The 72,089-nt window shown below is 38.0% G+C and overlaps 2 protein-coding genes across 3 annotated transcripts; both read left to right on the forward strand.

The window, feature by feature from the left end:
• Positions 1-13,054: 13,054 nt before the first annotated feature.
• LOC132626500 (nuclear pore complex protein NUP214) lies at positions 13,055-58,517 on the forward strand. Of its 2 annotated transcripts, none has more exons than XM_060341407.1 (19): positions 13,055-13,336; positions 14,516-14,724; positions 15,250-15,418; positions 19,276-19,422; positions 22,028-22,152; positions 23,734-23,846; positions 32,972-33,111; positions 33,453-33,615; positions 33,737-33,980; positions 34,085-34,199; positions 34,291-34,700; positions 35,280-35,432; positions 38,758-38,815; positions 42,249-42,382; positions 42,470-42,594; positions 43,064-43,403; positions 55,457-55,658; positions 55,746-57,713; positions 58,102-58,517. In XM_060341407.1, the coding sequence occupies exons 1-19, from the start codon at positions 13,141-13,143 to the stop codon at positions 58,218-58,220; spliced, it is 5,130 nt and encodes a 1,709-aa protein (XP_060197390.1). In that variant the 5' UTR covers positions 13,055-13,140; the 3' UTR covers positions 58,221-58,517. The 2 variants fall into 2 exon arrangements, with proteins under 2 accessions (XP_060197390.1, XP_060197392.1); XM_060341409.1 differs by having other exon boundaries at positions 13,055-13,218; positions 14,515-14,724.
• A 3,696-nt stretch (positions 58,518-62,213) lies between these two features.
• On the forward strand, positions 62,214-63,339 carry LOC132628563 (uncharacterized). The gene is made up of 3 exons (XM_060344338.1): positions 62,214-62,609; positions 62,709-62,937; positions 63,083-63,339. Exons 1-3 carry the CDS (start codon positions 62,214-62,216, stop codon positions 63,337-63,339), a joined length of 882 nt encoding a protein of 293 aa, XP_060200321.1.
• The last annotated feature ends 8,750 nt before the right edge of the window (positions 63,340-72,089 follow it).

The following is a 72,089-nucleotide window of genomic DNA, read 5'->3' on the forward strand; positions in this document are numbered from 1 at the left end:
TATCGCGTTTTTCTCACATATAATACCTATTCCATGGTATAAATGTCATTTATACCCTATTCACAATCACAACATACCAACATTCATGATTCACCCCAACCACTATTCAACAATGACACTATTCACTCATTTATGACCCATTTTCTATGTCTTTCTACAATTGCAGTGTCTTAGCCTTCCAATACCTTAAACAACATGGTATGGTCATGAAACTTACCTTAGGTGATGGATGAACACCCCTTGAGTGGAACTTCTCTTCTTGCGCTAAAACCCTAATTCACTTCCCTTGAGTTTTCTTTGTGTAGATGAGCTTTTGCTAGGTTTCACACGTTTTCATGGATTTGGTGTAGTTGATCTTAGTTTTCCCTTGAATCCTTGTGGATAAATGATGGAGAAGGTTCTAGAGTTTTCTTAAAGAGAGGAGGGTGGAAATGAAATGAGAAAGGGTCCATTATATTAAATAGAAAGTTGTCCCGACAAACTTATACGGACCAACATACGGTCCGTACATTTTATACGGACCGTACGTGTGTCCGTATGTTTGGTCCAGAATATGATGTCCCTCTTGGCTAATTATACGGCCTAACATACAGCCAGTATGATTTATACGGTCCGTATGTTGGATGCCCAGTGGTTCCGTTTTCGTTCTCGTCGACTCATTTGATCTCTGATCCTTATGGAACCTTCTTGACACTTATTTAACACCTCAATATCAATCTAAGGGACGTCATTACTCGTCTCTAAGACATAATTATGCCATCATTAACTTGTCGTCCATAATTCCTACTCGACACATAACATATCCTTTACTTTCTTTACTAAACTTCTTCCTTTTAGTCAAATGTCTTTGAATATCGATTAAGACCATCAAATGCTATTTCTTACTTATCCAAATCACCGTATACCTCGTGTTCCTCGCTAGCCTATTTACTGTACATTAACGGGGAATTTTCCAAGGTGTAACAACATTTGTATATATGTTCGTATCTAAGTGATCATGCCATAAGAAGGAAAGGGTTAGCCTTAAAATACCTTTTCGTCCCCTTAAATACTTAATGTTCCCCCCCCCCCCCCCCCCCACAAGCTTGCAAATCTACATTCAAGAGTATTCATACTAGAGTTAAGTCTTGAAAACACTCATAAGTTCAAACTAGAGTAATTAGTGAGCTAGTGGAATTTGGGCAGCACTTCTCCTATTTTATCTACTTCCACCAAATTCCAAAACAACTCCCAATCAACAATAACATTATCAACAAAACCATAATCAAAATATTTAATTCAAACTAAACTTAAATTAATCCAAAAATTCCCTTGCAAATTCAACTCATGGCCATCAACTTCAATTTAATACTTTGTGACTTCTCCACTATGATTCTTTTCCTTTCCAAGACTTGTTAAACCTTTAATTCAACTCAATCATAATAAATAAAATGAATAAAACACCTTATAATAGAAGAACTTCACCTCACTAAACTCCTTTCAGGACCAAATTCATCACAACATTGAGTAGAGGTAAGAATAATCATCTTCCATGGATTCTCTTGGGGTTTTGTCACGACCCAGCTAGGGGCCGTGACGGGTACCCGGGGCTAGCCACCGAGCACCACTCGTTCTACTACTCATCTTACTCATTTAATGCTCTTTTATCAACTTTAAACTCAAATTGTAGAAAATCATATTTTATATGGAAACATAAATACTTTTATATACATATGCCTCTCGGCCATCAAAATAGTATATACATATAGTAGCATCTCATGAGACCATCTAACCTACACTGCGCATCTACGAGCCTCTACTAGAGTACTAGACATATGGACGGGACAGGACCCCGTCGTGCCCAAAACATACATGTACACAAAAAGGATAACCATAAGCACCTCCGGAACAATGGAGTGCTCTCAACAGCTAACAGCTCCTACAAGTCTGGCGCAGGATCACCTCCCTGTCTACCTGTGGGCATGAACACAGCGTCCAAAGAAAACGGACGTCAGTACGAACATTGTACTGAGTATAAGAGGCATAAACAATAATATCACATGAATGAAGTAAATGAAGCATCAATAAGGGACATCCGTATCTGACTGTCACATAGAAAAGGAGAGATGCATGCTGGCTTACTCATAGTCATCATCATATCATATATGCATAAATATATAAAATGTCCGTCCATATCGGATCGGTGTGATAATCATTAGCCTGCGTCCAGGCATCCCGCGTCCGGGGTATCATCTCCTGCCGCCCACTAGTGGTGTCTGCCCATGCCATTTGGCCATAGTGTATAGCTGCCCGCCTTAGCGGTGACTACCCGGCCAAGTAGGCGCGGTGTGATATCATCAGTATAATATACTCATCATAATGCATACATAAAGGATCAAGGTTAACTATGCTTTGTCGGGGTGACGTAAAGTCGTGATCCCCGATTCCATTATGGAGCACTCATTAACATCCTGCCTCACCTTGAAGTGAATAGTATATGAGGTGAGTGTAAGCAACAATGACATCATATCATGAATATTTAGAACTCCTATACTCTAACTCATTACCTTGTGTAGCAAACTAGGGGTATCAGCTCGTATTTCTCTTTCAGAACTTAAGAGATTCATGGAGAAGAAAGAAAGTCATATTATAGGATTCATGCCATAGAAGGAAAGGACTAGCCTCACATACCTTTGTCGTTTAACTATCTTATCGCGTTTTCTCATATATAATACTATTTCATGGTCTAAAGGTCACTTATAACACATTCACAATCACAGCATACCAACATTTATAATTCACACCAATCACTATTCACACATTCATGACCCAATTTCTATGTCTTTCCACAATTCAAGTGTTTCAACTTTCAACCACTCAAACAATATAAAAGGGTCATAAAACTCACCTTAGATGATGGATGAACAATCTTTGAGTGGAACTTCTTTTCTTGCACCAAAACCCTAACTCACTCTTTTTGAGTTTCCTTGGCTTAGATGATCTTTTAATGGGTTTCATAAACTTGATTTCATGGATTTGGTGTAGTTGACCATGGTTTTCCTTTGATTTCTTGTGGATAAATGGTGCAGAAGGTTATAGAGAATTCTTGAAGAGAAGAGAGTGGAAGATGATGAAATAAAAATGGAGGAGGGGTCTTATATTAATTCATGAAATCAGTCCCGTCCGATATGTACGGTGCAATCGATGGAGCGTCAATTGGATCGACGGAGCGTCAATCCAGGCGTCGAAGTCGTCAAATTTCCAGTGAGCAATCTGTTATTTCTTCTCATTCGACGGTGAGAAGGACGGTCCGTCGAACTGATCAACGGAGCGTCGACCTATTCGTCGAGTGGTCTTCGTTCCAGCTCAGTTTTACGGCGCCATCGACGGGGCGTCGACTTGTTCGACGGTACAAAGGACGACCGTCGAACCCCCTTTTTGCAGGACTGCGGTGAAGTTTTATTTAACGGACTTTTCTCCCTTGCCTTTAACTTCTCTGAAATTTTACGTTAGTCCCTTCATCACTTAGCAACCCAAAGTTCCGAGGTGTAACATTCTCCCCCCCCCCCCTTTTGGAACATTCGTCCTCGAATGTTAAGTACTCGGGAATTGTACAAAAATTTCGCAAGAGTTTCCCCTATAATATGGCGTTACCATCCTGTCACAACAACCCATAATAATCTGCCTCACAGGGCTACAACACAATAAAACTTTAAGAAAGACTTACGAAAGCTGCTGAAAATAGGGGGACATAATATCTGAGTAATGATGGAAATGGGGGTATTCAGATACTCTAATTATTACACTTCATTTACTGCATACATACCTCATAGTTCCGGCGTTTCATCTTGAATATCTCCTGGGGGTTGGAATAAGTGTGGATACCTGGACTTCATTTTCTCTTCTGTTTCCCAAGTCATCTCTTCTCAATTGTTATTCCACCATAAGACCTTAACTGAAGCCACTTCTTTATTTCGAAGTCTTCGTACTTGCCTATCTAAGATGGAAATGGGTGCTTTTTCATATGCCAACTTTTCGGTCACTTGTATATCGTCTATTGGGACAATTCTCTCGGGATCTCCAACACACTTCCGGAGCATTGAGACATGAAAAACCGGGTAAACTGATTCAAGCTCTGAAGGCAAATCCAATTCATAGGCTACTTGGCCGACCTTACGGGTAATTTTGTAAGGTCTGATGTATCGAGGACTTAACTTCCCTTTCCTGTCAAATCTCATTACCCCTTTCATTGGCGACACCTTTAAAAATACCCAATCATCAACCTGAAACATCGAATCTCGCCGGCGGTTGTTCGCGTAAGATTTTTGGCGGCTTTGAGCTGTCCACAATCGATCCCGGATCACCTTGACTTTCTCTACCGCTTGCTGAATCAATTCCGGGCCTATTAGTTGTACCTCTCCTACTTCAAACCACCCAATTGGGGACCTACACTTTCTTCCATATAGGGATTCATACGGAGCCATCTGGATACTAGAATGGTAGCTATTGTTATAAGCGAACTCAATAAGGGGTAGGTGATCATCCCAACTACCACCGAAATCTAGCACACACGCTCGGAGCATATCTTTCAAGGTCTGAATAGTACGTTCGGCATGAGGCCAACCAATCCATACCCATGATCACATCGAATTCCAACATTTCAAGTTCGACTAAATCATCTTTAGTTTGGCGATCACATGTCACTATCACACAATTTTTATACACTTGCCTAGCTATCACGGGATCACCAACCGGGGTAGATACCTCGAAAGGTTTGATTGGCTCAGGTTTCACCCCAATGCGACCAGCAATGTACGGGGTAATATAGGAAAAAGTAGAACCCGGATCTATCAAGGAATACACATCATAGGAAAATATCGTAATGTACCTGTAACCACATCGGGGGAGGACTCAAGATCCTGTCATCCGGCTAAAGCATATATACGGGGCTGAGTGGCACCTAAAGTAGATGCTGCCCCTCTGCCTCTACCTCGGCCTGCTGACACCTGCGGAGCCTGCCCTACCGAGCGCACTGAGGAAGAACCAGCTGCTGAACCTGTGGGCTGAATCCCAACTCTGCCACTCGTCGATGGGCAATCTCTCATCATGTTCCCCACCTGACCACAAGTATAACAAGCATCCGAACCTTGGCGACATTGTCCGGAATGTAGTCTACCGCATTGGCTACATCGCGGTACTGGGGTCTCCTCTGGCTATAGTCTTCCCTGAACTGAGAATCTGAGGCCCTCAAACTTTGACACTGTCCTGAACGGAAGGAGCGATCAAATCTCCTACCCGTAAACCAAGGAGGTGCGCTAGTCACCGACTGGCCTGAATGTCTAGAAGATGTCTGCATTGGTCCCCCTCTATAATCACTGCCTGCCCCCATAGACCTAGCCCCCTTGCTTTGCCGTCTATCAATATCACGATCATTTCTTTGTGGTTGTTGTCGCCCCTCTAAATCTGGGCATAGGCTTGTATCCAAGAAATATACATCTCATCTTGTAGCGAAGCTGTCAAGCAATCCTTAAATATATATGGCCCTAAGCCACTCACGAATCTATGTACTCGATCTCCCATGTCGGCCACCATAGCCGGGGCGTATCTAGCCAAAGAATTAAATTACATGCTATACTCCCGGGCACTCATATTCCCTTGCCTCAAATTTAGAAATCTATCCGCCCTAGCTCGGCGGACCTCGGGTGGCAAGTAGTGACGAATAAAATCATCCACGAATTCTTGCCAGACTGGAGGAGGCGCATTCTCTCCTCTTGACAATACCCAGTTATTATGCCATAAGACTGCCACATCCCGAAGTCGATAAGATGCCAACTCCACGGATTCAATTTCGGAGGCCTGGGCAATCCTCAACGTTCTCAACATCTCGTCAATGAAACCTTGCGGGTCTTCATCCGGCTTTGACCCAAAAAACTCCGGAGGATTTAGACTCATAAAATCACGGGCTCTGGTACTGGCTGATCGATCACTTGGGCCCGTATTCTGCCGTTGTGCTCGAGCGGCAACCAACTATGTCAATAAATGTATGGCCTCGGTCATTTGTTGACCCGAAGCAACTGGTGGAGGGATTGGAGCTGGAGCTCCTCTTTGCTCTTCCACATTAGGCAGGGTGGAGGAAGTATTAGATAAGGCCTCGTTATGTGATTCACCCGTTTCTATATCCGTTGGCGGATCTCTTACTACTCGCCTGTTTGTCGTAGTCTTGCCCTTCTGGGCGGCTGTAGCTTTTCCCTTTGGCGGCATTCTGAAATCACAACACACTATTAAGGAGGGTAAAATCTTATACACGGCTCTATCGCATGATTTCATAAGGAGAAAGATGGTCATTTTTCCTAAATGCCCTGTAGCCTCTTGTTTATCAGCGTGGCGCGCAACACACCATAAACAAAACTCTACTAGACACGGCTCGTAGACACTTCCTAGGACTGAACTGCTCTGATACCACTTTTGTCACGACCCAGCTAGGGGCCGTGACGGGTACCCGGGGCTAGCCACCGAGCACCACTCGTTCTACTACTCATCTTACTCATTTAATGCTCTTTTATATACTTTATACTCAAATTGTAGGAAAATCATATTTTATATGGAAACATAAATACTTTTATATATATATGCCTCTCGGCCATCAAAATAGTATATACATATAATAGCATCTCATGAGACCATCTAACCCACACTGCGCATCTACGAGCCTCTACTAGAGTACTAGACATATGGACGGGACAGGACCCCGTCGTGCCCAAAACATACACGTACACAAAACGGATAACCATAAGCACCTCCGGAACAATGGAGTGCTCTCAACAGCTAACAGCTCCTACAAGTCTGGCGCAGGATCACCTCCCTGTCTACCTGTGGGCATGAACACAACGTCCAAAGAAAATAGACGTCAGTACGAAAATTGTACTGAGTATGAGAGGCATAAACAATAATATCACATGAATGAAGTAAAGGAAGCATCAATAAGGGACATCCGTATCTGACTATCAAATAGAAAAGGAGAGATGCATGTTGGCTTACTCATAGTCATCATCATATCATATATGCATAAATATATAAAATGTCCGTCCATATCGGATCGGTGTGATAATCATTATCCTGCGTCCAGGCCTCCCGCGTCCGGGGTATCATCTCCTGCCGCCCACTAGTGGTGTCTGCCCATGCCATTTGGCCATAGTGTATAGCTGCCCGCCTTAGCGGTGACTACCCGGCCAAGTAGGCGCGGTGTGATATCATCAGTATAATATACTCATCATAATGCATACATAAAGGCTCAAGGTTAACTATGCTTTGTCGGGGTGACGTAAGGTCGTGATCCCCGATTCCATTATGGAGCACTCATTAACATTCTGCCTCACCTTGAAGGGAATAGTATATGAGGTGAGTGTAAGCAATAATGACATCATATCATGAAGATTTAGAACTTCTATACTCTAACTCATTACCTTGTGTAGCAAACTAGGGGTATCAGCTCGTATTTCTCTTTCGTAACTTAAGAGATTCATGGAGAAGAAAGAAAGTCATATTATAGGATTCATGCCATAGAAGGAAAGGACTAGCCTCACATACCTTTGTCGTTTAACTATCTTATCGCTTGATCGTCCTCCTTCGATGCTCGCGTTTCAACCTTCGAGAGGAATCGCATTAATATTAGTTACTCGGCTGTAAGAACATTTCACTATTTCTAGGGAAAATTGGGCAGCACTTCCTTTGTTCATACTACTTTTCCCACATTCTATATCAACTCCCAACGTTAATAACAACACCCACAATTTAGCAACAACAATCATCATTTATCTACAATTACCACAATTCACCATTTCTTTTAGATTTCTCCACAATTATGATTATAACTCATTATCGCGTTTTCTCATATATAATACTTATTTCATGGTCTAAAGGTCACTTATAACATATTCACAATCACAGCATACCAACATTTATAATTCACACCAATCACTATTCACACTATCATGACCCAATTTCTATGTCTTTCCACAATTCAAGTGTTTCAACTTTCAACCACTCAAAACATATAAAAGGGTCATAAAGCTCACCTTAGATGATGGATGAACAACCTTTGAGTGAAACTTCTTTTCTTGCACCAAAACCCTAACTCACTCTTCTTGAGTTTCCTTGGCTTAGATGATCTTTTAATGGGTTTCATAAACTTGATTTCATGGATTTGGTGTAGTTGACCATGGTTTTCCTTTGATTTCTTGTGGATAAATGGTGGATAAGGTTCTAGAGAATTCTTGGACAGAAGAGAGTGGAAGATGATGAAATAAAAATGGAGGAGAGGTCTTATATTAATTCATGAAATCAGTCCCGTCTGAGATGTACGGTGCGATCGATGGAGCGTCAATTGGATCGATGGAGCGTCAATCCAGGCGTCGAAGTCGTCAAATTTCCAGTGAGCAATCTGTTATTTCTTCTCATTCGACGGTGAGAAGGACGGTCCGTCGAACTGATCGACGGAGCGTCGACCTGTTCGTCGAGTGGTCTTCGTTCCAGCTCAATTTTACGGCGCCATCGACGGGGCGTCGACTTGTTCGACGGTACAAAGGACGACCGTCGAACCCCCTTTTTGCAGGACTGCGGTGAAGTTTCATTTAACGGACTTTTCTCCATTGCCTTTAACTTCTCTGAAAATTTACGTTAGTCCCTTCATCGCTTAGCAACCCAAAGTTCCGAGGTGTAACAAGTTTAAGGTCTAATCTTCTCTTGTGATGGTGTGTAGGGCTGTTCACAGTTTTGGTTAAAACCAAAACCAAACCGAAAATTTAACCAAACCGAATAAAATAACCGACATTTGGTTTAGTTTGGTTTGGTTTGGTTTTAAATTTGAAAAACCGATAATATTTGGTTTGGTTATGGTTATAGTAAAAAATAACCGAATAAATAACCGAACCAAACCGATAATTATATACATAAAATTTATAATTATTTATATGTATAATATTAGCTTTTTATAAATAATTAAAGATATTTTATACCTTTTAATTATTAATTTAATTTTGGTCTACTTATTTTTAAGGCCCATGTCTTAAAAGAATATGTCCAACAATCCAAGCCCAACTCTAATAAGTCGTAAGCATAAGGGTTGTTTGTATTTTGAAACCTCTGTTTGACTTGTTCTTTTGAATCTAAACTGCGTTGCAAGTTTGGTCCACCTGATTTGCCAACAGCGTGTCTTTCCCTCAATATGCAGCAAAGTTCACCCTTGTGGGCTATGAGGAAAAAAGAGTTTCATAAGAAATTTGAAGAATGTAGAGAGAGAATATTTGAATTGTCACGGCTAGTCATAAACCGAAAAACCGAACCAAACCGACAATAACCAAACCGGTGGTTATTATTTTACTTGGTTTGGTTATGGTTTTAGACATTTAAAAACCGACTAAATTGGTTTGGTTATGGTTTTAACCAATAACCGACCCAAACCAAACCATAAACACCCCTGATGGTGTGGAAGGTTTTTGAATGATGGAGAACCTTCAAGAACACTCTAATAATATGGGGAGAGAAGTGTGGAAAGTGGAAATGAAAAATGGGATCTTTTGAATATTAAAAAGGCCTTAAAACCACCCCCACCGCCCCGTGTTGCAGGGGAGATGCGGCCCAACAAGTTGGGACATGCGGCCGCATACTCGCTCCACAATAGGGGGATGTGCTAGGAAGTAAGGTTCCTAAAAATTGGGAGTTTGCGCCCCATATGCTGCATAACAAACTCAGTTTGCGGCCGCAAACTGCCCACAAACTCCAATTTTTGTGAAAATTCGTTCTTTTCGATTCGTTTGACTTCCAATTCTTATGATACCTCCTTGACACTTATGTAAACCTTCATTAACCATCTAAGGAATCCTACAACTCCCTCTTAAGATAATGCTAAAAAATGTATAGCACAAATGATGCGAAATGTTCCCAAAAACATGACACCAGTTCTAACCTTTAATGAACTTGCTTCCGCCGATTCATTTAACTCTGAAACCTTAAGGTACATACTTAAAATTATTAGATATCCTCTTTAACCTTATAAGGGTTTCGTTTCCACTTTGGGCTTACGTTAGTTTACTTATAATGCAAATGATGCGAAATTTTCCAAGGTGTAACATATGGGTATTGTTGGGACATTATGAGCTATATATTGGTTGTATATGATATCATACATGTGGTATTTATTCATATTTATATACTTGATGCTTGAGTTGTGAAAAGGAGATACGAGATGGTCTAAAAGGCGGGGATAAAGATATGAGTGGTGTTCTGACAGTTCGGCAGTAAAGCGAGGTTCTCACAGTCCGGCGATATAATGAATGGTCATTGTCCGAAGGGAAGTGACCACGGATGGTATAGTGACAGATATATGGACCTCTAGAGTACCCTATTGGTTATGACTATATGGCATGACCTGTAGCATGTGTACTGGGATAGTTATTGGTCAATGCATTGCATTCATTCATTTTTATCATCCTTTCCTATTTGATTACTAGTTATGTGAGGCCCGGGCTTACTCAAGATATAAAAGTAGATATTTTAACTAAAGAAATATAATTTGTGTTAGTACAAGTGTACAACAACAACAACAACAACAACCATATACCCATTGTAGTCCCACAAGTGGGTAGTTATATGAAAGCAAAATTTTCATTCCACTCCTTTAATATTTTAACTTCCATTTTGATGAAATTATTTAATTCAAATCAAATTTGGAGCCAGAATTTGACATTATAACTTATGTATCCTAATTTTCTGAAGTTATTTAGTTCTAAATAAATAATCTATACATAGTTAATGAACTTTTAAGACAAATACATAATTTGACCTGTGCAGCGGATGGAGCTGCTCCTCTCTTAATTAGGGATTAGGGGTTCGAACATGGATATGGAAAAAAATCTTTGGAGGAAGCGCTCCCCCCGAATAGGCGCGATACAGTGCGAATTATCTGGATTAATTGGGCTCAAATGCGGATATCGAGCACTAATCAGAAAATCAAAGAACGTGAAAAATGAGGTAGGAGGTTCGATAGCTTTTGAAAAGTAGACCTTAAAAACAAAAAACAAAAAAATTGACTTAAATAAATAAGATTAGGACCTAAAAGTAATTAATTAAAAAGTTTTAAAAAAATTTGAAAATTATTGTGAGGACTACAAAAGTCCCTAGGTTCGATAGCTTTTGAAAAGTAGACTTTAAAAACAAAAAATAAAAAAATTGACTTAAATAAATAAGATTAGGACATAAAAGTAATTAATTAAAAAGTTTTAAAAAAATTGGGAAATTATTGTGAGGACTACAAAAGTCCCCACATTTGCTCTTATATAATATAGTAATATGCTTACTTACTGATAAAAAAACTTAGTTAACTCTCGAAATTCTAACTGTGTCACATAATTTAGCCTTGCGACTTTGTTAATATCTTCTTAAACTTTTAATAATTGCTATTTTACCCTCTTCATCTTAACAAACTAGCCTAATAAATCTATAAATGTCAAGTATCCAAATGTATAATTGTAACAAATAATTTTTTAATTCGAAAAATAAATAAATAATCAAATGGTATCATTTGTGTTCAATTTTAGTGCAATAAATCAAACGCCCAATAAAAAGTAATTTCTACTCCCTTTATTTCAATTTATGTGAACCTATATTTTTAGTTCGTGTCAAAATGAATGACCTTTTGGAAACAAATTCACTTTATAGATAATTTACAGCCACAAAAATATTCAAGATTTATTTTAAACCATAAGTTTTAAAAGCCTTCCCTCTTTCTTAACCCTCAGTTTGGATGGTTGTTTCGCGTGGTTCATTAACGTACAATATGGTATGGTACAGTATGGTGTTATATTGTATTGTACTGTATTAACAAACACAATGTTTGGATAGACTGTATCGTTTGTTGTGGTTTAACATTTGTATTGTTTGTTTTGACTGTATGGTATTGTATAATAACTTGTAAATTTACTAAAATACCCTTAACTCTTAATTAGAAATTAGTTTATATATATTAATAAAACTCAGGTAAAGAACAAAACAGGAACTTTAAAAAATAAGTAGGTAGTGAGTGAGAGTGGTGGAGGGGTGGGTGGTGTGAGGTGGGTGGTTGTGGGATGAATGTGGGGTAGTGGGTGGTAAGGTGGGGGTGGGGGTGGGCGGTGGTGAGGGGTAGCGGGTGGCGGTGGTGGAGGAGTGGGTGGTTGGGGGATGAGGGTGGGGATAGTGGGTGGTAGGTGGGGGATGAGTGGTTGTGGGGTGGGGTTAGGGGTGGTGAGGGGTAGTGGGTGGTGGTTGGGGTGGTGGGGGTAGGTGGCAGAGGAGTGGGGTAGTTGGAAGTGGGGGTGGGGTGGGTGGTAGGGTGAAGGTGTGGTGGGAGTGAGTGGCGGGGGTGAGTGGTAGGGTGGGGTGGATGGTGGAGGGTGGGGCGGGGGTGAGTGGTAGCGTGGGGGTGGGGTGGGGTGGGGTATAATGGAGAAATGAAATATATAACCACGGAAAAACCACCAAATCCGTGGTTACAAAAATTGAAACTTTTCATGGTTATATAACCGTGGGATGAACCACGGGTTTACAACATCATACCACATAATTTTAAGAACAATGAAAATAAATATGATTTCATAGAGAACCATACATTAATGAACCACGGGAAATCACCATCCAAACAAGGGGTAAATGTCATGCCCAGTCAAACGAGTTCACATAAATTGAAACGGAGGGAAGGAGTACATTACTAATCTGTGCGTTATTACTTTTCTTTGAAGTAACGACCCCATAAGTATAAGCCTATTCAAACAGGCTCTAAAACCTCAAAAACACCTCATTGAGCGCGTTTGGATTGACTTATAAGTTGCTTATAAGCTATTTTTAGCTTTTTTGAGTGTTTGGCTGATCAGCTTAAAGTCATTTTGTGCTTAAAATAAACTCAAAAAAATAATTAAGGCAATTTAATTTAGCTTATCTTAATCAGCTTATGAGCCAAAAAATAAATAAATTAGACTACCTATTTTTTTTTTTTTTTAGCTTAGGAGGAGCTTATAAGCGTAAGCCCATCCAAACAGGCTCATTGTCAGTGTAATTCTTTACGCTTACTCTTCAAGCACTCCCAAGTTGTATTTAGGGCAAAGCCTTGGAAGCACAGTGTCTATCACAATGTCTACTTCAATCGAATTGGACGAAGAGATAGAAGGAGACCAAATTGGCTGCAGAAATTACCGTTTCTCCAAAATCGGAACACCCGTCCCTATTATAAATGATTCTTCATTTGATGTCGAAAGTGAATGTCCTCCTTTACAACCTTTAGTCGTCTCCGAACGCTTTCGTCTTCTATTCGTTGCCCACTCCAATGGTCAGTTTTACTTCATTTTCTATATAACTTACAGAGATTAGAAGAATCTCCTACTCCCTTGTCGCAATTTATGTGGCACAGTTAAAATTTAGAGAGTCGGTTAAGTTTTTCTTTGACCTGAATTCCTTTATGCGTCTTTTTAAATACTTTAAGTGGTTAATTATTCTGATTTATAATACTTTTTAAGTAGTTTTGAAATGTATAAATTTTATTTCATAAAACTTAAAGCTTCTGTGTTCGAATTCATATTCAAAGTTTAGAAGTTTGTTACATAGATGAAAAGAATCACCTATATATTTTTTTTTTTGGGCAAGATTATGCTCTGTCTATTTTTGAAAATATTTATGCCACGTGGCCCATATTTTGAGTTTGTTACCTGATTTAGCCCATATTAGGTGTATAAACACTATTTATGCACTTCATACAAGGTTGATACATTATGTATATATGCTTTCCCCCGGGTATATAATATTGTATAATGTTGTATATTGGGATACATGGCCTAATGTTTTATGTTGGGCTGTATATTTTTTAAAATTTTCCCTTTTCTCCTTGGAGTTATCTATTTTGAAATTATTTAGCCATGTAGCCCATATTTTTAGTTTGTTACCCTATTTACCCCATATTTGTGTATAAACACCATTTATTCACTTTTATACACTTTGTTTGATGCATTATGTATAATGCTTCCCCCAAGTATAATATTGTATAATGGGCTACATGGGGTAATATTTTATGTTGGCCTGTATATTTTTGAAAATTTCCCTCATTTTTTTTTCATTGGAGTTATCTGGTGCCTTTTATTTTTCTAAAATAAAATTAGTAGACCTTTGGCCATAGATTCCACATTTGTTTTCACTTTATCTGGAATTTATGGAATCGGAGTTGAAGATGGAGTTGTGTTTGGTTATACTTTTTGCAAAGAATATTTGAAATAATGTTGATGCCTGAATATACTTAAATATAACTTCATAAGTGATACGTGAGTTGGAAAAAAGTGAAAACAGGTTATAAGATGTTTTCCAAATTTGAAATACAACTTCAAGTTGGATTTGGAATATTCATGACCAACCACTGATTTTCAAATAACGTGAAAGTTATTCCAGAAAAAAGTGAGTAACTTTATGGCCAAGCGGGCACTTAATCAACTTTTTTGTTGAATTTTTGTTTGTTTGATAGGGTTTTGTGTTGCGAGGACAAAGGAGGTTATGGCTTCGGCGGAAGAGATTAAAGAGAAAGGTAGTGGTCCTTCTATACAGGAAGTGAGTATTGTGGATGTTGCTATCGGGAAACTCTCGGTACTTGCATTGTCTGGAGATGACTCCTTGCTTGCCGCTTGTGTTGGCAGTAAAATCCATTTCTTCCCAGTTAGCACCCTTCTTTACAAGGTATTTTCATTTGCTTGTAACATCAAAACTTTGTATTTGACTACAATATGTTGGCCTTGCCTAATTATGTATTCCCTCCGTTTTAATTTGTTTGTCTGGTTTTGACTTGACATGGAGTTTAAGAAAGTACAGAAGACTTTTTAATATTGTGGTCTTAAATTAAAGATATGTAAAATGTACCAAAATGCCCTTTAATCTTGTGGTCTTAAATATTTCATGTAGGATGTTGGGTGTAAAAAGTTACTAAATTTAGAAGTGACATTCTTTTTGAAACAGACTAAAAAAGAAAGTAAGACAAACAAATTGAAACTAAGGGAGTATTACATAAACATTCCTAGCTAAATGCCTCTAGGTTCCAATACCTGCTTCTTGGCTGCAATTAATTTGGATACATTTTTGTTTCAAGTTAAAAAGGCATTGAACTAGAGTTCATGCTGTATAAAAATCAGTTCTATGCGTCTGTATCAATGTAGAAGTAATGAAAAATTGATGCCCTTCATTCTTGTTTGTATGGCTAATTAATAGGACCAAACACCAGCCTTTTCTCATTCTCTCAATGATTCAAGTATCATCAAGGATATTCAATGGGCTAAAAAGGAAGAAAAGGTTTATGTTGTTCTCTCAAGTGATGGGAAGTTGTATAGCGGGGTTGCTCAAAGCCCTATTAAAGGAGTTATGGACGATGTTGATGCTGGTATGTTTCCTTTATCCTGCTTTCTCTTGATTTGTGAGGGCCTTTCTATCCGTGTTGTGTGGTATCTTTTGCTTAACTTTTTCCATAAAAGGTTCAGGAACTGTCAAGGTCTCTCTGATAAATTGGATTAATACAGTTTGAGCTAGTTTCCGATTTAGAGACTTCTTAGAATTGATTTTATTCTCAAAAAAAAAAAAAAAGAAATTTCTTAGAATTGATTAAACTTTTTTGATCCAAAGTATTCCACGCGGGCTTCTGATCCCAATGAGGCATAAAGCTACTCCACATCTATGAGTATTTTATTTGCAAAAATAACACCAATTGTGGGTTGATGGTATACGGAAGCACGTACGAGAATGTTTCGCTAAGTTATACGAGTATACGGAAGCACATACGAGTATGTTCCCCTTAGTTATATAGGGATTAGGTAACTAATGAACTCCATGAGAACATCTACTATCATTTATAGGCTTTAATTACTGCAAGAACCTTAAGTTTGTAAGCAGAACTTGACTTATTTGATCCCTCTTTAGTAGATCAAATATCAATGGGTTGGTTGTTTTGCTCTTGTCAGATGCTTCTTCTACTTTTTTTCCCTGCTGCAGCTTGATCATTCTGGACTTAGGGCCAGCCATTAGGAGATCAGGAGCAGTTCATTTTTTTTTTTCAACACGACATACAAATCTTCGTTGTACTATGCTTCTCCTTGTGTACTTGTTCCTCTTTCTTTTGTTACCTTACCAAGTCTTGGTGAAATAAGTCTGATCAGAAAAAAATTAAATTTATATATATTCATCTGGTTCTACCGATATTTACCCATACATGCCGGGGTCTGAATTTCTTATAATGACATGACCAATCTAGAAAAAGCTCTCGACACTTCCGATATCATTTCAGACATTTATTTTTCTGCTTCAGCTCTAGATTGAAGCTCAAATGAGAACTACATGTTCTTATTTGTCACCTTAGTCCTTTGGAACTTCTCTGTTGATCCATCTTTGGATCACTGTGAGTCAGGGGTTTCAGACGTGATATAGCATATAGCATCTGCTTAAAGAATTGTTACTCTTTCTGCTGATTTTTCCCACCAATAAATCTATGTTGTTCTCTTCATCAATTTTTTTTCTTCATAGAAAATAAATCTATGTTTGTTAAACTTCTTCGCAAAATGTTTGCTTCAACTTCTGCCTATTTTCTTACTGTTGCTATCTTTGCGTAATTCTTATTCATCTGGTTGAAGGTTGGGTCCTTACCCTTGCTGGAATTATTCTCTACTAATTCCAGTATCATGTTAGCAATGTACGACCAACCTGCATCTTGGCTGTGTTCAGGTGTAATCACTGACATCTCCTCTTGTCCACACCAATTATATTCTAATGACTCTTGCCTATGAAAAAACATAAATTAGTAACTTTATCAAAAAGAAAATAAAAAACTTTAGTAATTCTAATGAATGTTCCCTATATGCTGAAACTTTGTAGTGCATTGTACTCATATAGTTGATTGTATTCCCTCCGCAAATGCATATTGTGCTCATTCTTGTGAAGTGCTAAAATGAGGATTTTCATACCAAGAATATATTGTTGCTGTCAACCTTTGGTCTACTAACAAAATTTCTTTGGTCTACTAACAAAATTTCTTCTTTCATCAGATCAGACTTCACTATTGTCTATTTGGTTGAATGACCCTTGTGGCCTAAAATATAGTTTCATTTTCGTTTTTAGCTCTAGTTGATTCAGTTGATTAGCACTTAATGTCACCATATCACTAGGTTTTAGTTACCCTGTTGTATTTGACATACTTATCAAAGAAATACTGTTTGATGATGGTCAGAAACTCTAGAGAGCAGTGTTGTCAAAGGCACTCTTAAGCCCTGAGGCGAGGCGCAAAATATTTTGAGCGCTTTGCCTTGCTTAATGTGCCCTTTAGTGTTGTCATCAATGCTCTAAGACATACTTTTCCTTGCAAATGAGCCTCTCATAAAGAGGCGACACTAAACAATGATAGTTCACTTTATCATAATTTTTTTCATCTTCTTTGTTCATATACTCCCTCCGTTTCAATTTATGTGAACCTATTTGACTGGGCACGATATTTAAGAAAGAGTGAAGACTTTTGAAACTTGTGGTTCAAAATAAGTCTTGAATATTTGTGTGGCTGTAAATCATTCCATAAAGTGAATTTGTTTCCAAATTAGGAAAGAGGCCATTCATTTTGGCACGGACTAAAAAGAAAATAGGTTCACATAAATTGAAACATTGGGAGTATATGTTATTCATGCTTATTATTATTAATCTTGGACTAAACATATATATGTAATTTTTCTCCATTTGCGCCTTTTCATTGAAGCTCGTGCTTTATTTGCGCTTAAAGCCCTAATGGACCTTAGAGCTTTTTTTGGGTTTTTCACTTTTGATAACACTGCTAGAGAGAGACAACTACCTTTTCCCGGTAAATTATTTTTCGGAGGCCAAATAGATAGACAACTTAAATTTGACACCACTTTTCATTTCGATCTTTTGGGCCGAGGGTCTACTGGAAACAACCTCTCTGTCCCCAAAAAGGTAGAGGTAAGGTCTGCGTATATCCTACCCTCCCCAGACCCCACTTGTGGGATTACACTGGATTTGTTGTTGTTGTTGTTGTTGTTTTCATTTTGACACTTTACCTGAGGATGTTCCCGGTGAAACACCTAAATCATGTCCAAAATGTGCCTATTTAACACCTTACTGACAGCCAGCCAAAAAACAAAGTGCGTGTAATTCACACAGGTGACATGGCAAAGTGACGAATGAAATGAAGTCATGGCATTTGGGCTAATTATAAAAAAAAGATATCTAATTTTAATCCCCTCCATTCCATCTGTCTTCTCCGCTCGCCCCTCCCTAATGGATACATCATCTCTATACAACCCACTCCACCCCATTGATTCTGGTCTTCTTTAAATGGAATAGGCATCAATAGATTCTCAATGTTGGCTAGATGAACTATATATTTTTCTTACTCTCCTTTCTAACCTTCTCCGCTCTCCAACACACACCTCCTTATGACCTGATCATCATCTAAATTTTTATCCATTAGATTTTTTTTTTTTACTCCCTTTACCTGCAAACTTGAGTCCTTTATTGAGTCAAAACATGTAAATTATTACTGATCTGTGACGACGAGATTCAACTTAGATTTTTTTTGTTTTACTGTGTTGAATTATGTTATTAGCTGGATCACACTTTGGTTGAGATTGAAGTGTCCAATAGGTATGCCTTTGTTGAGGTGTCTAAATGAAAAGTGGTGGCAACTTTAAGCAACCACATATGTATTTGGCCGTTTCTATACTTTCTCTGTCCCAATATATGTTAAATACATTCTTTTTTAGTCTGTCTCAAAAGAATGTTATACTTCCTTATCTAGAAATAATTTAAACTTTTAAATTTCTCATTTTACCATCAATAAGATAATTATAGCCACATCAGTTTCAACAAAGATAATTACAGCCACATAAATGTCTATGGCTTGTTCTAGGCACAAGTTTCAAAAATCTTTCTTTCACTCTTAAACTTCATACCTAGTCAAATACTGCCACATAAATTGTGGCGGAAGAGTTTCATTTTTCTTCTGAAGCAGTAGCTTCATTCACTTTTCTCTACAGCTATCAGGCAGTGGATCAAGAATTATGAAGTGACTTTTGGGTGTTTTTCTTTGTTATTTTTTCCTTTTAGGAGGCAGGGGAATATGCTAGATATTGCAATAAGCTATAATGCGAAACTTTCAACAACTTGATGATCTGATTTACAAGTTAAATCTATTGAATTCTATGTGTACTGAGCTTTGTACTTATTTGGCTTCATAATGTTGTATAGTTGGGTGGAGTCCGGATGGTGAGTTTATTGCCATCACAAGGAAGAATTTGGTTAGCATTGTATCATCAAAGTTTGAGGAGAAGTTCAGCATATCACTATCATTTAAATCACTGCTTGATGATTCTAATGTCAAATATGTCATCAAAGGTATATCTTTATTTCTGTATTTATAGCAAAGAGAGATCCGAACACATGTTTATTGAAAGAAAACTTTATAAAAACAATTATTGTAAGTTTTACATATTACTATTACTATTTATTTTTTGATTAGCGGTTGCCATTTTTTTTATAGCTAGTAGAGACATAAAAACATATGTTTATTGACAAAACCTTTATAAAAAATTATGTTAGTTGTTTTTTGATTTTTTTTTGGTTTGTACAGTTTGAAAAATAATTGGGGCAGCAAATACATGCGTCTAAAAACAATTATGTTAGTGGTTTTCTTTTTTTATTTTTTTTTAAGTTTGAAAAATAATTGGGGCAGCAAATACATACGTCTAGTAGTGTCAGATGAGAACCACCAAAGTGTCAAATCCCTGTAAATATCTCTTTTCTCTTTCTGTTTTTAGACTAACACTTTTCTAGGTCTCTAGCATATCCTTAATGCTGAGGAATACAAATTTACCAGTCTTTTAAAAAAAAAACTAACAAAATGTAGTACCACCTCTTTATAGTGTTTAACTAGACCAAATCAAGCTCTACATTTCCAACAAAGTTATTTGCTTAATGCCTACTTATGACTTATGAACTTGTTTTCTTTTTTGAATAAAGATGACTTATGAACTTGTTAATTGAATGATATGTGTATATCATGATAATTTCAGAGATCCACCCTTTCGAAACACTAACCTCCCTTGTAGTTTGAAATATTACACTTGCCTCACGCATTTGAGTTCTATTGTAACAACATTTTTAGTTTAATTATCAATGTTACTTGTAATATGACTAATATGCCCTTTTGAAGTTTTTTAAAGCTTTTACTGCACATTTAATAGTTAAATGAATGTCTTCTTTACAATTTTTTTTTTTCTAGAATTAAAAAGAAACTAATCTTGCTGGCACTAAGGGATGATGCCTAAGATTCCTAGCTAGATTATGAATATTGTACTCAAATTCATTTTATAAGCAATTTCACCTACATTGTGAGGTAAAAAGTTACTTTGGCCCCTATTGATGTCATGTTTATGGGTACAATATTATTTTCACCAGTAAAGGCAAAACAATATATTTGGATTTTCAGCCTACAGCATCAGATACTTATGTTCTTCATTGATGCTGATGCTTTCCTTGTTTATTGGAGTTAATGTATCTTCTGCAAATCTTGGCAAATATAAAGTCGTAGGTTTTGTGAAAAGGGTATATATCTTTGAAATATGAAGACGATAACCTTCACAATCAAGTCACGCAAGCCACTACGGTAATATAATTTTATGGTGAAGGTTTCTTACAGTTATTGTAATATTTGCGACCTTCTCAATTTCATTTATTTTGATGAAGCAAAAGCAAAGAAATATTTGAAGACAGTGTCTTTAAAATGCTGAGTAGGTACTACTTCTCTGATGATCATTTAGGAAATACTCTTTACTGAAAGAGATAAAGTTTTTAAAGAATTCGTAAACCATTTACCTCTTTGCTCTCAAAAGGATATATCTAGTTTACTGCTGCAAGATTAAAATTGCTCTTTCTTAAAACTCAGTGCATGTATTGTAATTTGTAACATATAAAGCTTCATGAAGATCACTTTGATTCTTTGGTAAAGCATTCCTCTATCTTGATTTAGTTCTTTATCCTTTTTTGTTTTTTTGGGAAACTGGTAACTTTATTAGTTCTTTATTCTTTTATCCACAAAGAAGTGGAGGAATAGTCATTTCGGTTGTGAAAAAGAGCGAAGAGGAATCATAAGCATCATCCTTAAGTGCCAGCTTTTTGAAAAGAAAAACTCTTTTTTGGGTAAAGAAGACACTCATAGAATATAATTATTATATGTGGAGTAACTATAAGACAAATTAAAAAGGGTAGATAATCATATAACTAAATTTTTGCATGGCTGATGAGTAGGCTAAATATATTGTTACTAAAGAATTAAAATAGAGGAGGTGAGCGTAATATTTCAAATCACAAGGGAGGTTAATGTTATCGATGTTCTAAAAACTTGTACTATTTGTGCTGTTATGATGTTTTTTTTTCTTTTTCTCATGATGGTTTGTTACTTTTGTATTTTTCATATGAATAATAAATATATTACTATTATAATTATATTACGAACTATTAACAATACAATTATTTTGTATTTCTTCATAATTATATAACTATAGTAAGTTACCATTATCAAAAAAACAAAAAACATTACTATTGTCAGGTATTTGTCTAATTCTTCCAGTACTGTCTGCAGTGTTCTCTGAATTTTTACTATTTTAAATGTCTTTTCATATCTTTGTATTTTGCGTATAGAGTTAATTGTTTTTGGGGTTTATGCCTTGCGCCTTAGGGTTTATGCCACACCCATTCTTGGTATAGCGCCTCCCAGAGCGTCGTCTTTCAAACACTGTTCAAACTGACTAGATTTTCAAAAGGGTTGAAAAGCCTCCGCTACTTAGGTTTTAAATATAGTTAAAAAATTTGCATCTGATGAGTTGATATATTTTTCTTGGTTGTTGCTAATGGATTATTCTGCATCTGTTGGTCAACTTTTCGTTTCCATCAACCTAGATGCAGATGTATCATTACTTTAACTGACTGTTGTTTGAATTAGTGGATGCTGTCAGATGGATTCGTCCTGATTGTATTATAATTGGATGCCTTCAAGTAAATGATGACGAGGAGGAGGAAAATTATGCGGTGCAAGTCATCACAAGTGAGAATGGAAGAATAACTAACGTAAGTGGATAATTGGAATTGCTGAGAATCTAATTGGAGTTACCGTTGTTTCATTGTTCATATTTGCTGTACTCTTCTTTAGTAGAACAGTTCGTTATAGTATGTGTCTGACTTGTGGTACTTTTTTAGAAATCCTAGATGAGAGATTTGTCAAAATATCTCTTATGCAATTGGTTAGATGAGTACCTATAAAAAAATTAATTGGCTAGATAGCTAGACGAAAAAGTAATAGGTTAGATGAGCTTTTTCTTATGTGGCCTGTTATAATGTCAACTTGGGGTGATACAGTGTGCAGTGTGTTTGCTGTAGCGGCTTCAGAGAGCAGAGCAAAGATGTCTTTTAGAGTAGGGCTTGTCCCATGTTGTGCTCAACACTCCGGTTCATTGTTTTTATGTGTTTGATGGTGTTGTTATTATATTTACTCTTTAGCCGTGTGCTGATGAAGGAGATTTATATAAACAAATTGGGTAGTAAAAATCAGGTTCAAATCGTAGTGGAGGCAAAAATAAACCCTAGATGATTTCTTTTCATTTGTCCAAGTCTTGATGGATATAGTTACCCGATATCTGTGCTGGTGGGAGGTAGCAGGCTAGTAGGTACCCGTGGAATTAGTCGAGGTGCACACAAGCTGGCCCAGACACCACCGTTATAAAAAAAAAATTGGGTAGTAATTCCATGATTAATTTACTTTTTGAAAATGTGTTTGTTTTCCTCTATCAATTCACAACACTTCAGTCCATGTAAATTTGAGCGATTGGGAGAGAATGATGAGCATTACAGAGCATTTGAGAAACAGTAGTTGAAAAAATTCTGAGGATCTCAAGGTTCTATGTAATGTTAGTGTTGAAACATGAAATAGCCTTTTCGTATAATAGGTATGACTTGTCCTAGAAAATCCTGGCATATCTGCAGGCTTTTACTGGCATGAATTCAAGTTCAAATATGTCCGTTGTTAGAGACTCTTTGGAATGGAAAGGTTACAACCATGTCGAACCATGCTCACCTAAAACCCCTAGTTTATGATCATTCATCATGAATTATTGTCCGTTTATACTGAAGCGATGTTTAAAAGCAAAAAGGCTCTCAATCACATCATTTGACAATGAAGCAAGTACAAAGAGATATAGGAAGCTAGGCAGGATTCCAAACACCCTCTGCTTAAAGAAGATAAATAAGAAAAAGAACACACAAAGCTCTTAGTTGTTTAGAAGAGCAAGAGAGTTCACATGCAGACACAATGGGGATGGATCTGCAGCTTCTTAGGTTCGAAGATCAGACACTAGGCAATGACCTTGACAACGGAGACCATGTGATGTTGATGCTCTTGATCTCCACCCTCAAGTGCTACTGTAGTTGATAGAAAATACCCCGGAGAGAGTTAATGATATAATAAAATATCGTCAGGCAAAAGCACATATCTCTATCTGTTGACAATTTCTCTGGGGTTGTATTTTAATGTTAGGATTTGTTTCTTTTAGGCTTTCATTGAATTGTTAGAATGATTCTTTATCCTCGTGGCTCATACCATAGGAAATTTATTACATGCTTACTTGCTATGATTCTTATTTTTTTCCTTTGCAGCCTTCGGCCAAGCCAATTGTAAGGTCCTTCAGGGATGTATTTCTAGACTTTCGTTATGATGCAGTTCCTTTATGTAGTGGACCTCATCTCTTCTCGAGTTATTTGGATCTACAGTACGTATTGTTACTTTGCCTTTATAATAGGTTTTCTGCATCTGGATTTATTTGCAGTGTGTGACTTTCAAAGTTTTAGAGATAAGTCCTATCATTTGATTTAGAAGAATGTTATATCTATCGTGTCCTTCTCAAAATTATAGAATGAAACTCTGATATTCTCAGTTGAACTAATATATCCGTTGTCAGCTCAAAAGGCTCTCCTATTTTGCTTTCTCAAAACTGCATAAGGAACAATTCTGTCAACTTTCAATTCCATGCTATGGTTGGTTTATCCACCCTCCTAGTTCTTCATCACCATTCCACTTTCATGTTCCCCTACCCCACTACGTTTACTCCTTGATGCCAAATCTCCACAATCACTTCACCGACGATGAACTAAACATTCTAATATCACTCACATACTTATCAGTAGGGGAGGACGTTCGATACTTCGGTTTTCGATTGTATATATAGTGAATACCAAACCGTAGTTTGTTGGGTTCGGTTAGATTTCGGTTTGGTTCTTCAGTATGGGCCTTATATGCTGGTGGGTTATTATCTACTTAAAAATGAGATTTTCAGTTTGGCCTGACGATACATAACCTTGCCACATTCATAAGCAATTGTAATGGGCTATTTTTCCTTCTAACTGAAAAGAAATTATATTCTGACCTTAACAGTGGAGTATCCCCAAAATGTACATAAGCAATTCACATATTATTAAAATTCGCCTGTAAGTAAATTCAAATCTTACACAATTATATACAGAGACTTCTGTTATGCTTCCGTCAGTGTTTTCTAACACTATGGAGCAGTTCATTTTTTATATTTTACTGTTTTAAACAAATTGAGAAGAGGAGAATTAGGTGGTCATAGCAATGCACCAAACATCTGCTAGAATATATATTAGACTATTTTACATACGCACAATATGTAAATAAACGAACAAAAACCACACTAAATATAACAAACAACAACTTCATACCCAATGAAATCCCACAAAGTTGGGTCTGGGGAGGGTAGAGTGTACGCATAACTTACCCCTACCTAAATGCTGATTAATATTAAATTAATCTTTCGGAAATAGGATGACATACATCCGTGAAAAGAGTTCAAAATTTGTACTTTTTGAAAAAACAAATCATGCTATTTACTTTCCCAAAAAAGGTGAACAAGGCCAAATAAGTAGAAGAAAGATACATTGAAGAAAAAATATTAACGCCCCAATCTAAGAATCAGGAATTAGACTTGGGGAGTTGGGGTCGGGCTTACCCGATATGGGGTTCAAACTTATATACTAAAATAGCATTGTACGGATACCTCAAAACCAAAAACCGAACCGAAGTATTTAGTTTATTCATCTAGTCTATGCTTATTATTCCTGATCAATGTTTGTGGATTACTTTTTGAGATAAGACAATCTCCCTTCTACTGCACAGGTGCAACATCATGCTTAATGCTTTTGTGAATCGGAAGCGAAAAATTAGAGAAACTCAACTTGATTATTCCCTCAACGGAAAAGGGCCAAAAATGCCCTTGGACTATCCAAAAAGGTTTAAAAGTACCCTTCACCCATCTATTGGGCTAAAAATGCCCTTCTTCCACCTATTTTGGCTCACTTATTCCCTTAAAACTAACAACCCACTATTTTATTTTTTTATTTTAATTATTTATTACGTGGCGCCTCCCTATTAGTCGAAATTAAAACCCACCCACACGGATTGTCCTTACCCAACGACCCCTATGCAATTCCCATGACCCACGACCCAATCTAAGAGGTTTTGTCCATGTCTTGTTTCACATCAATAGGGGTAATGTTCCTTTTATTACCTTTTACAATTATATGGACAGCAACAGGACATGACATGATGAATTTGAGAATAAGGCAACTGCGGCCAAGGTTCAGACTGGGCATAGTTGGCAAGACAAGATTAGGTAGAGTTGTTAGTTGAGATGCAAGTCTCTTGGGGGGAATTTGGGATGGGATGAAGGATCAAGCAGGGCAATTGATCGCGATCAGGGGAGCGACAATTTTCTTTTAGACTCTTCTTTCTGTTGGTCAGCATATACTAAACCAAAAACAATAAATTTGGCACCTGAGAGAAACAATGCGTTATTTAAAGGAAAGAGATATGTGCATCATTTGAAACACACCTCGCATTTGAAATGCACCTCTATATGTTTTCTCTCTTTGGAGTAGACACTAGTGTATTCCAATTTTCCAAAATGGGATTGAAAAACGGTTTGGATAAGGGTTTGAGGAAATCCTCAAGAGTAGTTTTGTCATTTGAAATGCTTTATCCAGGTATATTTAATCCAGTTGGTTCGTTTCGATTTTACAAAGCTCGGTTTGATTTTTCAATTACTGTTTTGCAAAAGTGCAAACTGAAACCAAACTGAATGCTTATAGTTACTCCTTTTTGAACCTAGGGGGGAAATTCAAGTCTTTTGAGATCTAGGAATTGGGTCATGGGTCATCGGGGCGAAGGGAAAATATCCGTGGGGGTGGATTTTAATTTCGACCAATAGGGAGGCGCCATGTAATAAATACTCACTCTGTTTCAATTTATGTAAACCTATTACTATTTGGGGATTCTACGAGGTGCTTCTTTGACCATGTTTTCCTTACATTTTTTCTAAGTTATTTTAATTATGAATTATCATGACTTATAGTACTTTTTATGTAGTTTCTAAATATATAAATTTTATTTTTATAAACTTGAAAAATCTAAATTTTATTTATTATAAACTTGAAAAATCTATGTTAAAATTTACGGTCAAAGTTATAAAGTTTGACCCTCGTACTCCGAAAAGGTTCACATAAATTGAAACGGAGGGAGTAATAAAAATAAAAAATAAAAAAACAGGCTGTTAGTTTTAATGGCATAAGTGAGCCAAAACAGGTGGAAGAAGGGTATTTTTAGCCTAATAGATGGATGAAGGGTATTTTTAAACCTTTTTCGATAGTCCAAGGGCATTTTTAGCCTTTTCTGTTCCCTCAAGCTATTGGGGTTTAAATAGCTAAGTTTACATGTCCTAAAAAGGAAAGAGAATCAATACAAATCAATTCCTAATTACATATATTCTACCTACTATCTTTACATATATGCTAGAATCTTCACAGATTCTAACACTCCCCTTCAAGTTGGTGCATACAAATTACATGTACCAAGCTTGCTACATAAATAACTTGTTCTGGGACCGGCTAGGGACTTGGTGAATATGTATGCAAGTTGATCATTTGACCGCACGGACCTCGTGACGATGTCTCCTGAGAGTACTTTGTCTTTGACAAAATGACCATCAATCTCTATGTGTTTGTCCCTCTCATGAAACGCTGGATTCGATGCAATGTGAATTGCAGCTTCATTGTTGCACACAAGTTCCATTTCTTTAATCTCTCCAAATTTCAACTCATTCAGTAGTTGCTTGATCCATATGAGTTCACATGTTGCTATTGTCATAACCCGATATTCTGCATCTGCACTAGACCTAGCAACCACATGTTGTTTCTTACTTTTCTAAGACACCAAATATTCCCCAACTAAAACACAATATTCAGAAGTGGATCGTCTGTCAGAGGGGATGACCTTGTGCAGTCTGCATCTGAATAGCCAACAATTTCTTCATGTCCTTGGTCTTCATGGAGTAGTCCTTTCCCTGTAGCAGATTTTATGTATCGAAGATTGCGAATAATGCATGCCAATGACTGTCACAAGGAAAATTCAAGAACTGACTTACAATACTAACCGGGAAGGTAATATCAGGTCGCGTCACTGTGAGATAATTCAACTTTCCTACTAGCTTTCTATATCCTCTAGGATCGCTAAGATGCCTCTTGACCTGGTAGGAGCTTGACATAAGGAACCATTGGAGAATCAGTTGGCCTACAATTTGTCATCCCTTTCTTAGGAATATCAAGTGCATACTTCCTCTGTTAAATTGCAAATCCTGATTTGGATTGAGCAACCTCAATGCCCAAGAAGTACCTCAATCGAACAAGAGCCTTACTCTGAATGTGTTGAAAAAGGTGATGTTTCAATTTGGTAACTCCCTCATCTTCATTACTTGGGATGACTATGTCATTAACGTACACCACCAAATACATGCACAAGCCTGGAGCAGAGTGACAATAAAACACAGAATGATTAGCTTCACTTCGTACCATGCCAAACTCCTGAATAACCATGCTAAACTTCCGAAACCATGCTCGAGGAGATTGCTTCAGGCCATAAAGTGCTCGTCATAATTTGCAAACCATGTTACTAGACTCCCCCTGAGCAACAAAACGAGGTGATTGCTCCATATATGCCTCATCTTTGAGATCCTGGTGAAGAAAGACATTTTTGATATCCAACCGGTAAAAGAGATGGACTGAAGCAATCCTATCCACAAAAGAGAGAGTATCGCCATAGTCAAGACCAAAAGACCAAAAATCTGTGTATAACCCTTGGCAACTAGTCGAGCCTTCAGACAATCAATCTGTCTATCGGGGCCAACCTTCACTGTATATACCCAATGACAACCAACTGTAGACTTACTTGTAGTAGAGAAGCAAGCTCACAAGCACCATTAGAGTGTAAAGCAGACATCTCCTCAATCATAGCTTGTTGCCAGCCTGGATGAGAAAGAGCTTCACCTGTAGTCTTGGGAATAGACACAGATGATAGTGATGATGCAAAAGCAGAATGGGCCAGTGACAAATGATGATAGCTCAAACAAGTATAGATAGGATGAGGGTTACGAGTAGAGTGATTACCTTTGCGAGTGGCAATGAAGGGATTCTGTGCAGACAAGTCCTCAACATGTAAGGATTCCGGTGGCGGGCATGAATCATTTGGACGCAAACGACGATGATAAGTCAATAATGGTGGAGGTGCAACTGAGGAAGATGGAGCTATAGGAGATGATGTGGAAGGGTAGACATGGCGGGATCCCTAAAGGATGGAACTGGTAGAACCTTAGAAATGCCTAACTGTTCACCAGAATAGCATGTAAATTAGGGCCGACCTACAAAGAAAAATAACATCAGCGGACATAAGGTATCACTGGAGGTCAGGTGAGAAGCATCGATATCCCTTCTGTACTCCTGAATAATCGAGAAAGACACATTTAAGAGCACGAGGAGCCAATTTGTCTTTTCCTAGAGTGAAAATGTGGACAAAGCATGTGCTTCCAAAGACACGTGGTGGAAGAGAAAATAGGGTTGACTGGGAAACAAAACAGAGTGCGAAACCTTTTTTTGAATAGCAGAGGAAGGCATACGGTTTTAACAGATAACCAGAGGTAAGCGTTGCATCCCCCCAAATACGCAATGGAACATGAGCTTGTATGAGAAGGGTCCGTGAAGTCTCAACAATATGCCTATTTTCTCTCTGCGACCCCATTTTTTTGTGCAGTGTAAGGACAAGATGACTGGACAAGATGACTGATGGAGAATTCCATGGGAAGAAATAAATTGTTGAAATTGAGATGATAAATATTCACGTGCATTATCACTACGTAAAGTGCGAATAGAACTCCAAACTGATTTTGTATTTCAGCAAAAAATGTTTGAAATGTGGAAAATAATTCAGAACAATCTTTCATTAAGAAAATCCAAGTACACCTTGAGTAATCATCAATGAAGGTAACAAAATACTTAAAACCCAACGTAGAACTAACTCTACTAGTACACCAAATATTAGAATGAACTAAATGAAAAAGAGACTCTGCACGATTATTAGGACTATGTGGAAAAGTAGCTCGGGTGTGCTTCCCCAATTGACACGACTCACAATCTAACTTAGAGAATTTGGACAAGCTAGGTACCATATTTTGAAGTTTGGATAAACTGGGGTGTCCCAATTATGTGGAGAGTCGGAGACCGAACAACTGTAGTGAGCTGGGAGAATTGAGATAATAAAGTCCATCTAACTCACGACCAATCATCCTTTCCGTACTGAGGTCCTGTATAACAAAGAAGTCACTGAAAAATGGGATGAAACAATTTGAAGCCTTAGCAAAACGACTGATTGACAGAAGGCTAAAGGAACAACCAGGGACAAAAAGAACATTATTCAGAGTCAAAGAAGGTAAAGGATTGGCTTGACCGACTCCGGTTGCTATGGTTTGAGAACCATTAGCTAAGGTAACAGTGGGAAGAGACCGAGAAAAAGTAATATTAGAAAATAAAGATTTGTTACAAGAAATGTGGTTAGAACTGCCAAGTCCATGACCCAAGGGCCAAGTGTGGTGGATTTTGAGATACAAGCAACAAGATTACCAGTCTGAGCAATGGAACCTATTGATAGAGATCCCTGCTTACTCGCCTGATACCGAAGAAAGTCATTGTATTCTACCTTAGATAAAGAGAACAGTTGATTGGTTGGATTGCCAGTGGATTCAGTCTGCGCAACATGAGCATTCTTTGGATTACCATGGAGAGCGCGGCACACATCACGAGTATCTCCCCCTTTGTTGCAATACCCACACCTTGACCAAGGTTTTCTAGAGCGACCTCCATATCAATTTTCAGTCTGAAATGCTAGAACGGAAGAGTTTGCAGTGCCAGCGGATGACTAGACGACATAGGTGATGCAGGCAGTCGTAATAATCGAGCGAACAAGTCATCCATAGCAGGAACAGTGGGGCTAGCCAAAATCTAATCATGCAGAGAGTCAAGATTAGGTGGAAGTCCAGCAAGTGTAACAACCAAAAACATCTTCTGACGTTGCTCCAATTTTTTTTTCAACACTTGAGTAGCAGGCATCAACTCATTAAATTCTTCCATAACCGGCTGAGCCTGTCGAAGATAGGCGGACATATCCGCATTCTGCTTTTTAAGGTTAGTCAACCAAGAAGTCACATTATAAAAGCGGGAGAGGTCATTTGTGTATAGTCCGCGAGCCTTTTCCCAAACTAAGAAGCAAGTTTGGAACGGTCAGAACAATGGCATCAACTTTGAGTCAATAGATTTCCACAAAAGACTACACAACTCAGTATCAATTCTTTCCCATTCGCCCCTATCTTTTTCAGTAATATCCTTAGCCTGTTTAACCAAGTGGTCCTGAACACCTTGTCCTTTGCACCATAACTGAACAGAGCAAGACCAAGACAAGTAATTCACACTACCGATCAAGGGTTCAGTGGTGATGGAGTGGTTTGGGTTTCTGGAAACCATAGGTTTAGAAAAAATATCTGATCTGAGTGACATTTTTTTCCCCTCAAATACGAGTTGAAATAACTTCAAAGATAAGAGCAGGAGAATATTGCCAGAGACCATGACAAATCTGAAGTGGGGAATAAACCAGATTTTGCCTGAAACAGTGAATATACCTCGTCGGAACCTGACTGTCTTACCGGAAAGTAGACTGACTTGCCGGAATCTGGTGAGAATTTGATACAACCAGTATGGGTCTGGTCGGAGCTAAGGGAGGAGTATTTCTGGAAAAAAAATGTCGAAATGTGATGGGAAAGTGACGAACAGTGCAGTCGCTGAAAAAAATAATCAGATCTGATGCCGGAGAGTGATCGGAATCAAGTGAAAACTATGTGGGCCTGGTCGGAATGACGAGGCGAGCCCACTGTTAAAAAACAACTGCCAGAAAAAATGCCAGGTAAACCCAGACGCGCCGGCGCGTGGAGCACTTGCATCAGAGGAGATCTGGTTGCTCTGGACGGCGCATGAAGGTGCATTGGCTGTTCGGCTCTCCGGTGGTGGTGGAGGACTGGGTTTTGCTCGTGCCGGTGGTTCGAGTCTCGTGGTGGTGTTCATTTGTTCACAACACCTACAAAAGTAAAGATCTATTCGGACAATCAATAACAAATAGCCGGAAAAGTTTTCTGCGAAATTTTCTCTTCCTATGTCGCTGGCCTTAACCAGGCTCTTATACCATATGAAACGGAAGAGAAAAATGAGAGAAACTCTGCTTGATTATTCCCTCAAGCTATTGGGGTTTAAATAGCTGAAGTTTACATGTCCGAAAAAAGGAAAGGGAATCAATTAAAATCAATTCCTATTTACATATATATATTACCTACTATATTTACATATATGCTAGAATCTGTATTCTAGCAGCTTTCATCAAAGAAGTGAAAAACAATAGTGAAAGGATTTCCGTGACAACTTCTTGAGCTGTTAAGAAAACCAGTGGAGCTTCCTCTATTTGGATGAAACCAAGAATGAACTCAATTACTCCATCATTGCGAAGTCCAGTTGATGTGATCATACTATACATGTCAAGGGGCCGGGCCGGTCTAGGCAAATTTGAGCCGAACCATTCTCGGTGCCGGTTCGGTAAGGAGCTGGACATGGACCCAGGGGTTCTTCTACAACCTTCAAGCATCTTATGAAATTACATAGTGCCTGAACTCCAAGTGCCACATGGCCATCTTTAGATTTGTTAAACGACCGTAGTAAGCATTTCATAGGATCTCCTTTAACAAACTCTAAGAAACTCAACAACAACCAATTTGTATGGCTCGTAAGTCTACAGGGTTGCTTGAAACTAACTTACCTTGTCTTGATTTCGACTTGTTCTTATTTTGTTTCTGGCGTGTGAAGTGGATAGTTGGATGAAGCTTTTAGTCAAGTTTAATCATGAAGCATCTCATCTTCTAAAGAGAGAAGCACAATGATGTGCACAGGGTGATTGGATGGAGTTTTCTCTCAAGAATTCTCAAAAGAATTTCTAACGATGAAACATCTCATCTTCTAGTTGAGAACCACAATCCCCCTGATATCAGCATGTGACGAGACTATGAAGAGATGGACCAATCCTTAATATTGTTGACTACAAACTCGCTGCCAAGAGTAATGGTACCTATAATGCCCCAGACTTGTAGCTTCTCTCTCTCTCTCTCTCTCTCTAATAAGAATCTTCATGTTTCAGTAGGATTGAAGTGTCTTGAAGCTCCAGTATCTGGAGGAATCAGTTAGAAGTTATAGAGGAAAAATGCTTCGCATTGCCATTCACTTAGTTTTTATAGTCAATTATCTCATCTGTTGTAAATGTTATCTTATACTTGAAATTTCATTTTCCAGTATTTTTTGTTGATTGCCGAATATGATTGCCGAATAATGCAAATTACTTTTCAATTTTCTTTTCGACCTTTTGCAAAAAAGGATTCTTGATCAAGTCTTCTTTGCTATTCAATTACAGTCAGCTGGCATTTGTTGCTAATAGGAAGAATTTTGATCAGCACATTTTGCTGTTTGGATGGTCAGTTGGTGATGAAAAGAATGAAACTGCAATTATTGATATTTTGAATGATAATTGGTCTCCAAAGATTGAGGCTCAAGGTGATCTACGCTTTCTTTCTGTTGTGCCTTATCATGTATAAGCTTTTTTTGTTATGCTTCACGCAATCAGTTTGCTCTGTTCATCTTAATTACCACTTTGGATCTTTCACACATTCTCATTTTACATTAAATGAAATGCTAGTCCTGAAGATGATAATTTATTTTGGGGAGTGTTTTTGCAGGTATGATGCTAGCGAATGTCCAGTATAACTGTAAAGCAATGTTAAGATGAAAATACATTATGCTTTCCTTGTTCTTCCTTTTTCATTTTTTTGGTTAAGAACATTTCATCTTGAGAATTATTCTATTTGATGTTCTGATTTGATTTTATTTGGTTCTAGACTCGGGTGATGATATCTTGATCTTGGGAGTTGCTGTTGACAAAGTTTCCCAAAATGGGGAAATCAAACTATTGGTTGGTGAAGAAGAAAAAGAAGTTTCACCGTGTTGCCTTCTTCTTTGTCTTACCAATGATGGAAGGGTTTCCATTTTCCATTTCGCTAGGTAATTCCTCAGCTGTTTGAACCAATATGAGGTTACTTTTCAATGGTTTGAATTGGTATCTATGCCCAACGTTGATCATCTTTTCTGAAGGATCTATGAAGTAATTTAAATGTCTTTGTAGTGCTACTGCTGCTTCAGCCTCACCCCAGTCTACTGATTTTGAAGAGACAAATGATACGTTTATAGTGGCATCTTCACAAGATGTGCTAGTTGAATCTTCCAGTGCTAGGAAGCAAATCAACCTAGCAGCTTCAGGGCTACAACCCCATGAGATAGACAGAGGTCATAAAATTGTTTCAACAAGTGCTCAATCATCTGCAGCAGTGAAATTTAGCTCAGAAGAAGCGCCTGAAACCAGAAATCAGGTAATGGTACCTGTCTCCTTAGCGGGAGAGCAGCAAGAAGCAAAGATATTTTCTGTGATAAATAATCTTAGTAGAGTCTGAACATACTTCCAACTTTTTTGCAGAACCAAGCTGCAAATTTGGAGCAGTCCGCATCCAAATCATCTGTGCTTGTGGATGCTGGACGTGTGAATATTTTTAGGACACAAGAAACTCAAAAAGTAGCTGAAGTTAAAGCTGGTACAATTTCTTTCTCAGGAAAATCCTTAGGTAATTTATTTATTATTATTTTTTTAATTTTTAAAAACCATCTCAAAAAAAAAATCCTTAGGTAATTTCTCCATCCCTTCAACTGGGCCAAGTGCTGGAACTGGCAGTGTCATGGAGTTACCTGGAAAGATAACCTCGACAGGGTTTTCTACTGCTTCATCACCCTCAAGCGGGCTTCACATTTCTTCAAAAAGTGATGAAAGACCCACATCCACACCATTCAGTGGTGTTCCAAGAAGAACTTTTGATTCTTCTGATAGAAATTCTTCTATCGCAAATGAGACAGCTGGAACTTCACTATCAATTGGTTATTTCAAGCAGAGAGCCACAGCGGGAGCAGGGAATATTGAATCATTACCTGCTCTTTCCGGCACAAGGTTGCAATCACAGAAAGGTTTTCTGTCGGAGCCTTCGAAGCCTCACTTCACCAGGGAGACCTGTGAGGGAAGTCCATCAAAGCAATTCCACGATGTAGGTTTTATCTTGGATGAAATGTAAACGTAGAGTGTGCTTGTGTGTGTGTATCCTGTATCAGCATATCAGCATTCTCTCTTTTTCTTCAGTTTCTTTTTCATTTATCATTTTGGAATGTTAAATGCATTCTTTTATCTATTCTGGGAAGTCTCCACCTTGACCCATATTTTTGGTCAGTCCTTTTGGTGTGATAGGAATTGTTAATTCTCAATTTTTAGCAGTAAGCTAGTTTCCTCAAGTTCTGCCAATATAGTTAAACTAATAGGTTATGCATAATTTGGAACGATTAATATATTCTCTATTGAACCTCAACCTTCATATATGCTACCATTTTGATTCTCCTATGATTATTTTATTTCTTCCCAATTATGTTTTTTATCATGAGAATTTTATATTATATCCTGTTTAGTTTCTCAGATGTACATGGTGGGATGCATTTTTGAAATTCTCTTTTCTTTCTTATGTTTTGATGAGTATATTTGAAATGGCATTATTTTTATAAAGTAGTTTATCTGCCCATTTTCTACAAGGTATTGGAACATGCTTAATCATGTCATATTCTCGATTTTCCTCAAGGTTGAAGAGATGGCCAGGAAATTGGATAGTCTTCTAGAAGGTATTGAAGGTGAAGGTGGGTTTAGAGATGCTTCCATCCGTGCTCACAGGAGTTCAGTTTTGGCATTGGAGGAAGGTATAGAGAATGTTTCAGAGAAATGCAGAATTTGGAGAGTAAGCTTTCATATTCATTCTCTATCTCATCTGATATCTGGTATGATGTAATCTTTCTTAATGCCACTCCTTCCTATTCTCTCCTTGGCTTGCTGGTTTTCCTTTAATTCTCTTTTATTTTATCATGAGTAACTTGTGGGAGGTTTTATTCACTGAACATAAAGCTTTTTTGCTAATCTTGCTATCTTGCATACATCTCAAAATCAAGTACTTTATCTAATAAAATACTCCCTCCGTCCCATTTTATATGAGGGTGTTTGACTGGGCACGAAGTTTAAGAAATAAAGGAAGACTTGAAACTTGTGGTCTAAAACAAATCATAGAAATTGTGTGGTTTGAAATCATTTCATTAAGGATAAAAAGGTAAATTTAAAGTTGAATTATTACTTAATATAGAAAGGTGTCATTCTTTTTGGGACCGACTAAAAAGGAAAGGATGTTATATAAATTGGGACGGAGGGAGTATAGTCATGAAAGTCCTAAACTAGCTTGAACCTGGAACTCTGGCTTAAGATCAATAGAAGGCACTGCTACTGATGCTTTCTGGTAGTTGATGGGCTTGCTTGCTTGTAACTTCTATCTTGTAATTTGACAGCTGGAGTATACATATATGGGCGTTGCTAATCTTTTCATAGTTGCATAGAGCAGTTCAGTGTCGTTACATTAGATGTGAAGGTCCCAAAGCTGCTGAACTGCAATAGTAGATGAGATGAAGGGAGAAGGCTTTCCTATCGTTTACTTTATTTTGTAAACAGATCTAATGCATATTTGGTTGTGATGATGGCTCTTCTGAGACCATTAATTGTGCCTTGTTAAGAATGCCTTACAATTGTTGGAGCTTGGACAAACATGAGACCTTTCAAATAAAATAAAGAATTACTAAGAAACGATGTATACTTCTCCCAAAAAAAAAACAGTTACTAAGATTTGATGCAAGTGAAAATTGCAGCAAACCAGGACAAATAAAGCTGCAGCATAAGCGAACTGGGAAAACATAGCCGCCAAATATCATAGGAATACAATGCTTCTCTCTAAATCTCTTCAAACTTCCATCAGATGAGTTCTCTGCTATGACAACTTTCTACGGGTGAGAAAGAAGAAATTATTGAGAGGAATTCCTTTGAATTAATGAAGGTAAAACAAGCAGATGGTGTTCCTTTTTTCTGTATTAAATTAAATGATGGGTTGGGACTATGTGAGAGAAGTTGCAAAGAGAGGAATCAATTAGGCAATGTGTTAAATTATAGAGTAATTATGTCAAGTCTAAACAACGGTAATGGGGTCATAAACAAAGCAGTACGGTAAAGATGATCATGGCAAGGGTGGAGGCATCTGGGGTTATTTTCACAAAATTCTTGGAATAAGTGTTAGTTGGCATTGAGGGAATGGGTGGTCTGAAATGACCGCTAATACAATTGAGGGTCGGGGATTGGAGAAATAGATGGAGTATTGAAGATTTATGTTAGCAAAAGATTTTCTCTAGCAAGGATTTTGCTCTTGAGAGCATTGTGGAAGAAGCTATTCTAGATGCACCGGAATAATATGATTATTCTAATAAAAAATTAAGAAAATAAACTTTTAACATTTGAGCTAAATTTTCTTGTAGTTTTTGGTTCTCAAAAGTTTTCTCTCCTTTTTTAGGGAACTCGTTCAAATCAAACCTTAATCTGCACATACATTAAAGTCAAAATTGTGTACAATTTTTTTATTTGATTCTTCAACTATCTCCATTGAGTCATCAATTATGTCAATTGAATCTTCGACCCCCTTTATTAATTGGTTCTTCAACTTCAACATCCTCCTTTGAGTTTTTAACCATTTCCGTTGAATGTTCAAGCTCAATATCTACTGAGTTTTCAGCTCTTTTTATTGAGTCTTCTACTATTTATTGTTTTTTCAACTCTTCATTTTTTTGTAGAAATATACTCATACAAATGTTGCTAGAGTATCTTTATACTAAATCTTTAATAGAACTGGTACTATTTATATGAGATGATTAGAACTTGGTTATGGAAAATGACTATCTAGGTAATCTGATGGAGGTAGTGCCACTAGTAATCAGGAGCGATAAATGTTCTTGGACTATTAACTTCTACTATTAGAAAGTGTAGTACTATTATTCATTTTTGTCCTCTTTAATAGCAAAGGAAAAATCAGAAAAATTAACTCTCTTGGTTTCTAAAGCGATTGTTATTTTGAAACACTTTTTTGGGCCAAAAAGACACTTCAATGAGATGGAGGGGTATAAGCCAATTCTCCCAACCTCTTCTCTTATTTCCACACTTAGAGCCTAGTTTCATGAAAATTTTTGATGTTCTTGCTTGGTTGGCAACAGTTGATGCTAGGTCGAAGGTGCTAGTTGCTCTGTTATTGCTACCGAAAGCTTTGTTACACAAAATTACTGGACACTGTGCGTCGGCAGTCTAGGTATGCGCATCTTCTGAATTTGGAGAAATTTTCTTCAAAGGTTATTTTGCTCACTGAAATCAGTATCTCTGAAGGCTCCTGTTAATGTACTGTTTTGAAGATCTCTTTTAACTCGTTGCAAAATCTGTCCCGAAAAGCTTGCCTTATCAATTCCCAAGGGAAAACAATCAATGATAGGTCCTCATTTTGGACATTGAACTTTTGGTACAAAAGAAATGCTATATTAAAGAGCAGCATTATAACTCGTACAATCACCAATCTCCAAGTTGAAACATATTCAACGTTTCTTTAGGAAATAGTGGTCATAAAATTAGTTTCAGCTATGAAATTGGAAACAAGTCAAGTTTTGGAAGAAAAAAAGCACTTCGTAAGGTTGCAAAGGAATTGCATAAGTTACAATTACCAGTTTCAGAAAAAAAAAAAAAAAAAAAGAAAAGGAATTGAATAAGTCACAAATGGATGAGGACTACCTTCTTTTATCAACATGTTGTGAAAATTCTCTTGATATTATGGTGGTGCATCTCCCTCCGCTCTCAATAGATGTTTTATCTCTCCTTACTCCTTTACTTTCTCCTTAAGCGTTTTCTTTTCCCTTGCTGTTCTTCCCATATCGTCTCTAAAACAGGAAAATGTAGTATATGAAAAAATTTGAAGTGCAGAAAACCAAATCTGAGATACCTGTGGTGAATGAAGTGTCTTATTTCAAACTCTTCTTCCTTCTTCTTTCCTTTTTGGGTACCGAAGAAGGCAATTTTTCTAGAGTGCATCTTCTTGTTATTTAAGTTTAGTGTCTTGTCAATCAGCAAGCGCTCGTAAGGATGGTTTGTCCATGTATTTCCACTTCCTACTAGAGTTACAGCTGCATAAGTTTTAGACATATTTCTTCTTCTAATTGCAGGCAGTGATGGATGAGCAACTTGGGGAGGTCCAGCTTCTCCTTGATAAGACAGTACAAGGTATATGCCTGATCCTGTCCACTAAATTAATTAGGCATAGGCTGATTTATTATTCCCATGATCTTCTATTTATTGTTAATCATTTATATGATGTAGACATCATAAAATTATGACAAAAATTGATGAAGCAAAGCTTTAACGAGATAAATGAATAAAAAGTTCTTCTCACTCTTATTGTGTGTTCAATCATTCCCAAGATCTGGAAATGAAGTGTTACACTTCTGAAAAGTTGTGAATTGTCATCTTTACAGTTCAATTTACACCTCAAAAAGTTAGGAAATTGCTGTCTTCAGTATTCAAACCTGAAGAAAACTATTACGTGGACTTTCTTCTTGCTTCATGCTATGTCTGTGATTGAGCGGAGAGAAGACCCAAATTTAGTTGAAGTATGGACAGATTTTGTCTTAAGTTGTGGGAAAAAAAAAGAGTCATTTGGTGCCAAAAAATTGAAAAGAAATTGGTGCCATCAAACTTGCAAATCACAAGTTTGATAAATTGTAATGGCATGCGAGATTTTCTGCAGTGCATCCATGAATGGTGCAAATGGAATGTTCCAGGACCTAGTTTCTTGTTGCTTTTCGGATTCCCTCTAGTATTCAGATGTATATTCTCTTCCGTGCTTTAGCAACGCTAGTCGGATTATGTAGAGATAAATTCCATCATGCTTGTTTGCAAGCATTGGATATGTTTAATATTTCACTCTTCTATTCCTGTCTTTGGCTGGCTGGGGGTTATGTAGGAAGAAGCCCATAGAGCACTCTTTTTTGAAAGCTTTGTGTTTGTTAAGGATCTCAGCTTGACTAAAATTGATCGACCAACCACTGTAGTAGGGTACAAAATGCTGCAGTCCATCGCTGAGACTCGTATAAGTTGAATGTGGTTGAGACTGACCTTGGTGTCTTAATTTCTCGGCCAGCTATTTTAAGTGCTATATCTAGACTTATGTAAGCATTATAAGTATCATGATTTTTTTCTCAAAAAAAAAAAAAGGCATATTATTTAAACTAGTATATTTAGGAATGTTAAAGTAGGGTTTGGCTTCGAAATATCCACCCTGCCCCACCATGCAGAATACCTCCTTTCTTTTGCTTTTTCAATTCCTCGTCGTATTTTTAGTTTTTAAATTTGCCAAGATAGATTATTGTTCGCATTAAAAGATGAGTTTTTCATTGCTCCTTTTCCTTCTTCCTCCGGTGATAAGGTGCTATTTTCCTTTTGGTTTGGTTTGGTAGAGGGAGCTTCTCGGGGAAAAAACAGAAGTTAGAGATGATATAGTTCTGGAAGTTTGGTTTGTGAAGAGCACAATATCTTTTTTGGTATACCTTGTATGAGAATATAAGGTCATGTATTGCCACTTCATACATCAGCCAGACAAAAGGATAATGCAATACGGCGGCAATTGTGCATATTCTCAGGGTGAGAAACTCTGAAATCTAACTGTTTGCCAATTGGAACTCTTGACTAGGGACGACAATGGGGCAGGGGCGGGATGGACGCGGGGAAATATAAATGTGGGGCGGGGCAGGTGGTATCGGGTTAACAATTTTTAGAACAAAGTTAGGCGGGGTGGTTGCTGGTCGGAGGAATCCAATCTAAATAGACCCATGTCTTTGAACTAAAACCTAATTACCGGAAACCAAGTTTCAACTTTTCTGCCGTTTTGCGTCTCTCGGAAAGTCACCTAGGGTTCTTTTCTTACATCTTGTGCAAAATACCTTTCTTCTTCTTTTTTTTTTTAAAGAAAAGTGATTTCAACAATTCAAAAGACCAAATATTGTAAAGGTTAAAGAATATATTTCTTGAAAGTCATATCATATACAGGTTGCATATGGACGATGCATCCTTTATAAAGCTTAGCAATAAATGTAAAGGGAGAGAGAGCATATGAAAAGGATTACTGATAAAGAAAAGAATCCAGTGAATGTATTTTTAATATATAGTCATTACCTAATTGGGATTTTAATGTCAATTAGTTTTGATTTTGAATCTTTAAAACTGTAATCTCACTTGATTCTGTTGATTATTGATACAATCTTGGAACTTTGTTCTTTTGCCTTTCTTCTACATGGTAGAAATAATAAATTTATTACATAGTGTAAATAAAATGGATGCTCAGGATAATTTGGATTAGATCTAGTCGCTCTGTTTGCTTTAATATATTGTCGAGGAATGGAAGTGCATACAGAATCAGAAGTCCATAGTTAAGCGGGGGCTAGAATTTTTACGGGTTAAGTCCTGCTCTGCCCCATTGCATTCCCTAGTCTTGACTGAGTCAGTGCTTCTCCTTTCTCAGTAAAATTTATTACTCCCTCCGTTTCAATTTGTTTGTCTTAGTTTGACTCGGCACAAAGTTTTAGAAAATAAAGTAGACTTTTGGATCTTGTCGTCTTAAAACAAAAAATGTGTGTAATGTACCAAATGTCCTTTGAATGTTGTGGTCATAAATATTCCATGTAGGATGTTTGATGTAAAGAGTTACTTAATATAGAAAGTGGCATTCTTTTTTGAAACAAACTAAAAAGGAAAGTAAGACAAACAAATTAAAAAGGTGGGAGTAGCATTTGATTGTCCCTATCTCGGCCTGCATCTAATCGTCTATAAAGAGTTTTCATTTATGCTCCTGCATAGCAATACTCGCCCCCTCTCTGTGTATTTTTTGGGGGGTTGTGGGTTTGGTTTTTTTTTTTTCGGGGGGGGGGGGGGGGGGGGACCGGAAATGCCCGTCTTGTTGCCGCTCTAAAGTATGCCATGTCTGGCATGATTAATCTCTAGCATTTGGTAATAAGTGTAAGCCTTCCCATTTAACAATTTCCTAAAAAGGAAACCCTCCTAATTCTTAGCACTATCGTCTTTCAATTTCTCACACCGGTCTATGCCAATGTCAAATCAGCCAAGGGATATGTTCAAAGGATATTATCTTATGAAATTCTTGTGCTTTGCGGCATCAGCTTCGGAATGTACTTCTAGAAGCACAAAGGGATATGTTCGGAGGACAGACATCATCTCCTAGCCACCCTGCTTCGTCTCTCTTCAATTTCTGTCTCTAGTTACCTCTCTTTTGGGATGTGGAGCTTAAAACCATATAATAATTCTACAATCGCTGCATTTATTTGAAAGAAAGTGCTTGTGATTAAAGACTTTTGGCATATTGCCTGTTCAATTTAACAACCATATAGGTGATAGCTACTAGTTGAGGGTATGTTCTAGACTTGTTAGTAAACCTCAATTATTATTATTATTTTTTAAAAATTATTATTATTATTATTATTTAACTTATTTTTCACTTTTATTAATATGATGATATGAGATGAGCTTAAGTAAAGAAGTGGAGATTCATATAGCTGACCCAACATGTTTGAGACTGAGCCCTAGTTGTTATTGTTGATGGTATTGATGTCATCATAATATGATGTATGCTTTCTTCTTTTTCCAGTTTTGGCAAGGAAAGTATACATGGAAGGAATATTTAAGCAAGCTACTGATGAACGGTATTGGGATCTCTGGAATCGCCAGAAATTAAGTTCTGAACTGGAGTTGAAGAGGCAACATGTAAACGAAGTCAATAAGGTGCCAACAGAATGATCAATGTTAATGCTTTTGTTCCTTCCCTTCCTAATGTTTTCCTCATCACTTCGGATTTTCTCCTTTTTGTAGAGCTTAACCAGCCAGCTGATTGAACTGGAGAGACATTTTAACACTCTTGAGTTGAATAGGTTTGGTGACACTGGCGGGATACAACCAAATAAAAGAGGTGTCCAGAGCAGGCCTGGACAACCCAGGTATTGTTTTCTTTTCCGCAATCTTGGCTACACAAGGTTTATCTTAGTTATGATTGTCTACTTTTTACTTTCACTTCAATATCATTTCATGTATTGCTTCCAACTTTTTTTGCCCTGAAGAGTAAATTTGCAACAAACTGCCTTTTACCTGGCTCAGTTGGTTGAGCATGGGACTTCCATAATGGAGGTCTCAGGTTTGAAACTCCCTGCCTACGACAGCAGGGGATTTGCCCTCTGGGTCAAGCTCGTCGCACTGGGCTTGCCTAGTGCGGGTTATCTCTCCTGTGTGGTTTGCGGGCAATTGTGCAAGAGCGAGGTTTACCTTGTGCGCACCCGAAGGGTGGCGACTGCGGGTTCCCTTGTCATAAAAAAATTGCAACAACCTACATTCCCTCTGTATCAGAACCTTGTTTTTTTCTTCTTTTAATGATTAAAGTTAGGGTGAACATTGGAGCTATTTGCATTTCAGGCATTTCCAGTCCCTGCACTGTTTACGTAGTACAATGACTACACAGCTAGCAGTAGCAGAGCAACTTTCTGAAAGTCTCTCAAAACTGATGACTGATTTGAGCGTAGATTCTCCTGCAAAAGGTCAGAATGTTAGGAAGGAATTGTTTGAAACAATTGGTCTATCCTATGATGGTGCCTCTTACAACTCTCCAGTTAGGGGAAAGGCTGTAGATACACCTTTTAACAAGGAATTATCAGTCCCTCTTGCTGTTAAAGAACAATCTAGGAGAAAGCAGACAAGTCATGGGAAGAGCTCTGAACCAGAGACAGCAAGGAGACGGCGTGACTCACTTGATCGGGTAATATTCCAATCTTCTCTTGAGATGCGGATGAAGTTTCATTTCCAAATTGACACCTGGAAAACCTTCAGTTTCGCCTGTGCTTTGTTGGGTACAGCATTATATTTCAATATGAATGGTAGCTGCTGTTATATATTGCTGATCTGACTGCTTTGGACCTCATTACTTCAATTATTTGTGCACATGAGGGAGTGACATTCACCACAGCTGTATAGTATAAGATAATGGATCATTCAGGTTTCATGACGCAGCTGTGGGCCAGAAAAGCTACGTCCACCTCATCATGAAAAGAGGAGTTAAGAATCCTGTGATTCTGTCATCTAAAATAATATGACGAATTGGTGTTGAGGAAAGCTATAGTTGGGCTATACGAATCAGAAAGAGTTGCCCACATGATTTAAATTCTGTTTTCTACTATTAGAGGGTATGATTCAAGCAAAATAACTGAGGTTGGGATTGGTTTGGTGAAGTGGACATTTGATATAGATGTCTGCAGCAACTGAAAAATATTGAGGATTCAGAAGCTGTAACATAGTCAACAAAAGAGGGGCTCGATACCACATAAACATCATTGAGGAAGTCATAGGCACTTTATTGACAAACTTATTCCTCAAAGGAAAACACAAACACACTACTCTTGTTAGTGGTACCAAAATTACTCCCTCCCATGATAACTCCCCCTGCCTTTGCAGCTTATCACAAAATATGATATGTTTAAGACTGATAATGGCCCATAATAACATCTTCTAAAGGCTGAAAGTCCTCTATTCTTACTCAAATGGCGACCTGCCTCCTATCTTACTATCCTGTCCCCAATTAGGCCACGCCGGCTCCCCTTCTTTATAAGCTGTGGAATTAGATCAAGGAAAGTCTCTATAGGAACTAGTCCCTTATATTTCACACACAGGAGATCGAGACACAACCCCAGGGCTGTGGGGAAAGATGTAGATCGATCGCCCTAGATAAGACAATTATATAGAGGGTCTCTACTTGTCTATATTCTTTGATTTCATACCCTCGTAAGATAAATATTACAACCTATAGGTAGGGATGGCAATAGGGTAGGTTAGGGCTGGTTAGGGCAGGGCAAGCCTCGCCCTATTAAGGTTTCGACCCTCCCTGCCAGCTTTTCCAAAAAAATTGCGCTGCCCTGCCCTGCGCCGCTAAGCCCTGCCCCGTTTATGTGATCTTCCCTTTCTCCTCTTTATTTCCACTTTGCAGCATGTATTTTTTTTTTAAATTTCTTTTCATATATTTTTTAGCACTTATACTGCAATTGCTTTTCTTCAATGCAAGTTATTGACTTTGTAAATACTATTTTTCCAACTTGGCCTGCATTTTTTGACTTTATAAATACTATTTTTTCCTGCAACTTGCTCTTCGTTTAATCATTTAGTACAGTTTTAATGCAATTTGCAGCTAATTAGTAACTCTGTTTCTTCACTCTTTCGTTTGATATTTGAATAATGAGAAAGGGACGACAACAAAAAACTATGATATAGAGAAAAGTATAACTAAACCCATAGGCATTTAGTTTTTTACTAAAATAATTGGGGATTTGCTTGATGGTTTATGATTGCACCCAACTTGTTCCCCTACGAATTCAGATAATTTAACTTAAAACTTAACGTCCTCAATTAAGAACCATGCACATTGTCATTGTTTCGTAGCTGATACAGTATACACAAGCACAATTTTACAAACCTGGACACAAAGTTGAGATACACAAGGAGGTAAATGAGATACACCCGAACGCCATAGGAAGTAGAAATTGGAAATTTAGAAGTACTCTACCAAACCAAAAACAAATTAGAATCCACAACTACCAGAAAGTTAAAAAGTTACAATAGGTCCATACCAACTACAAAAAGCAACAAAATTACGCACGTCCATGCTTTGTCATTGTGACAGAATTAGGACTCCATTCCTGCAAATGCAACTACTTAAATTAAAACATGCAATATATTTCTTTGCGCCACCAAGGACGTAGGAACCTCGGGTCAATGGCAATATAGCACCAGGCACCCTGCATATGCAACGGCTTCTGTTGATTAAGCAATGAAACAAATAACCTTGATATAACGTAGACGATAGCATATATGCCAAATACACCAGCAAGGCCAATACATTGTCCTGAAAATTTAATATCAATCATAGTTCTCCAAAGAAGCAACATATCCTCTCATTTTTATCAAAAGCTTGTAACAAGCAATTTTTCATCACCAACTGCATCATCTATTTTATACCAATTACCTAAGTACTACAAGAATAGTAGCTTCATAACAAAAATAATAATAAGGTCACAGAAACCTCACAATCAAATTCTATGTTAGTATCACTATACTATCACAGAGAACATCAGAAAGCTAAAAGACATGGCAAAAGAAAACAACTCCAGTTCGTGGCTCTTCTTTTACATCAAGCAACGTTCGGTATGAAACTTGACTCCGGCTCTTCCTCTTCATCAAGCAACGTTGGACATGAAACTTTATCGATTGTTGAAGTCAAACCTAAAAAGAGGAACATAGTAGTTCAATTTATCGATGTACTATTTAGAACTTGAACACTATTAAGATAACAATGAGAAATTACATACCATTTATTTCATTCCAGAACTACGTGCGAGCACACATTAAAGTTTCCAAAGTAGTAGGATGCAGTCTACTGCGATGCGGACTAATCAACCTCCCACTAGTGCAAAATGCCGATTCAGAAGCAACGGTAGACACAGGAATCGCTAAGAGGTCACGAGCCATCTTTTGCAAAGTAGGAAATTTCAATCCATTTGTCTTCCACCAACTCAAATTGTCAAATGATGGAGTTCGAAGTAGCAAGCTTTCTTCTAAATGTAAATCCAACTCTACCCGGAAACAACCGTCATACCTTGGTAGGAGTAAGGTCTGCGTACACTCTACCCTCCCCAGACCCCACGTTGTGGGATTTCACTGGGTTGTTGTTGTTGTTGTTGTTGTTGTTGTAAATCCAACTCGAATCTTGTCTCCACTATAGCTCTACTCGAAGCAACAAATCTATCAAAACTTGATAGTCGATCACCTTCAGTTAGATTAGAGAATTCACTAGAGCTAGATGCTCCAAACGACTTCTGTGGAGCAGATAATCTATTCTTATAATCTTGAAAGAGACCGGGTTTCTTGAATTTTAGTTGAAGTATCTTCACCATTGTTACATAATATTATTGGAAGATTTTAAATATATGATATGATTGTAAATATATTATATTACCTTATATAGCTAGCTAAATCATAGAAGAGATCTGTAGGAATCATAGGAGCTCTGTAGAATATTTTCTTTCTTTGATAGACCGTCGTCATCTGTATAAATACATGTAACTCTTGACATAATAGAATCATCTTCTTCTGCTAAACTACATGGTATCAGAGCCACTAGGGCTCAAGGTTTTGGTTCAGAAAATTCGAAACTTTTCCTGGCATCTTGGGAAAAGGTTTCGGCTACTTGGGTCCAGTAGAATACGTCTGTGCCTGCTGTCCCGGCATAACCTCATCAGTACCAGGTTGTTTTATGGTGTTAAATCACTGTTTTAATTATTATTTTTCTCCAGGTTCGTTTTTTTTTTTTGTGCATTTGCATTTGCGAAATCTGGAAACTTGTTTTGTGCTTCTGCGGCTGGTTGGTTCTGTTTTGTGTTCCTTTACTGCACTTGTCGACCAGTTTGGTGTCAGATTGTTGATACTTTGCTCTTGTTAATCAGTTTCTTGGCTAAACATTAGTTAAAATGTCTGAGGATAAATCTGTCACGACTGAAATTGTTCCAGCATTATCCAAAATTACAGATTATAAACTAAATGGGTCTAATTATTTAGATTGGAGTAGGAAAATCAAGGTCTACTTGCGTAGTGTTGAAAAGGATGACCATCTTACCCAAGATCCTCCAACTAATGATACCAAAAAGGCTTGGCTAAGAGATGATGCTAGACTGCTCTTGCAAATCATAAACTCTATTGATAATGAAGTAGTTGGTTTGGTTAATCACTGTGAGTTTGTCAAAGAGTTAATGGATTATTTGGAGTATCTATATTCTGGCAAAGGTAACTTATCTCGGATTTATGAAGTTTGTAAGGCTTTCTATCGTTCTGAGAAGGAAGCTAAGTCACTCACTACATACTTCATGGAATTCAAGAAAACCTATGAGGAACTGAATGTACTTCTACCATTCAGTACTGATGTCAAAGTGCAGCAAGCTCAGAGGGAGCAAATGGCAATAATGAGCTTTTTAGCTGGACTTCCCTCTGAGTTTGAGACTGCTAAATCACAGATCCTCTCCAGTTCTGAGATCACTTCTCTCAAAGATGTTTTCAGTCGAGTGTTGCGAGGACAGTACTTCGTCCAATCAGCAGACCAGTGTGCTCGTTGCAAAAGGAGGAGGAAGAAATAACAATAATGCAGGGAGATGGGACAATAAAAATGATGCAGGGAGATGGAATAATAACAATGATGCAGGGAAATGGAACAATAACAATGATGGAGGGAGGTGGAACAATGACAGCAACAATAATGCCGGGAGATGGAACAGTAACAAAGGAGGAGACAATGACAATATTTGTCGCTACTGTAAGGAACCCGGGCACATGAAGTGAAACTGTAAGAAATTACAGCTTCGCAACCAACAACTTCAGACTGCTGCTGTTGCTGCTGCTTTTAGTTCACCTTCAACTGTTACAATCTCAGCTGATGAGTATGCCAGACTTTTAAAGTATTAGGAATCAATGAATGTATCCACCTCAGTCCCTCCCCTTGCTGAATCAGGTAACAAATGTCTCATTTCCTCCTCAAATAAATGGATCGTTGACTCGGGTGCCACAGCTCACATGACAGGTAATCCCAACATTTTCTCTAAATTCCAGTCACATAAAGCACCATCCTCTGTTACCATAGCCGATGGGTCTAGTTATACCATTAAGGGATATGGAACCGTTAAACTCACTCCATCTATTACCTTGTCCTCTGTGCTAGGTTTACCTAGCCTTGCCTTTAATCTAATTTCTGTGAGTAAACTTACCAAAGACCTAAATTGCTTTGTCTCATTATTTTCCGATCATTTTCTTTTCCAGGATCTTATGATGAAGCAGATTTTTGGTAAAGGACATGTATCAGATGGTCTCTACATTCTTGATGCCTGGTCACCTCCATCAGTTGCTTGCTCCAGTATCGTCTCGTTGTTTGAAGACATTGTCGATTGGGACATCCTTCTTTACCAGTTTTGAAGAAATTATGTCCTCAGTTTCATAATGTACCTTCAATAAAATGTGAGTCTTGTCATTTTGCAAAACACCATAGAAGCTCGTTAAGTCCTAGAAATAATAAACGAGCTGATTGTGCCTTCGAATTAGTTCATTCAGATATTTGGGGACCATGTCCTATTGTGTCTGAGGCTGGGTTCATATGTTTTGTTACTTTTGTGGATGATTTTTCCCGAATGACATGGATTTACTTTATGAAAAATCGTTCTGAGGTGTTCTCTCATTTCTCTAATTTTTGTGCTGAGATTAAGACAGTATAACGCTTCTATACATATATTGAGGAGTGACAATGCTAAAGAATACATGTCAGCTTCATTTCAGAACTACATGAATCAATATGGTATTCTTCATCAATCTTCGTGTGTGGATACACCCTCTCAAAATGGAGTGGCTGAGAGAAAAAATCGACATTTGCTTGAGACTGCTCGTGCTTTGTTGTTCCAAATGAAAGTACCTAAGCAATTCTGGGCAGATGTGGTGTCCACAACTAGCTTTTTAATTAATCGCATGCCATCCACAGTACTTAATGGTGATATTCCTTATGGTGTTCTCTTTCCTAATAAGCCGTTATTTCCATTAGAGCCAAGGGTATTCGGGTGTACATGTTATGTTCGTGACGTGCGACCCCATGTTACTAAACTAGATCCAATGGCCTTGAAGTGTGTCTTTTTGGGATATTCTCGCCTACAGAAGGGTTATCGATGCTACTCTCCAACCCTTAACAAATACATGGTGTCAATAGATGCGGTATTTTTGGAGAACATATCATTCTTTTCCTCTCCCGACACGTCTCCCACTCAGGGGGAGGAAGAAGAATGGCTCATCTATAAGACCACTCCATCGAGCTCAGAACACCATAAGGAGGTTCCTTCCAGTGCCTCTCCTGATAAGCAAACGATTGAAAATGTGCCTTCTGATGTTCCTCCTGCTCCAACAAAGCCGCCGATAGTTCAAGTTTATTCCAGGCGACAAGCGACCAATGATACATGTCCTGCACCAACTCTTTCGTCATCAGATCCTCCTCCAGTCACTCTCTCTCCAGCTGAAAATCTTGACATTCCCATTGCTCTTCGCAAAGGTAAGCGTCAGTGTCAATCATCATATTCCATTGCTAATTTTATCTCATATGACCACTTGTCTCCTGCGTCTTGCTCTATGATTGCTTCTCTAGATTCTATCTCTGTACCTAAAACAGTTAGGGAAGCTTTGTCATCCTGAGTGCTATGCTGCAATGCTTGAGATACATGCGCTTGATGAAAATCACACTTGGGATTTGGTGGACTTACTAAAAGGAAAGAAGGCAGTGGGATGTAAATGGGTTTTTGCAGTCAAAGTAAATCCTGACGGTCCTGTGGCCAAGCTTAAAGCCAGATTGGTGGCTAAAGGATATGCTCAGACTTATGGGGTGGATTATTCCGATACGTTTTCTCCAGTGGCCAAACTCACTTTTGTTCGCTTGTTTATTTCTCTAGCTGCTTCTGAGAATTGGCCGCTACATCAATTGGATATCAAAAATGCATTTCTTCACGGTGATCTCCGCGAAGAAGTGTATATGGAGCAACCCCCCGGTTTTGTTGCTCAGGGGGAGTATGGGAAAGTCTGTCACCTGAAGAAATCCTTGTATGGGCTGAAACAGAGTCTTCGTGCTTGGTTTGGGAAATTTAGTGAGATAGTTCAGGAGTTTGGGCTTACAAAGAGCAAATGTGATCATTCAGTCTTCTACAGACAATCAGCAGTTGGCATTATCCTTCTTGTTGTATATGTTGATGACATTGTCATCACTGGGAGTGATTATGCAGGAATAACTTCTCTCAAATCATTCTTGCGTTCGAGGTTTCACACGAAAGACTTGGGGCAACTGAAATACTTCTTGGGAATAGAAGTAAATAGGAGCAAGAAGGGAATATTTCTATCTCAAAGGAAGTACATCCTTGACCTGCTTGAGGAAACTGGAAAGTCGGCAGCCAAGCCCTGTAGTACTCCAATGGTTCCTAATATGCAGCTAACAAAAGATGACGGTGATCCCTTTGATGATCCAGAGAGAGATAGGAGATTAGTTGGTAAATTAAACTATCTCACTGTAACTCGTCCAGATATTGCTTTTGCAGTAAGTGTTGTTAGCCAGTTTATGTCTGCACCAACAGTCAAACATTGGGCAGCTTTGGAGCAAATTTTATGCTACTTAAAAGGAGCCCCTGGACTTGGCATAGTATATAGCAACAATGGACATACTTGCATTGAGTGTTTTGCAGATGCTGATTGGGCTGGATCCAAGATTGATAGAAGGTCTACTACTGGCTATTGTGTCTTTGTGGGTGGAAATTTGGTATCATGGAGAAGTAAGAAACAAAATGTTGTATCTCGATCCAGTGTAGAATCCGAGTATAGAGCTATGGCACAATCCACATGTGAGATTATGTGGATACATCACCTTTTAAGTGAAGTTGGTTTAAGTATCCTACACCAGCAAAACTTTGGTGTGATAATCAAGCTGCCCTTCATGTCGCCTCGAATCCAGTGTATCATGAAAGAACTAAGCACATCGAGGTGGGCTGCCATTTTATCCGTGAGAAGATTCAAGAAAACTTGATTTCCACAAGCTATGTGAAGACGGGGGAGCAGCTAGCTGATTTGTTCACAAAGGCGTTGAATGGTGGTCGAGTTAGTTATCTACAAGCTGGGCATGATCAATATATATGCTCCAGCTTGAGGGGGAGTGTTACATAATATTATTGGAAGATTTTAAATATATGATATGATTGTAAATATATTATATTACCTTATATAGCTAGCTAAATCATAGAAGAGATCTGTAGGAATCATAGGAGATCTGTAGAATATTTTCTTTCCTTTGATAGACCCGTCTTCATCTGTATAAATACATGTAACTCTTGACATAATAGAATCATCTTTTTCTGCTAAACTACAACCATAAATTTGTGGAAGAAAGTACTCTACCAACTTCATCTTATATCTTGGATCAAAGATTGCAGCCACGCCCATCAAAACATGCATTTCATCCCAATATTTTTTAAACTTTAACATCGCAGATGCCATGGAGCTAATCAGAGGATTAAAGCTCTTCACCCAATCTTCCAAGTCTATCTTAATTTCACAAACTTTTGTAAAGTATTGACTGGAAGTTGGATATTGAGTTTTTGAAAATTGTTCAGTGATACAGTAAAAAACTTTAAGCTTACCACAAACATCTTCTGCATCACTCCATTGCTCTTCAGTTGGATAAGACTTATAATTTGTGTCAGTCAGACTCAACTTCTTAAACACTTCTTTGTATTCCAGGGCTGTTCTCAACATTAGATAAGTAGAGTTCCAACAGGTAGGACAATCATACTCCAACTTCTTCTTACGAGAACAGTGTAGCAGATGTGCGGCTTCTTCGAATCTCTCAATTCTGCCAGCTGATCCCATCCAATACAAGACACTATCACGTACTTTGCCAATACCATCTCCTATCACTTTTAATCTTTCTTGTACAATCAAATTTAAGATGTGTGCGGCACAACGCAATTGAAAAAGTCGGCCAGACAAAAACAAATCTCTTTTATTAAGTTTCTCATCCAATAAGGTTTTCATCATTGCATTGTTGGTACTAGAATTATCAACGGTGACAGTTGATAGTCGCCGTTCAAGATTGCAATCAAACAAACAATTAACCGAAGCACCACACAAAGCATCTTTATCATGTGGCGCGGGAACATGAACAAACCTCAAAATGTGACATTGAAGCCTCCATGAATCATCAATAAAATGTCCAGTAATAGCCATGAATCCTTTTTTGGTGCTATTTGAAGTCCCCATATCGGCTGTTATTGCAATTATACTCGTGACTTTCTCCAACAAGTTAGAAGTTTTTGATTTCAAATTGTCAAATTTTTGTATTATGTCGTTTTTTATCATATTTCTTGAAACCATCTTAAACATATGTTGGAGGCTCGCAACAAAGTTCCTAAATCCCACATGATCAACTATAGGAAGTGGATACTCGTGTAAAATAATGGCATGTGCAAGTTGCTTACGTGAAACATCTTGATCAAAATAATGTTGTCCATCGTCTCCCCCCGTGTCACCCTCACTTCTTGGCCTCTTAGGACACTTAGGTATGTGAACCCACATAGCCTTCGTCCCACAATTTTGAGCATTTTTATATCGAGCCTCACAATACTTACATTGACCATACAGAACACCAACTTGAAATGATTCCATGCTTTAGGGTATATCTTCCTTTTTTTTTTCCAGTTCAACAACTTCGTTAAGTTGTGAAGGCCCTAGACTCTCAGCCTCTAAGGAAATAGCGTTAGATGAAGAAGCGGGTGGATTCTAATCATTTTGAGATGCCATGATTATCTATTACAAAATCAGGAAAATGTCATTACAATTTTGTATAACTATGTAATATTTGTCAAAGAACAATCTAACAAAAGAGGTATACTTGAATCTAATAAAGTATTCAAAAATGACACAGAAAGTGTTGAATCTAATAAAGTTGCCAAGAATCTAATAAAGAACATATTGGTTCTGTTACAATACTTGAACACCTTGTGTGCTGATGTAGAAAGTAGTCAAAAAAAATTATCACAGTAAAAATGGAATTCTTTTAATGACAATCAAGAAAACAGAGCAATAAGTTAAAAGCCAAGAAAATATATCAACTTTACAGAAGAAAAATAGGTATAAAGCACTATATTTTCAATTAATACTCGCAAAAATGCAATAACATCCAAAAAAAGAGGAGAAGTTCATGTAGAAAGAGAAAAGTAGAGACCATTACCACTTACTAGATGTTGGAGACAAATTTTGACAACCAAGAGAGGAAGGGTTTCATGGAAGAAGCTGACCTTTGTCTTCGAAGAGTAACGTGTTGGGGAAAAAAGAATAGGGAAATACACGGCTCTCTATTTTTTTTACCCGACCCATCTCTTAACCCGGGCCTTGCCCTGCGCTGCTCTAACCCGTTAAAAATTTTCAAAAATAATTGTTTGCCCTGTCCTGCCCCGCCCCATTTAAGTCTTTCCCTGCCCTGCCCTATTAAGGATATGCCCTGCCCTGCCCCGCCCCAATTGCCACCCCTACCTATAGGTCCAAGTTTCACATTTAAGTAATACCCGATCAGCTAGTTTACGATATAGATAGATATATATTTCTAAAGAACATTCTAATATATTATAGGGGTACCCGATTTTGTAATCATCGTTGATCAGCATGAAGAATATACGGCCCTGCGAGAGTGTATTACTTTACGAATTCCAACAATTTGTTTAACATATACAAATTGTGACCCCGAACAAAGTGATGGGCCACTTTAGAAGATAGGGGGCGGCTTTCTTGTGGTAGTAATTGCAGACAAACCTCCTCTTCTCTTAGCATGCACAGTTTTGATTTCAATAGTTGAAGTATTTAGCAACGACTCAGAATACAACAACATACCCAATGTAAGCAAAGACTCAAAATAAGTAAGAATATAAAATTCCATTTAAGTTGGTCCATATTTTGACTTATTATTGACTCCTTTCAAATGAGGTAAGATCTGGTGAATCAGAAACAATTAATTAAAAAAATATTTATAGGCATTGGTTTCGAGCTGGCTTCCGTAGAAAACTCAGACTTTCTTGTTGATGTTGCAATCACATAAAAGCACAAACTTTGAAGCTCTATAGCTAAATACATGGCAATTTAATCACGAAGAGCATACTACAAGTAGGAAGTGGAGTTAATACAATGGGTTCAAAAGCATCAAACCTCTCATGTTCGAAAGAATTGAAACACATTGAAATGGTAGCAACCGTACCTAATAGTAGAAGGATTTGGAAGAAATAGGTAAAATTGTCCCTCCTAAAAAGATTATTCCAAAATAAATGGGCAGTAGTTAGGAGAGGTGCGCCAGCAGTGAGCAGAAGCAAGGTTATTAGATACCTCAAGAAAGCCCGACCAGAATAACACGTGCAAGTTCCCTGCATGTGGCTCGTCTGTGATAACTTCTTTGCATTTGCGTGAACTAGCGGACCGATCACTAAGTGGGGATGCTCCCTCTAGCATGAGCGAACCCTTTTGGAACTGGTTAAAAAAGGGCGCCACTATCCCAGTCCAGATCCAGTCAGGTTCTATTGATCATGTAAGTGCCTATAACTTGCCCAGGTAAGAACAAATGCTTATATAGATCATGAAATTGAGATCGAAATCAAGACTAGTGTAGTCCTCTGACAATCTTTCCTGATTTCATCCAGTCTAGTCTCCTGAAGGTGTCTTGTAATGCTATACAGATGGTACATATTGGTGGAACAGTCATCGGGATGAAGGCCCCAATTTATATATGAAAACGTGTGTTAGAAGGGTACATAGAAACTGAAAAGTTGAAGGGTGACCTCAAGAAGATTAATAGATGTTTGGCAGGGGTAGGTGATTTAGGGATGAGAGAGGAGGCTAAACTTTAGCCCGGAGCAGAGGGGACGTGGAACTAAGGTTGGACTGATAGAGGAAGAGACTGTTAAAAATGATATTGTTTTCTGATTTTTCAAAGATGTGGAGCTTTTATTGTTCCTTGAGCTATAACTTTTCTTGCTGCCTTCCTTAAATTGGTATCAGAAGAGACTTGATAAAAAATAATTGGTATCAGAAGAGACTTGATAAAAAAAAGAAATTGGTATTAGAAGAACTATACTTGGTATTTGGCATTTTTATGGCTAGATAATCAAGTGCTGGTATTATCATCCTATTTATTGTAAGCTTAACGTGCATCATCTTGTTGACCTTTGGCAGAATTGGGCTAGCTTCGAACCTCCAAAAACAACTGTGAAAAGGATTGTCCTTCAACAAGATCGTCAGAAAGAAACTGCAAACAGGTCATCTTTGTCACTGGATAAGAAACATCAGCAGTCTAAGACGCGAGAGAGATCATCGATTGCTCAATCGAATATCTGTAATGCTCCTTCCGCCTCTTCACAGCAAGTTAGAAGCAAAGGTTCCCAACCTAAACCAAAAAAACATGCTTTGTTTTCAGTAAATGGATGTCATGCAATTTAAATATATTTTGCTAAAAATTATGCAGGTCTTCATGATATACCAGCAAAACTTCCCACTGAAAATCCTTTTTTCCAATGGGCTGATGGACTTCCAAGACTTGCAGCTGAAACGCCACCAATGAGTTCTCCAGTATCTTTACTGCAGCGTGAATCACAGTCGACCAGAGTCACTAGCCAATATAGTTCAGTTGATACTCATAATCTTGCTATGATGAGATCAGGTAGTAGCACAATACCTTTTAAAGATATTGTGCAAACAGGTGGACCGAAGGCCATTCAGCAATCAGGGAACAGAATGCAGCATCCGAACTCATCAAGTTCTTCTGCGCAGACATTGACCCCAATCAAGTTTTCAATTGAGACTTCAGATGCTGATGGTAAACATGGAATCACCAGACCTGTCAGAGATTGGAACAATGCACCGGTGACAAGTGGAAGCACACTGTTTGAATCTAACAGTAGTCCTAACTATTCCTTACCAACTGCTGCTGCTGCTAATTCTGCCTTCACTCTGTCTGCGAAGGTCATACACTCAGAATTTGTGAATAAAAGCCAGGGTAGTGAGATTTCATTTTCTTCCCAAGCATCAACACAGAGTTCCTCATCGAAAGCAAAAATCATGCCATCAGCATCTTCGTCTTCTTCACAAGGGCCAATGTTTTCACCAATATCATCCACGTGGACATCCTTTGAATCCGAATCTAAAGCCAGTGTGGGTTCTAATGAAAAGGTCTCTCAGTCTCAATCATTAGCTGCTTCTCTGGTGCAATCTTCATCTCTTCCAAGCACTCAAAAGTTGGATTCCTTTCCCATTACGCCTTCCTCAGATAGTACAAGGTCTGAGTCCCCGACGATCCTGTCTCCACCTTCAGTTGCCATAGTTGACAAAAAGGCTGATACAAATTCTGACAGACCAGCTTCACTTGCGAATCTCAGTATGAAGATGGATACGCAACAAGATTCAGCTTCACAGCCTCTCGTATCTATCAGTATGTCTAACTTACAAGCTGGATCTTTGGTCCAATCAAATTCCACAAATGAACAGTCAGCCAGTTTAAACTCTGAAAATCAGGTCAATTCTTGTGGGTCTTCAAGTCAAGTCTCAAATGTGGGCTTGAATACTATACCTGGACAGCCATTTTCTACTCCTGCCATTCCACCATCAGGGCCTGATAGTGCAATTAATGTGCAGAGTGGTAGTTCAGATGATGTCACCCATGAGGATGAAATGGAAGAGGAAGCTCCTGAGAGTAGTCAGATGACTGAGAATGCATTGGGTAACCCGGCTGGGTTTGGTATTGGAACTGCCACTCCCTCAGTTTCCGCAAAACCTAATCCATTTGGTGCAGTGTCATCCAATAAAGCTTCATCTCCAGCAAACTCCTTATTTACAAGTACAGCTTCCAGCAGTGAGTTATTTCAACCAGCATCGTTTAGTTTTCAACCGATACAGTCACCCCAACCTTCATCACCTGCAAATTTTGGTGCCTTTCCTGGTAGCTTCAGCATCACTTCCACGAGTCAGGCTCCAGCGGTGAGTGGGTTTGGCCAGCCGGCTCAGGTTGGACAAGGGCAGCAGGCTTTAGGTTCAGTTCTTGGTATTTTTGGACAATCAAGGCAGCTTGGTGCTGGAATACCCGGAACTGGTGTGGGATCTGCAAGCTCTCTTGGGAGAGGTTTTACGAGCAATAGCTCTGCTGGTGGTTTCGGAGGCGGGTTTTCTGGAGTTTCTCCTACTGGTGGTGGGCTTGCCAGTCTGGCTTCTGGTGGTGTTGGATTTGGTGCTTCTGCTGCACCAAGTGGTGGATTTGCTGCTGCTGCCACAGGTGCTGGTGGATTTGCAGCTGCTGCCACATCTGCTGGTGGATTTGCAGCTGCTGCCACATCTGTTGGTGGATTTGGAGCTGCTGCCACATCTGCTGGTGGATTTGGAGCTGCTGCCACAGTTGGTGGTGCATTTGCTGCTCCAACTGTTGTTGGTTCAGGCTTTTCAGGTATGTAACTTTGCTGTATTTTGACCAAACCATTCCTATTTGATTGACATTAAAGATATGCAAAATTTTGAAGCAGCAAAGAGAAGCGAGTCTATTCTTTGTTATGAAGAATCTTGTGAAAAAACGATGAAACTGTTTTAACGATGTTCTCTCTTATGGACTTCTCCCATTAGGGAAACCATACGACTGGTATAAAAAAGAAAAAATTGTCTTTTGGAAAGTGAGGGAGGAGTACCGTTCTCTCTTTTATCTGTGGTACACACAAGTATAGTTGTCCAACTCAAATGATTTGAAACATGACCTAATAATATTTGATATAGGTTACTTAACATGGTAATGTTTCCTCCCTTGTTTGACATTATTTTTTCTGTTCTGCTAAATTTTGAAGGTGGGGGCTTTGGAGCTTTTAGCAGCCAACAATGTGGTGGCAGTGGCTTCCCTGCATTCGGTGGGAGTTCAGCTACTGCAAGACCACCTTCTCAACTCTTCACGCAGATGAGAAAGTAGTTCCATGCCTACAAATTTTGGAAAGAAGAAATTTTAGAAAGAAACGAAGGGGTAAATGGATGATGTGATAGATGTTGTACTTGTAGATTGTCCCAAAAAAAAAAAAAATGATTGTTGTATTCTGGTTCAGTTACCTCTTTGTTATGAAGTTAGTTAACCCCTGTTAATATTAGTTGTGGGGTAAGTCTAGTAATGGGATTGACTCAAAAGTGTTTCTTTAAATCTTTGTTGTGTAATTCATGTAACTTTTGCACTTGGCCAGTTATTGCAACTGAACTTATGCTACAGCTTTATCCATGTTTTGCGTTCTCTCTATCTGGTTTGAGACTCTGGAAACTCATGTTATAGTTCAGCATTTAAGCCGTAAAATTTAGCAACCAAAAAATAATTAACCCAACAAGTACGTCGATACCTTCTTGTGATTTTTGACTGTCTCAGTTATCGAAGTTATCTGATTCTTCTTTTCTTTTGAGATTTATTAGCATAATACTTGGTATAAAGAAATTAAATAATGCAAGTTATATTCAAGTCCTCTAAAATTAGATGAGTTAAACTTGTGATGCAATTGTTGAGTATCCTTTCCTAAGTATTTATAGAATTTGATGCTGAGAATAAAGAGTATAATGATGTCGGATAATAGGAGAATTTATATCAAATAGAGTGGTATTTATATTTTTGTACGTAGTCTAGAATACTCAGCATGTTAAAAAAAGCTTTCTTCTCTCTCGTTCTATTCCCATGCAAATCCTAAACTAAACCTATTTTCAAACTATGGCCACTCCGGCCACTGGTTAGTCGTCAACGGCGGTTGGCCAGCCTCCATCAACTTCCAACCTAGATCACTACCCTCGCCTCACCAACACGAAAATACCCACCTCTCAGTCAATTGTCTCGTTTCTCTCAGTCAAAGAAACAAACCCTACAACCTACATGTAGACTCTTGGGCATGAATGTACCCCTAGTACCAACCCCATTGTTGATCCTATACCTATCAAGGAGGTTCAATATGTTGATGGTATCCCAGTGGTGCGTTGGACTACTTCAGAAGTATCCAGAATGGAGCAAATAGAGAATTTAAAGCATGCTATTGTAGGTAAGTTTTCATATGGCTGGCTAGAAATGGATAAGTTGAGAGATATTATTCTAAGTCAATGTGGTGCTAAGGGAAAGTGTCAAGTTGGATTTCTAAGAGATCGACATGTTTTGATTAGATGTTCTTTAGTGGAAGATTTCATAAACATCTCTTCTAAGAGTGCCTTTTGGTTGAATTCTATAAGGATGGTAAGTCTTATCAGATGAGACCTCTCATATATGATTCCCATTTTAGGGTTGAAGAAGAGACTTCAATTGCAATGGCATGGATATCTTTCCCTTATTTACTGCCTACTTACTTTGTTAAGGAATCTTTGTTTACCTTAGCATCGGCAGTTGGGAAACCTTTGTTATTAGACATGGCTACTATTAATAAAACCAGGCCTAATTGTGCTAGGGTAAAGGTACAACTGGATTTATTATCAGATCTTCCTAAGTTTGTTATGATGGAGATTGAAGATGACCAAACTAAGGAAGTGAATGTTATGAAAGTGAAGATTCAGTATGATCATTTGCCTAAGTATTGTACTGAATGTAAGTTTCAAGGCCATGCAAAGGAAGAGTGTAGAGTGTTACATCCTGAGTTGAAGGCAAAAAAGAAAGAGGATGTCAATGAAGGAGAGACAGAAGTGAAGAAGAGTGAGGAAGTGACAACTGAGAAACAAACAGCAGCAACAACAACTAAGGGATTTCAATATCCAAGAAGGCATAATAGGTATAATAGATGGAGATATCCAGTGCAACAATATTTGCCAAAGGTGTTGTCTAGTGGGAAAGTTGTTACTTATCCAAATGCTACTAATATGGGAAAGAAGTGGAAAGAGGATGGTGAGTGCAGGGAAAGACAAGAAGCCAGAAGGAGTTACACTTCAAAATAATTTTGAAGTATTGAATGACAATGTAGAAGAAGGGGTGGATAATGACAACACAAAGGATTTGGTTCCTACTGATTCAATAGGGACATCCAAAGAACTTGATGTTTTAACCAAGAAGGCAGGTGATGTTGACAAATCTGATGAAAGTTTGAATGTGAATGAGAATGGCAAGGCAAATACAGCTACTGAGATTGTTATTTACAAGGGTCCTGAAGAAAAGATTAACAATGTAGATGATCCTCAAGAGAAACTTACTAATGGAGGAGACAAAGTAGCAGATAGCCAAGAACATGTAGAAGATAGTGCAGGTACTGAGATAGTTATTTATAAGGGTCCTGACGAAAAGATTAACAATGTAGATGATCCTCAAGAGAAAGTTACTGATGGAGGAGACAAAGTAGCAGATAGCCAAGAACATGTAGAAGATGGAGAGAGGCAGAAATTAAATGATTGTGTGGACAAGTTAGCTCAGGAGCATGAGCTAAGTAACACAGTCTTTAATCAGAAGCATACTCAGAAGGAGTTTCCTCTTCCAATTGTGCTCAGACAGGAGGATCAGTTGAATTTTTCGATAAATCATAATGGAGTGGGATCCTATCCATCTGAAAGGGAGGAGCCTAATGATTTGCATGTGGATCTGGTGGAAAAAGTTCAAGATCAACAAATTCTATCCCTGAAGAAACCTTCTCCTTTGAAGGAACTGCATGATGTAGTGTTCCATAATCTAGTAGATATGGCAGTACCTGAGCAACTTGAAGTAGGTAGCAGTGGTAGATGAGGAAGCCATAGAGCAGGTGTTTAATCATGTAGCTAAAGAAGCTGATATTTCTCCAAAGTCCATGCAAAAAGGGAGTAAGAAGGGCAAACAACAAAGTGTAGTGGATATTCAGCCTATAAGAATATTGCCAAATAGAGCTGTGAAGAATGTCAATAAATCTTTATGAAGACTCTATTTTGGAATATCAGGTCTGTGAATTCACAACAAGCTTTTCATAGAGTGCAAATGTTACATATGCATCGTAAATTCTCTATCATTGCTTTGATGGAATCATTTCAGCATTTTAGACACATTCAAAGATTTAGAAGGAGATTGGGCATGAGATATGCACATCATAACTGCAATGGTAAAATTTGGTTTTTTATAAATGATAATATAGATGTAGAGGCGATTCAGGATACAGATCAACAGATCACAGTTAAACTAAGTTTTCAGGAGGATAATAAGATTCTTATGACTACTATGATTTATGCAAAGTGTGAAGCATTGGAAAGAATTAATCTTTGTGATAACTTGTATAATGTGGCTGATCAAATGGAAGTGCCCTGGCTTATGGGAGGGGATTTCAATGTCATTATGAATGAAGATGAGAAAATAGGGGGTTTGCCAGTTTATCCAGATGAGTATGAAGATTTTGCATTCTGTGTGAATTCATGTGAACTATTTGAAGTTTCTTTTAAAGGGAGCTTATTCACATGGTGGAATGGTAGAGCTGGTAGGGATTGCATTTTTAAAAGGCTGGACAAAATGCTCACTAACTCAAAACTACAGGATTGGTTTGGTCACATGGAAGTTGAACATTTATCTAGAACTAGTTCTGATCATGCTCCTCTTGTACTTACTTGTGGAGATTCATCTCAACATGTAAGGAAACCTTTCAGATTTCTAAAGTTTTGGATAGAACATGAGTCCTTTTTAGAGGTTGTGAATAAAGGGTGGAATGCTAATCTTGAAGCAGATGAACTCATTACTTTTAAACTGAAGCTTAATAAAGTTAAGTCTGTTCTATCAGAATGGAGTAAAGCTACTTTTGGGGATATCTTCAAGCAGCTGGTAGTAAGGGGAGATGTTTTCAGAGGCAAAGAACAGCTTTTTGAAGATGATCCTTCTCCTGCAAACAGGATGGTACTCCAACTAGCACAAGCAGAATTGAAGAAGTATATGTATTATGAGGAGGAGTTCTGGAGATAGAAATCTCATTTTACTTGTTTTTCTGAGGGGGATAGGAATACAAGGGTTTTCCACAATATGGTAAATGGTAGGAGGAAGAGATTGCAGGTCAAAAGGATGAAAAAGCAAGATGGAAGTTGGATTGAGGGGGAAGACGCTCTAGCTGAGAAAGCAACCCAATTTTATCATCATCAGTTTACACAGGAGGATATCTCTTCAGATTTCTCATTGCTGCAACATGTTCCTAATATGGTTACTCAGGAGAAAAATCATATCCTTACCAGCATGCCAACTCTAGAAGATGTTAAGACGGCAATTTTTGATCTGTCAGGAGATAGCTCAGGTGGTCCAGATGGTATAATTGGAGCATTTTATCAAGTATGCTGGGATATTGTGGGGGCTGATGTGTATAATGTAGTGAAAGTCTTCTTTGAAGGACAGACTTTGCCAAAGTTCATAACTCATACAAATCTGGTTCTGATCCCAAAGAAGAATAATGTTGAGACCTTTGCAGATATGAGGCCCATAAGTCTAAGTAATTTTATTAACAAAGTGATCTCTAGAGTGGTGTAGAATAAGCTTGAAAATGTTTTGCCTTCTTTGGTATCTGCTAATCAGTCTGGTTTTGTAAAGGGAAGATGTATAATTGAGAATGTACTGTTAACTCAAGAGGTGGTATCAGATATAAGACTTAGGGGAAAACCAGCTAATGTGGTGCTTAAACTGGATATGGCTAAGGCCTATGATAGAGTGTCCTGGGATTTTTTTGGCAAGAGTTTTGAGGAAAATGGGATTTGCAGAAGTATTTATAGATATGATACGGAGATTGATAGCAAACAATAGGTACTCAGTTCTATTCAATGGATAGGCTTCTAGTGTTTTCCACTCAACAAGAAGTGTTAAGCAAAGAGATCCACTTTCTCCTGCTTTGTTTATTTTGTATGCAGAAGTGTTGTCTAGAGCATTGAACTCTTTATTTGAGGACAATGGCTTTAGAAGCTATGAAATGCCTAAATGGAGTGCTAATTTGAATCATCTTGCTTATGCAGATGATGCTATTATATTCTCATCTACAGATGATACTTCATTGCAGCTGATCATGGGAATATTACAGGAGTATGAGCAGATGTCAGGGCAGCTTATCAACAAAGGAAAAAGTTCCTTCTACATGCATAGTAAAGTTGCAAATGTGATAGTACAATAGGAGGAGGCTATTACTGGTTTTACTAGGGGATCCTTCCCTTTCACATACTTAGGTTGCCCAATCACACATGCAAGAAAGAGAAAGGCTGATTATAATGACTTGATCAAAAAAGTGAAGGACAAACTGGCAGCTTGGAAAGGAAGACTTTTATCTTTTAGAGGAAAAGCTGTTTTGATCAACAATGTTTTATTGAGTATGACAATTCACATACTCTCAGCTATCAGACCTCTAAAGGGTGTTATATACGACCTGCATAGGGTGTTTGCTAGATTTTTCTGGAATAATAGTGAAGAAGGAAGAAGAAGACATTAGTCTTCATGGTTGAATTTGTGCTTGCCAAAGGAGGAAGGTAGAGTTGGCTTCAGACCCTTATTTGATGTTTCTAAAGCATTATGTGCTAAACTCTAGTGGAAATTTAGAACTACAAATACTCTATAGTCAAATTATATGTGGAAGAAGTATTGTAAAAGGCACTACCCTCAGTATATGCCATGGAAAGGATGTTCTCAGGTCTGGAAGATGATGTTAGAAGCTAGAGACAACATGGAGCATGAAATGTGGTGGAAGCCAAGAAGTAGAACTGCTAATATATGGTTTGATAATTGGACAAAACTTGGAGCGCTATACTACTTAGTTCCTGATGAGTTTGTTGTGGATGAAACAATACAAGACGTGAAGGAATTGAGAAACCAGGATGGGTGGAACATGAGTAAACTACAACAGCTTTTTCCTACTGATATTGTTGATCATATACTGGAAGAATTAGACTTTTGTGAATCTACAGAAGAATGGGATAAACCAAGGTGGATGATGACAGCATCTGGTAAATTTACAGTTGGAAGTGCAAGGGAGCTCTTAAGCAGGAAGTCTGTGAAGTCTGATATATACAAAAACATGTGGATACCAGGTTTGCCTTTCACAATCTCATTCTTTTTCTAGAGATTGTGGAAATGCAAACTACCAGTAGGGGATATAGTGAGAAGGATTGGGATTGATACAGAAGGAAAATGCTATTGTTGTGATCCTAAAAAATGTGAAATTGTAGATCATCTGTTTATCACAAGAAAAATTGCTTCACAGGTTTGGAGATATGTTAAATCTGCTGTAGGAATCACAACAACTTTGCTTTAGGTGAAACAAGTGATACCGGTCTGGTGGAATGCTGATTTTTCATCTAAGTTCAAATCTATTATTAGAGACATACCAGTGATCACAATGTGGCAATATGGAAGTGGAGAAACACCGTGGTGCATGGAGGGAGGATTACAATCAATAAGGTGATATATGAAATAAATTTGACCATACATCAGATGTGCAGAGTTAGAAATCCAAGAATGCAAGTACTAAAGTTTTTTCCACAGATTATGCAGATGATTGAAACATGCAGAACACATATAGTGAGCAAGATAGTGAGATGGAATTTGCCTATGCCAGGGTGGTTTAAGTGTAACTCAGATGGTGCTTCTAGAGGCAATCCAGGGCCAAGCTCAGTGGCATTTTGTATTAGGGACTTTGAGGGAGATCTGGTGCATACTGCAGCTAGAAGAATATCAGATGGATCGAACTTAGTTGCTGAAGCAATGGCAGGGGATTAAATACTGTGTGACAAATGATCTATTGCCTGTAATCTTGGAGACTGATTCAATGACTCTTAAAATGATCTTGGCAGGACAATGAGAAGTACCATGAAGTACCTCTTTGATCATAAAGGATATTACAAGGTTGAGGAGGGATAAGGAAGTGAGAGTGGAGCATGTACTAAGGGAAGAAAATGGATTGGCAGGTTTTTTGACTAACTTTGTTTTTGATTTTGCAGGTGAACATCCTTTCAATAGTTATCAATCATTTCTAAGGAAAGCAAGACAGATTTTGAATACTGAAAAAGCACAGATGCCATACATCAGAATCAGGCAAGCCAAAGATCATCAGATTCCAGGAGATTAACAAATGCAATAAGGATTCTGCAAGATTTCAAAACTGCAGTAATTAGGCCTAAAACAGATTTAGCAAATTGAATAGAAGGACTTTTGGACAGGTTACAATAGTGGTATTAGTGTGATTACATGATCATTCTGTTGTCACATGTCCAAAGGATATTTTTATACAATCATTCTTGAAGGAAAAGGTCAACACTACATAAGTCTGGATCAACACGAAAAATAGCTGAACATGAGGAACTTTCTGAAAGTATTCTATTCCATCTTTGAAGCTTGAATTTTAATTCAATGGACTGTGGATCCATAGCACCTGGTGAGAGCTCGAAGTGTCAACATTGTATCAAGTCAAGGCCAAAGGATTTGCAATAGACAAGCTTTTAGATTTCCTTTAGTTTGGATTCGTGTATTATATTCCATTATTTTTTGCATTTTAGCTCTTGTACAGAACTTGATTTTTTAATAAAGCACTACCAGGCAATCTGCTTGGTAGTTTTGATTCAAAAAAAAATTGTACGTAAGTGTTATATTTGTACTTATATACGTAACAGCCACAGAAGCAGTTATAAATTCGCAATTAAATCCCAACAAAGCATTTCTTGATATGAATATTTCATACCATGTCCATTCCAATTTAAGTGTTTTACTTTATTTTTTGGTCTGTCCCAAAAAGAGTGACTCTTTCTATGTTTAGTAAGTTAAAAATTCAAACATCCTACATGATAAGTTTATAACCACAAGAATCAAAAGACATTTTAGTACATTAAGCATATCTTTAATTTAAGATCACAAGATTCAAAAATCTTTATTTATTTGTCAAACTCTGTGCTGAGTCAAACTAAGACACTTAAATTGGGATGCTGGGAGTAAGGATGGTTAGATTGACAAGAATATGTTTAAGAAAAAAAGGAATTTTTTTAGAAAGACACTGGCGTATCAAAGCTCAAAAAACATTCTTCTTTTATATATATATATATATATATATATATATATATATATATATATATATATATTGGGACATCAATGTACCCATTTTTCAGTTTACAAAAATACTCGTCACCTCATTAAAAATAGGTTATTTCAAGGACATTTTAGTCTTTCACTTGAATATGCAATTTTCCTCCACACGTTTTCAAGACTCAAGAGTGCTTTATGTTTGAACTTTCTTTCTGTTATTGTGAATTGATGTTGGTATTTTCACATTTTGAGTTGTATATAATAGTTTTTGGGCAATTCCCAGTTATGCGCTTATTTTGGGGTGGTCTTTAATTTTTGCCCTTCGCCTAAAATCTCAGGGTTCCGGATTCGAACCCCTGCTCAGGCGAAAATTAAAAAAAAAATCGCTAGACAGAGGTTGCCTGCAAAATCTGCCTTAGGTAGAGTTTGCCTACAAACTATGCCTTAAGGTAGAGTTTTACACGCAAACTACTCTACCTGATAAGGCATAGTTTGCTGCAAACTCTGTCCCATCAGGTTGGTGTAACTGTTTTGTTTGGCATGCAAAAATCTGCCTTAAGGTAGGCAAAATTCTACCTGCAAATCCAAATCTCTGCCTTGCGAAATTCATTTTTTTTTACTGAGTTGGGATTCGAACCCAGAACCTTAGGATAATAGGCGAAAGACAAAAATTAAAGACCACCAATTTGAGGGGCAAAAATTAAAGACCAGTGCTTTTGAAGGGCAATCCGCACAAAAACATGACAGTTTTTCCTCTATTTGTGCTATGCTAATTGAGAGATAGATTGAATTATATTAAGGTTCTCTAATCTTTGTTTCGTGCCAGAATTGTTCTAAAATGATAAAATTGGAGATGGAGTCTAGAAAATGTAAAAAGAAAATTGTAAGTTTTGGGTTTAATTTGTTATTTGTATATATCTTGTTATTTATTTAATTTACACCAATTAGAGGAAACCAAACCACGACCGCATTTCTGTTTTGAAAAACAAATGTGTATGAAGAGGATGATATTTTCCTCTGTGTTCTGTGAGTAGTTTCAAGGTTGAAGAACTAGAAAGTAAGTTGCATAGACAGAGGAATAGAGGAAGTGGGTTTCAGCGAGAGAGTCGAGATATAAAGGTGACGGGTTATGGAAGATTGGGGTCTAGAAATGTTTGGAGGGTAATTAGGGAATTTGAGCGAAAAGACCAATTGCCCCCAAATCTCTATTTTAATTAGTCGATAGGAATTTTATTGTGACCTAATAAATAGGTACATTGCTATCCTGCAACTATATATATATATATATATATATATATATATATATATATATATATATATTATATAAAGACAGTAATGTACATAAACAGAGGAGTATTAGTTACCAAAAAATAAAAAAATAGAGGAGTATTACCTCCGTGTACCAACATAGATGGTAAGACAAGTAGAATTTCTTTTAGCTCACAAAAAAGGTTAACTAGGTAATAAGGAAATATTCCTTAATCAAGCCCTATACGAGAATATCAAGGAACATCAAAAGTGTAGCTTCAATATATGACTATCTAAAACAGAAAAAGATTCTTTGAATTTTCTTCCTGAAAGGAGGAATTAAATTTGTCCATGTTGAGTTTCCCTTTAGCTGTTTTAGGAAGTAAAATAAAATTAGCCATATGTTCAACTTCTGTACAAGTTAAGACCCCAATTAGCAAGGCTATCTGCGACCTTATTTCCCTCTCTATAACAATGCTGGATATTCCATCTATCAAACTTTGCAACTTGTCTTTGGATGTTTTCGGTGATATCCAATAAATTTCATGGTGGTTTTGTTTTCCACTAAAAACTTATTTTGGGAATACTAGTTAAATTTGTTGATTTGTAGGGTTTACGGACAAGTGAGTTGTATCCGATCCTAAACTATCACCGAGATCAGGGCTAAAGATCACAGACTATGTAAATAAAAGGAAAATCAGAGATATAATTTGTATAAAAATATGCTTGAAATAAGATTCAAGAAGTTCTTAGATATATCAAGATTTAGAGTAAATGTTGCTAGGGTTACAAGTCTCAAAGATGAGATGCCTCTTCCTTCCTTCCTAAGCTAAAGTTGGAATTTTCCACCCTAGAGTACAAATGATGTGACATTTCAATAGTGTCAACGTTCCCCCTATGTTGCGGTTACGCTTATCGAGACTGACAGATGGGACAAGAGTTGGTCGGAGTGGAGGACAACTAAGCTTCCCGGTCACTTTCGTATTCTCTCGTACACTTATATCCAGGATCACGAATTCCCCTATACAGATAGTCTCGTATTTTTTGGGGTCTTCTTTCCACAACCCTGGAAAGTGAAAGAGTTCTCTGCACGCTGCTGGTTGTTTTTCTAGAGTCTGTTGTGCCTCGAATAATGCATGCTGAATTTGGCCATCAAATTTGCTCGAACGTTACCTTTTTCATTCATTACTCCACACCCTTTGTCAGATGTTATTTCCCACGTGGCTTGCCTTTGTGAAAGTTTTTTCTTGATTATCGGGTATAGTAATGATGATGGCTTGCACCTTTTTGAGGTAGGGTTATAAATTCACCTCTTCTTTGTCATTCCTCACTTTTAGGTAAAATCTTTGATTGTGCTCCAAAGCTTACCCATTTGCGCATCTTGCCAGTGTAAGGATAACTTTCTCTTTTTGATTTGAAACTTTATCCAATCGGTATTCCATTTCCTGCTTTCCTAACATCCCATGTCTTCTGATTTGTCTATTGCTAGTGGTGTCACTGCACAGACCCATTCTAAGGGTAATAGTGATTCTGATGTCTCCATTCCACGACCGTTCACTGCCCACGGTCGCCCTCCCCTTTCCAAGGGTGCAAAGAGGAAAACCCAAAAGCACAACGCTGTCGGTCTGCTGGCTAGGACGTTCATTCCGAGAGAATGGACCGACGAGAAAGGTCTCCTTGTTCGCGCTACCTCCACCAGTCCCAACACAGGAATTGGCCCGTGATCATGTATATCTCGTCTATCTGCCAAGGCAAGATTGACTTGGTAAAAAAGGACTGCGGTTGGGAGGGAATTGAGGTGCTGATCTGTGATAATAACGCCAATTGACTTTTACATTTAAATATTCTGCTTATATGCTGGTTTGGGTTATTGGGTACGTTCAGGTGTCCAGCACGGACACTAGTCGCGGCCTACGGGGTTGGGTCGTGACAAAAGTGGTATCAGAGCGGTTCGTCCTCGGAGTGTCTGCAGACCGTGTCTCGTAGAGTCTTGTTTATCGGTGTGTTGTGCACCACATCTATAAACAAGAGGCTACAGGACATTTAGGGTGTTACCTTTCTTTGAATCTTAGATTGTGCGATAGAGCCAGCTGTAGGAAATGAATTCCTTTTTACTAACCTCTGATTTCAGCTGGAGAACGGTATCGACGTAAGACAGTGACTGATGATATTGGAAGCTACACAGTACACAGGTAAGCAATGGTATGAAAGACGTACGCTGGGTAAGGTATTTGAAGCACGATTGAAACATAAAGTTTAAAATCGTAATGAAAAGTAAACAGGAAAGTGCAATAGGTGCAGTTCGAGTTGGACATGTGAAGTAAGCCTCGACATATTTATACTTTTTATTTGAAATTATCAGCCCTGTGTGGCTATGATGCGATATGATATGATATGTATATACGTATATGTGTTGGCCCTGTGAGGCATGGTTGGTATTTCCTGTGGGCAGGTTTTGAGATAGTAAGAAATACAGAGGAACCTCTGCCCAAATTTTCCTAGAAATACGAATAGGAAGATGAGATATAAATTCTTAACATGTCTTGAAGGTCGATACCGATAGGGTAAATTCATTATGTTGGATTAAAGTTTGAGAGATACCCTCCGTGTCATTCGTAAGAAGTATTATCCGTATTTGGAAAATTTTATCTCGAGAAAGCATATATGAGTAGCAGATTTGCAATTTATTTAAACGAACCGGAATATGTTCCGACCCCATTTTGCTTTAGGACAGCATATGTGGAAGGGCAAAAAATGTCCAACGATTAAGTTTCCTCTAATTGGAAGAATACAAAGTGTATGACAGGCAGTGGAAATTGAGTGGTCCGTTTACGACTCAAAAATATACATATACACAAATATGGAGGTAATTATGTGAGTTAAGTGCTAAGAGATTCCGCGAAGTTCGTCGGATTCTAGTTTGTAACATTTTATCAGTTCTCATCGACTGGTTGGAGATGGGATCTGTGGAATAAAAACCTAAACCCGTGAGCTGTTTAAAAGTATATATATACACACGCATGGAGGTAAATATTGAGGATTTACAGGGGCGACACGGTAACTATATAGTTAGAAAAGTAAAAGAATCCCCTCTAAATCGGGGTGGGACCCGCTACGAGAACGTTTTGAAAGTTGTTAAGACCCCGATTTGCCTTAAATTACGTGACCAAGGTCGCGCGGGTATACCGGCCTTAACGCACCTAAATGTATTAAAGTTTTAAGGTTAAGCGTGCTAGGGCCAGAGAAATTTTGGGATGGGTGACCCCCTGGTAAATGTACCAAAATTTTTGGCAAACATAGATATAAGAGACGAATAGGAAATTCGGGGTAACCTAAAGGGAATTAGGATGTGTGGAATGGTTAGAAACCTTATAGGGGTCACGTGAGCTGAGACGGATTAGATTGGTAAAAAGGAAGGAAAAGCAGCGCAGCTCTGGAATTAGAGTAAAAATTTGAACAGGTGATTGAAGATGTATGGTGAAAGAAATGGTAGTGATATATGTACGTATGTGTAGGACCCCCCATTTACGACTATGTCGATCGATTGGTGAACCCTAATAGCCAGTGTTGTAATATATAGAAAGGATTAACTGGGCAGAATTTACGAGGAAAAGGGAAAGGTATGGTACAAATGTTACGAAATAGACCGATACTCATTTTGCTACTGGTTGAGTTTGGAAAATTCTAATACAATGATGTTTGGAAAGAAAAGAGAATAATTGAGTGGGGGGGGGGGGGGGTAAGGAGATCAAATACCAGAAAAAGTGAACCGTAAGAAACATAGTTAAGCAGAGTCTTTAAAAGAGTTGACGGGCAAAGCACAAATGTTAATTGCGAAAACGAGCTAGAATGAAATAGTTCAGGGCAGAGGAAAACTTATGGCATGAAACGATGAATCATGTGAGTATCAAATAATTCGATTATTGAGGAAACAGAACGACAGATAAGGAATGGGTATGAAGGAAGAATGTGATTACTAAGAGATAAACTTCTGCATTAATTATATTACTTGAGTGCCAGCTATCGGATAAGATTTTGTACTATATAATCGTGATTCTGTTAAGGTTTCGTACGAAGATAATCAAGTTATAGGTTAGAAAGAAAAGACATGGATATGGTAGAAGTATAACCCCAAAGAAGGGGAGCAAATTAAAGTAAAGTAAGCATAAATGAAAACAATTGACACATAGAAGATTGAAGCGATAAGGAATTGGCCTAGGCCTTCGACATCGACTGAAATACGCAGTTCTCTGGGATTGGTCGGATATTACAGAAGATTTGTAGAGAAATTTATTTCTGCTACGACACTATTAATGAAGCTAATTCAGAAGGTAGTGAAATCTCAGTGGACCGGTACTTGTGAATGTAGTCCCAGTTGCTGAAGGGAAGCTAACGTTGTGGCAGACGCACTTAACCGCAAATCTATGGGCGGTTGACCGGCGTGTATCCAGAAAGAAGGAATTGGCTTGTAAAATTCATCAGTTAGCTAGCCTTGGAGTCCGTTTGGTCGATTCTGGAGATATTGGGATTTTGTCCGAGAAATTGCTGAATCTTTGATTAGGGAAGAGGTAAAACAACGTCAGTTCGAGGATTCTATTCTGGTATGGTACA

Source organism: Lycium barbarum, chromosome 2, assembly GCF_019175385.1.
Source record: "Lycium barbarum isolate Lr01 chromosome 2, ASM1917538v2, whole genome shotgun sequence".
In the NCBI taxonomy this organism is placed as follows: Eukaryota; Viridiplantae; Streptophyta; class Magnoliopsida; order Solanales; family Solanaceae; genus Lycium; species Lycium barbarum.

What these genes read in the sequence shown, in the direction of transcription:
- LOC132628563 (XM_060344338.1), top strand. Translation starts at nt 62,214, where the DNA reads ATGGTAAATGGTAGGAGGAAGAGATTGCAGGTCAAAAGGATGAAAAAG. An exon ending in TCATAACTCATACAAATCTG is followed by an intron (nt 62,610 to 62,708) that starts GTTCTGATCCCA and finishes AGAGTGGTGTAG; the next exon opens with AATAAGCTTGAAAATGTTTT. An exon ending in GGAAAATGGGATTTGCAGAA is followed by an intron (nt 62,938 to 63,082) that starts GTATTTATAGAT and finishes TTTTGTATGCAG; the next exon opens with AAGTGTTGTCTAGAGCATTG.
- LOC132626500 (XM_060341407.1), top strand. Translation starts at nt 13,141, where the DNA reads ATGTCTACTTCAATCGAATTGGACGAAGAGATAGAAGGAGACCAAATT. An exon ending in TCGAGTTATTTGGATCTACA is followed by an intron (nt 23,847 to 32,971) that starts GTACGTATTGTT and finishes ATTCAATTACAG; the next exon opens with TCAGCTGGCATTTGTTGCTA. An exon ending in CCTTGATAAGACAGTACAAG is followed by an intron (nt 38,816 to 42,248) that starts GTATATGCCTGA and finishes TTCTTTTTCCAG; the next exon opens with TTTTGGCAAGGAAAGTATAC.